The 70,090-nt window shown below is 39.8% G+C and overlaps 6 protein-coding genes across 8 annotated transcripts in view; 3 read left to right on the top strand and 3 right to left on the bottom strand.

The window, feature by feature from the left end:
* yme1l1b (YME1-like 1b) overlaps positions 1 to 2,857 on the top strand; it is a 9,132-nt gene extending 6,275 nt beyond the window's left edge. Inside the window, exons 15-18 of the mRNA XM_018677398.2 lie at positions 20 to 146; positions 250 to 323; positions 878 to 964; positions 1,058 to 2,857. Of these exons, the coding sequence (XP_018532914.1) occupies positions 20 to 146; positions 250 to 323; positions 878 to 964; positions 1,058 to 1,201 (432 nt within the window). The 3' untranslated portion in view covers positions 1,202 to 2,857. The remainder of the gene's footprint in view (positions 1 to 19; positions 147 to 249; positions 324 to 877; positions 965 to 1,057) is intronic.
* Positions 2,858 to 2,865: 8 nt separating this feature from the next.
* Positions 2,866 to 7,564, bottom strand: LOC108883227 (patched domain-containing protein 3). The gene is made up of 4 exons (XM_018676156.2): positions 6,845 to 7,564; positions 6,634 to 6,755; positions 6,278 to 6,423; positions 2,866 to 5,414 (listed from the first exon to the last, which is right to left on the bottom strand). The coding sequence occupies exons 1-4, from the start codon at positions 7,562 to 7,564 to the stop codon at positions 3,898 to 3,900; spliced, it is 2,505 nt and encodes an 834-aa protein (XP_018531672.1). The 3' UTR covers positions 2,866 to 3,897.
* Positions 7,565 to 8,569: 1,005 nt separating this feature from the next.
* LOC108883860 (ras-related protein Rab-18-B) lies at positions 8,570 to 13,396 on the top strand. The gene is made up of 7 exons (XM_018677397.2): positions 8,570 to 8,773; positions 9,213 to 9,268; positions 9,405 to 9,466; positions 10,271 to 10,343; positions 10,679 to 10,797; positions 11,011 to 11,077; positions 11,788 to 13,396. The coding sequence occupies exons 1-7, from the start codon at positions 8,706 to 8,708 to the stop codon at positions 11,958 to 11,960; spliced, it is 618 nt and encodes a 205-aa protein (XP_018532913.1). The 5' UTR covers positions 8,570 to 8,705; the 3' UTR covers positions 11,961 to 13,396.
* A 1,324-nt stretch (positions 13,397 to 14,720) lies between these two features.
* Positions 14,721 to 21,734, bottom strand: LOC108883859 (homeobox protein Mohawk-like). Its single transcript, XM_018677395.2, has 6 exons — positions 21,315 to 21,734; positions 20,816 to 20,975; positions 20,544 to 20,697; positions 19,984 to 20,322; positions 15,599 to 15,632; positions 14,721 to 15,372 (listed from the first exon to the last, which is right to left on the bottom strand). The coding sequence occupies exons 1-6, from the start codon at positions 21,542 to 21,544 to the stop codon at positions 15,033 to 15,035; spliced, it is 1,257 nt and encodes a 418-aa protein (XP_018532911.1). The 5' UTR covers positions 21,545 to 21,734; the 3' UTR covers positions 14,721 to 15,032.
* A 3,968-nt stretch (positions 21,735 to 25,702) lies between these two features.
* Positions 25,703 to 45,285, bottom strand: LOC108883858 (MAGUK p55 subfamily member 7). The gene is made up of 18 exons (XM_051070138.1): positions 45,001 to 45,285; positions 44,321 to 44,355; positions 43,858 to 43,976; positions 43,331 to 43,408; positions 41,753 to 41,833; positions 38,766 to 38,900; positions 36,445 to 36,526; positions 36,206 to 36,291; positions 35,272 to 35,349; positions 34,403 to 34,599; positions 34,248 to 34,314; positions 33,520 to 33,577; positions 30,248 to 30,421; positions 28,379 to 28,459; positions 28,175 to 28,268; positions 27,879 to 27,987; positions 26,965 to 27,108; positions 25,703 to 26,032 (listed from the first exon to the last, which is right to left on the bottom strand). The coding sequence occupies exons 2-18, from the start codon at positions 44,343 to 44,345 to the stop codon at positions 25,802 to 25,804; spliced, it is 1,839 nt and encodes a 612-aa protein (XP_050926095.1). The 5' UTR covers positions 44,346 to 44,355; positions 45,001 to 45,285; the 3' UTR covers positions 25,703 to 25,801.
* Positions 45,286 to 46,406: 1,121 nt separating this feature from the next.
* On the top strand, positions 46,407 to 55,826 carry LOC108883857 (WW domain-containing adapter protein with coiled-coil). 3 transcript variants are annotated; one of them, XR_001960960.2, is made up of 14 exons: positions 46,407 to 46,756; positions 47,199 to 47,232; positions 47,956 to 48,145; positions 48,604 to 48,695; positions 50,150 to 50,259; positions 50,478 to 50,575; positions 50,719 to 50,997; positions 52,918 to 53,034; positions 53,333 to 53,481; positions 53,673 to 53,764; positions 53,979 to 54,159; positions 55,050 to 55,177; positions 55,286 to 55,505; positions 55,586 to 55,826. XR_001960960.2 is itself a non-coding variant. In XM_018677390.2 (13 exons), exons 1-13 carry the CDS (start codon positions 46,716 to 46,718, stop codon positions 55,353 to 55,355), a joined length of 1,581 nt encoding a protein of 526 aa, XP_018532906.1. In that variant the 5' UTR covers positions 46,407 to 46,715; the 3' UTR covers positions 55,356 to 55,826. The 3 variants fall into 3 exon arrangements, 2 of the variants coding, with proteins under 2 accessions (XP_018532906.1, XP_018532908.1); XM_018677390.2 differs by having other exon boundaries at positions 55,286 to 55,826; XM_018677392.2 differs by lacking the exon at positions 52,918 to 53,034 and having other exon boundaries at positions 55,286 to 55,826.
* The last annotated feature ends 14,264 nt before the right edge of the window (positions 55,827 to 70,090 follow it).

Raw genomic sequence — 70,090 nt, 5'->3', positions numbered from 1 at the left:
CTTTCCTTCTTCTTGCCAGGTGTCCATGCTTCCAGAGAATGATCGATGGAGTGAGACTCGCTCACAGTTACTGGCCCAGATGGACGTTAGTATGGGTGGTCGTGTAGCAGAGGAGATTATATTTGGCAATGAATACATCACAACCGGTAAGAAATTGTTCCAGAAGGGCTAGTGAGTTTCAAAATGTTTTAGTTTAGAGGGCAGTGTAGAGGTTAGGTGGTTATATACATGTCATTTCTTCCTCTACAGGAGCGTCAAGCGACTTTGACAGTGCTACCAAGATTGCTAAGATGATGGTGACCAGGTTTGGAATGTGTGAAAAGGTAGGAGGACATGACAGGGACTTAGGGGGATTTGAACCTGGGTCTTATTTCCCCATTTATTTGGGTATAAATGATTGATAGGGACAGCAATCTTTGGAATCTGTGCAGTATTGAGCAAGAACAGTGTAACCAGTCACAGCAAACATCTCCTGCAATGTAATCCAATGGACCGTGTCAGAATACGTCCACCAAAGTGCTTGCTTTTGCCACTGACTGTCAGCATTATGGATTAGATTCCTATTGAGATAGATCTTTATGATCGCTTTTGTTTAACTAGAAACATTGCTATATATCATTGCCAGACTCCACTGACAAAAACAGCAATTTTACTGCACAGAACACGTAAGCTGCTTGTTTATGTTATTGTGTGGTACTATTACTTACACACAGGATCTGAATATTTCTTCAACCACTGAAAGTCAGGTTCAAAAATATGGCCCAAGTTCAAAAACACCAGAGTTATCCTTTCAAAAGCAAAGGCTGATCACATTATATTCAGTTTTTGATAGAATGTAACATTTCTTCATGTGTTGACTTGCCTCCTTGTCTCACAGCTGGGTGTGATGACCTATACTGACTTAACACAACAGAGCCCAGAGACACAAGCTGCTGTGGAGCATGAAGTCAGGCTGTTACTGAAGGTCCGTGAGATCTGATGAAACCATGAAACATAAAAAAAACACCTCAGTTCCCATGATAATATTTCTAACCATCTTCTCTCTCACTGTCTCCAGGAGTCTTATGAGCGGGCCAAAGCCTTGCTGAAGGCTCATGGCAAGGAGCACAAGAACCTGGCAGATGCTCTGCTCATGTATGAGACACTGGATGCCAAAGAGATCCAGCTGGTCCTGGAGGGCAAGACCCTGGAGACAAGATGAAACCAGTAAGGACAGCAACACTCCCGGGGTAGCAACGGGGAAGGGCTCATTTTGTAAGAGCCCAGGCATTAAGGAAGGAGGAATGGACTCAGTTGTTGAGCTGTGAATCGGAGGAGTAAGAAGTCTCAGTCTCTTGATTAGTCCTCATGTGGGATTGTGTCATATCTTCATGCTGTCACCTTTATGGAATCTCATCGATATTCCCAGACATGTAGCTTTGTGATTTGAAACTTAAACATGACTGTGTGCAGCAGTAAGTGAATGTATGTTGCACAGGTTCATTGTATGTGTTGAAGGTTAAAAGGTTACATTTCTAATGTTAAGGATGTTGCTCAGGTCACTTTATCAGCTGGTGTTAGGAAATAATACATGAATGTGAATATGCACCTCAGGTGTATCTGGATAGGATTCTTTTAGCCAGGTTTATACAGATTCATTCTCTATCAGTGGGAAATGCTGAGCGGGATATACCATTAACTCAAAGAGCCACTGTGTAATCATGGCAACCAGAATTTGACTTAATCTCAGCTCATTTATTTTCAGTTGTCTTTCAGTGTTTGTGTTCATATCTGTTATTTGTGAAGTATATCTCCAAAGTCAAGCTGTACTCTCTTAACATTAGGATATTCTCAAGTTAGCACCTTAAATTATGATGTCTTTCCATCAAATTCTTTGTGTGGGATGTTTGAAAAGCGCATGCACATTCTCCTGTACGGCTGCTCCCCTCTACTTATGTCCCTGTTGCTTATTTTTAAAGGTGGCCTTTTGGGGAATGTACTGTAAAAGTGTATATTATTTCCTCTGAAGTGGGAAGTGTAAAAAGATAAACTACAATGTCTCAGCACTTGAGTGAAGAGTGAAGAGGATGAGTTAAAAATGCACATGTGCACTCTTCGTGTAATTTATTTCATTTATGCTGCTTGTACAGATTGAACAAATAAAAAAACTGCTTCCCAGCCTCAAAAAGCATGCAAGAAATACAGGCTGCATTTACGTAGTGATAGATCACTGGAATCTTTAGGAGTTTTAAGTTGTAGTGTTGGCCTAATTTATTAGAATACTCTGAGTTCGGCTTCTAAAAAGCCTCTCAGCAAAAAAACATCAACGAATGGATTTGGCCATTTGTTTTAGTTATTGTCCATTGTCCATGCAAACAGTTACAGTTTAAACTGCAACAGTTCAGTAAGTCTAATTGTAAAGTGACATCCTTGACTTTAAATATGACATTTCAACACAGTTTGTGGGTAGAAACTTGCATTTATGTGTCTGGTAAAAATGATGAATGTCTTCATTTTAAATTGAATAGTTCAAGCAGCAGCAGTGTATGTAATCCCTAAGTAAACATTTTAGAACCAAAAGCATAACTCTTATCAAGATTACCACCAGCATATGTTATATCACAGTTATGTTATTGTCTTCTGTTTTTTTTCTTCAGTTTGACACATTGTTTGTTCTGTTTATTGGCTTTTTACCCACATTTAGCTGTGTATATATGACTGGGATATGATGGGAACATTGTATATAGATGTATAGTAATGCTTTAATGCTGTGTACACACTGAATGGCTCTCTGCTGTTGATTGACAAAATCGCTCAACAATGTGATGGCAATGTTTGTGCAGCTGGAATAAATAAAAAAGAAACCTAAAGAAAAACATTTTGTTTTTGGGTTGTATGTCGTTCAGTGGGTCAGGCTGCAGATTTATTTTTACAAAATTGTACAAAATGACACCAAATATGCCTTTGATACAACTTATACAAAGTCTACACTTTTGACAGAATAGTTCAATAGTCTTTAGTATGACACTGGCATAAAACACAATACATACAAAATATGTGGTAAATTACAACTGAAATATATATTTTTTCAGAAATCAGCACACACTATATCCTTTTTTTTGTTGTGTTGGTGTACTTATGTGGTCAAAACTAATTATCAGAGGGAGGAAAACGTAGGAACTTCTGATTCTGACTGATGTCAGGGCTGCAATTTGATTGGTGCAATATCTGTCAAGGTGGGTGCTACAAGTAGTTCATAATGTCACCACAGTTCCAAAAGCCACACTGGCTTAATTGAACCACACACCAACCAATACATCTATAATTCAGTTTCTCCTACTCAGAAAGTGTTTCAGATATCCACATTCGCATTCTTCCTGTGGCAAATTATGTCACCTCTGCCATTCATGTGTACATGTGTATGCATGTACTTTCAATTTCAGATATCCACAAATACATTTTTGTAAAAAATGCAATAGAATTCTTGCTCTGAAAACCTCCCATTTCAGATATCTACAGTCTAACCGTTACTAGCCATAATTTGAAATATCCAAAATAAAAAACCATTCCAGACATCCATAATGTAATTTTGAATATCTAAACATGCATTGTGACTAGTAGAAATGTCATTGCAGATATCTATAATCACAATTATGACTAGAAACAAATAGCCACATATGTATTGTGGACGTCTGTTGACAGGTAGATAAGAAGTCAGATTAAGAATAAAAGGGCTCATTGATTATCCACAACTATATTTTAGATATCCACAGCAGCATTTCTCGCAGTCAAAATTTGATTCCTACCAGTCAAAATGGCAACAGAGATTTTTGCAGCTGCAGCATCATTTTAAACAATATTTCCTCACACAGAAAGTGTGATGAATTCAAACTTCTGAGTAAAATGGACATCTCCACTTCAACACTCCTGACAGGCTCCAAACAGTGTCAGGAACACTGGAATAAACACTAAGCCATGGAGAAGCCCGAATGTGATCACAAGAAACATAACCTTGAAGAATGTCCTAAAGATGTAACTCCCAGACACAGACAGCACCACCACTCCTAAAATAGTGGACAGTGCCCCTTGCAGAATAGGATACCCTAAATGGGCCAAGGCACCCATGGCTTTTTCATTGACATCACACTTGGGACTGGAGACAAAAGAGTATGAAATATGTGCTGAGAAGTCTACAGAGAAACCGATGCACATGACAAGATTGATCATGGAAATGGAATCCAGGTTGACACCCCACAGCGCCATAAAGCCCGTCACACCAACAATGACTGAACAAATTGCGAAAGCCACCCACACAGAACAAAGGACACTGGGTATCAGGATGAGCGAGATGACGAGCATCACAGTCACGGCCACAAGGACGGTTTGAATGGTGCTGTCCATGATGACAGTGTACTGGTCAAAGTAGATGAAAGCAGGGTGGTACACCAGCAGCTCTACTGGACATTCCTCTGCTGTTTTCCTGAGTCCAACCATCACGTCCTCCATTGTGGTTTTGTTTAGTGTCTGAATGAAAAAACGAGAGGCCTGAATCTCATTGTCTGCAGTCAAGTTGATGTCTTGTTTGAACATTGAGGCAAGTTCTAAGAAATGAGGCAGATGGGTTTGGAAAGCCTCTTGAGAGCTTATGCTGAGGCTGGTTTCATTTGCATACTGCTGAAAGGAAAGAAACCAAGCAAATGTACTATTGACATAGGTCAAGCTTTCAAAATTTGAAATGCATGAGTGCAACTGCTTCTGTCCTTCCTCGTCCCAGTATGGGAAGGGCTGTTTCACCGCCACCATCACATGGTAGCTATATTCAGAAAAGTGCTGCCTTTGATTATTGTAGTAATTGATGATGTAGGAATCATCCAAGGCCAGATTCCTGATATCGAGTCCCTCCTTTAAGATCCAACAACCATAGATGCTAACAGCCAAGTAGCCTGCATAGATGACAAAAACAAACACTTTTATCAGTTTGTGGGTCAGAAATGGGCCGTAGAACTTCTCAAAAATGTGGCTTATGGTGTCAGTTTCCTCCTTTTCAGTGATTCGATCATAGTTCCCCCCAACACAGCAGATACTGAAGGCTTTGGAATTCCTGGATGGTAGGTCCTCTGGGATTTTGGCACAGGTGAGCCAGTGCTTGTTCTCTGCTTCCTTCTGTCCGTTCAAAGCCATGCAAGCCCCCAGGAAAGTGATATTGTACAAATAGCAGAAACAAACAGAAATCCCAGCATAGAGGCAGAAAGACCGGACTGAGCCAAAGGGCGAGCTGCAGCCCAGGAAGAGAGCCAGAGCATCAGTCAGGGTGGTGATGGTGATGGAGACGGCAGCGTCCCTGTAAGTGTCGGCCAGTCTGTCAGGGACGCTGTCCAGGACACGGGTCCTCTGCCAGCAGGAGATCATGATGAACATATCATCAAGTCCAATACCTTTAGATTAAAAGTAAGAGGAGAAAGTTTTTTTTTAAATGCTTTATCTCTTACCTTTGGTGTGTGCAAAGATGGATTACCCAGAGCAGAATATTGAAAGGCCCCAGGATTCAGGAAAGCTGATTAGGTCATTGTTCATCTCAGTTTCCCTGCAGTTTGAAGTTTTATACCCATTTTAATAAAGTTTTATATTGCCAGCTGTCTGTTGTTGTTCTCTGGTAATTTGCATCACAAAATTACAGCATCAGATGAACTGGGTCCTGTATTATGACCTTATCTTTTGGCTCTGTCTTGACAAAAAGCCTGTGTCAAAATCCAATTTCAAATCACCACAAGTTTGCAAGTTTTAGCCCTTTAAAGGGGAAGTGCACCAAAATCAGTCTGCAGGTCTTGAGGAGTACTGCATGTTTTTTATAAAGCCTTTTGTAGTTCTAGAGGGAGCTGTGCAGTGTCAGATGTATCTTGAGACAGACTTCTAGAGTCCACCTCTCATCTCAGCTTGAGGCTAGTGCTTCATGGCTACATTCGCTTCTACTAGCATCACCTAATATCTAACAGAACTGATGACAGTCAAGTGTATTAGTATACTGCTATTTCCATTCAGTTCAGTACACTATGAAATCAGCTAGCTGACTCTTGGAATCCCCCACAGCAACATAAACTCTGTATTGCTTTCGGTCTTTAGGAGCCTGTACGTATGCTCTACATTATCAGTGATAATCAACATTATGTCCACGTCTATGTATGTATGTAGATATGTATGCATATGTATTTTTTTGTTGAATAGGAAGTAATGTTGTTTTGAGTCATTTTTTGTTGGTTTCAATCCTGAAGGGAAGTCTTCGATGTTCAAAACAACCTACCTAATATCATGAAAGGACAGGAGGCAGCTGTCATAACAAAAGGTTGGCCCAGCAACAACAGTGCACCAAAACCACTCAGGACTGCAAGACCTGTGGAGAGCACCCCACAACATGCCACCCACACCTTCGTCCGTACATTATCCAACCTGAAAGAATCAGAAATGATAAAGATTCAGTCACTCAACACAAAACATATACTTTGTTTTGTTTTGTTTTTTTTAATTTGTGGACTTATTTTCTTAACTTAAGGGTTTTGATATCTAGCTTTACTGAGCGGACTGTGGAATTGCTGTGAAATGTTATCTCTACTCGATAAATTAATCTGAATTCATCACAGAAGCAGATGTTTTACCCACCTCCAACATGATATAATTGAAAATGTGATGGCAATGGCATAGGTGATGGAGAATAAATAGATGACAGAGGCTGGAGATTTCTCAAATTCCCACTGTATCGACATAGAAGTGGAGTATGACACCTAGAACGATTATCAGTAAGTTTAACAGATGGCCACTTTAATCAAAAAGAGAGATATTTAAAACATTGGCATGTTAAAGGTCAGCTTACCTGAGTGGCAGTTGATGATTCATTTGAGACCAAATTTATGAAACTTTCCAACCACAGATCTATTTTTGCTTTGGTGTCCTCTCTTAAATAGTAATAGAGCTGTATGGCTTTAGCACTTTGAACAACCGAGGTCTCCTTATCCAATTTAACACTCCCCAAACTTAAATGTAGGGGAATACTCTTAAAATCAGAGTGGTACCAGGGAAATGTCAAATTGACAGCATCTGTACTGTTGGCATTGTTTTTAATAATATCTACAATATCATTCATGATGCAGGATCCCATCACCTCAGCACAAACATCCACGTACTCAAATGACTGGTTGTCAAAGTGCACTACCATACTCCTAATTTTAAAGTCCAAGTGTAGGATGTCCTGAAGTGGCTCCACTGTCAAGATATTCCTGTCACTTGTAGCTATGAGAGTTGCATAATTCCCACTTGTGCTCAGCCTCACACTTGAAAACATGGACTCATTTCCTGGAAAAGTTTCTTGGACATATTTCCTCTCCATCTTGGCCCGTCCATTCACAGGTGTGAACTGTTCTTCAATGTTGTTGGACATCCTGTCCTTGAGAAAATAAAACCCACTCCCCAGTCCTGTCGAGAGAATAAGCGGAGCGATCAGGAACCACCAGGGATGGGACCCTATAAAACAGCCCATCATCTCAAAACAGATCCTTAGGGGTTTCTCCACACAATTTGTGTGGCATTTGGCCATAGCTGCAGGAACTTGCTCCCTAAAAGGCTGTAATTCTAGTTGGCATTTAGTACAGAACCTACTTTTGGGAATATACAAGAGCTGCTCCTATTCTAAGAAATTTCAAACCAACATTGGGGGGAACTGTATTCACAACCAGCTGTATTTATTGTGCTGCAGACTCTTTTCAGCTCCTTCATGGGCTGAGATTTGCATAATAACAGGGTCAGCCTTCTCTGTAATGAACAGAGGCAGATGAAGGTTGAGGGGAAGCTCAATCAAAGAGCCTATTGAAGAATAAAAGGTGTAGTATGGCTCACTGGTTCCATCACCCTTCTTAGTGCAGTCATTGGTTTCTCATTGCTTATCCCCCAGGTGATTCCCTTTCACAGCTGGGGTAACATAACGTTTAGGGCTATTGAAGATCGATGCAGTGTAGAAAATGCAGAGAACAAAGATGTGTTGTGCTTTATATGTGGGTCTTCATTTAGACTATTTGAAGGTTTTCCTAGCTGTCTATTGACAGTCATTTTCTCTGGTACATTTCCCTCTAACCACTCCAATTATACCTAAAGGTAAACAGGTAACATTAGCTAAAGAAAAAGGAAGGCTAACTAATGAGGAAAGCAGAAACTTCCCATAATTCTAAATGTATCCTCCTGCCAAATAAAACACTATTTGTACATTTAAGAGTAGGTTACCTCTTAGCTCATATTTCTTAGTGGGAGATGTATCTTCATTTCAACACAATAGAGAGACTCAGAGCTACTGCAGTTTCTTAGATATTTTACTTTGTGTGCTTAAAAAGCTGATCAACACATCATTTTTTAAATATTTTGTATTTCATTGCATTCTCCATTTTGTGTAGGCAATTATTTGGAATATTTAACAGTTTATTTTATCTGAACAAACCTTCATTGAAAATACAATCATACAAAACCAAGTGTAAAAGGGCACACTATTTACTACTACTTTTATTTTATTTAATCTTATTTTATTTTGAAGCCATTTGACCCGTGACGTCATGCGTCGCATGTTGTCCGGAAGTTGCGCGAATAACAGACTGTCATCCGAGCTGCTAGTCCTCTGCTTCCCCGAAAACAAGTAAAAATTGTCGTTTAAATCATCACCAAGTGGAAGTCAAACTTATTCCCGTAGGAATATGGACGACGACGTGTTGACGACTCTGAAACTGTTGATAATTGGAGAAAGTGGAGTAGGGAAGTCCAGGTTTGTCGCTGTCTGTAGCGAGCTCACTAGCTAGCCTGTTGTGAATGTTGACATTCTTCTTCTTGTACAAGTTAATTCCCTGCCGCTCAGCAGCTGTTGCTACAGCTAGCTAGCACTGTAGCTGTCCTGTTTCTACCTGTTTCTTCCAAATAATTGTCGTAAAGAAGTTGACATTTGGGTGACTTAATAATCCCGGGTTATATGTTCAGCTGTAAAACGTTGTTCGGATACTTCTTCTCGCATTAAGGCATTTTAACATATACACTTGATGCTTTTTGTCCATAGTCATAGTCAACATCTAAACTGTATAGTTGTTGTGATCCTAAGATCGTTACGTAACTGACAGAGGACACCGTTGTTAGATCTTCTGGTCAACTCACAAACGTCTATTGTTTTTATATCCTGCTCATTTCCATGTTATCTTTATTTCCTCTAACAGTCTTCTCCTGAGGTTCACAGACGATACTTTTGACCCAGAGCAGCCAGCCACAATAGGTTTCTCACACACATACATACTCAAAGCACACACATACACTGTATGTATACTGTACATAGACTTGTGGAAACTACAGATAATCCAAGAGTGGTAATTCAAAGGCCTCTCTCTTTCCTTTCTCCCATGACTGAACAGGTGTGGACTTCAAAGTAAAGACACTCGCAATAGACGGGAACAAAGCAAAACTCGCCATTTGGGTAAGGCAGAAGTCTTGATGCCATTGTCTACTGTTTATCTTTCAGGAAAAACATGGTGAAGCGCTGGATTTGTCCATAAGATGGCGACATTGCTTAGCCAAATAGCAGAAAAAAACTGAAAAACAGTTTAAACATCCTACTGTCAGGCATAAAGTGGCAGTTCCCAAAGTCCAGTGAAAACACTCCATACACAGTGAAGCCATAACCTAAACATTGGTTACAAATGTTGCAACTGTTACAAATTTTACTATCTGTGAAATGCCATAAGAGGAATAAGACACCACTTAGTGGAGTCATATTACATGGGCTGTGGCAAGTATATAACGCTGAAATTACAATGTAGTTTATTTATTTATTTATTTATTCATTTTTGCATATGTACTATATTATATTGTTAGTACTGTTATTCAGTCTAATTTGTTGGAAGCATATCAGTACAATAATATGGAAAAGGAAGAAGAATTACATAACTTCATGTAAATATGATATTGTCAGCTCTTAAACTGCTCTTTTTTTGTGTCTATTTTTTTGAATGACTTCCTCAGTCACCACTGTTTTTAACATTAAAACAATATGAATTGTGGAAAGCTCCCACAAGCAAAGGGTCTGAGAGTCCCAAGAGTCTGCAAGGAGTCCTCGGGCAATGACCAGTTCACAGTGGGACAGTCCTGAGACCTTGCAGACTTATCAGGAACACATGTCAAACTCAAAGTCTTTGAGTTTGGACGCTGGAACTTGGCTGCTGTACCTGTTGGTCTTAAAAGTTTGATGTCATGGAATCTTTTGCTGTCTTCACCTCTGCAGGATACAGCTGGACAGGAAAGGTTTCGCACCCTGACGCCCAGCTATTACCGCGGTGCACAAGGAGTCATACTTGGTAAACATTTTGTACTTAAAAGGCTACATCACTTGATACTAAACTTAGATCAAAATGTCGCTTTGTGTCTCTGTTTGTGCCTTGTTTTGTCTTTTTGTCATGGAATTTTATTCTCTCTAATCCCTCTGACATCACAGCAATATTGTCAGTCACTCCTTGTTTAATAGTTGCCTGCAATTTTGGTGACTTAGAAAGTGACACAAGCTACACACTCAAACTGTGAATCAACTGCTACCATTAAGAGCAGTCACATTTCTTTGAATGAAAGGTAGATGTTATTACACGAACATCAGATATTGATTCTCTCTAACTCTTTCTCTTGTCCTTTTTGACAGTATATGACGTCACAAAGCGTGACACTTTTACAAAGCTGGAAAACTGGCTGAATGAATTAGAAACCTACACCACACGCAACGACATTGTAAAAATGCTGGTCGGGAACAAAATAGATAAGGTAAGCCTCTCTGTGCAGAATTCACCTTTCCATTAACCCATTTAAAAAAAAGACAACTACAGCACAGAGTTGTTTTGTAATCATGCTCACCAGCCATGGACGTTGCTTTGCATTTTCCATTAGTTGTGTAGTACATGATGCTTAAACTCTTAATCCTTTACCTTGTGTATTCTACATTGAGAAAATTACATAGGATGTCTGTTTGGATTTCAGGATGATCACGAAGTGGACCGTAATGAAGGCTTGAAATTTGCTAGGAAACACTCTATGCTTTTTATTGGTAAGTGTCCATGTTAGAGTAAAATCAGGCGTGGTCAGACATGGCCATTTAAACTAATACAGCCATAAAATGTCAGGTAAAGCTATTAAAACCTACTATACTGCACTTAAAAGTCAGAACTGTAATTGCATAGTTGGAACAAGTCTAGACATCACTAAGTCATGTATTTAGTTTGGGTTTGTTGCGCTGTTTATACTGTATTGGGATTTTTGAGTGTCAGCGCTGCACTGAAAGATGCGGCCACTGCAGAAGAACTGCATTATGATTAAAATCTAGCGGGCTTTCATTTATCGAATCCATGTCTACACGTGTTCCTGATTCTCATCTCCAATCTGCCCCTCTCTGGGAAATTAGGTTAACATTTCTGTGGAGTTTCCATTTTAGAACGGCTAAATTAAGGGGTTTTGAGAAGGGTTGGGCACGAAGATGTCATGGATTTAATCCACTGTCAGGATGTCTTCATCCCACTGAATGTCCCCTAATTCTCAAATGAAGTCATTTCATACTTTATATTTTTATCAGCACATGGATATTTTTAAAATCTTTGTTCATTGGTGTTGCGCCATTTTAAAAAGAAAGATGTCTCATTCTCTTTTGGTTTTAAGAGCTGAAGTGTACCTCTGCTGACTTTTTTTGTAGCATTTTGGAAAGTGCTCCACTGGTTTTTTACTGATCTCATAAATCTTGGTGTCCTTCTTTCCTTTGTACAGAGGCCAGTGCAAAGACCAAAGATGGCGTCCAGTGTGCCTTTGAGGAGCTTGTGGAGAAGATCCTCCAGACTCCAGGGCTTTGGGAGAGTGAAAGCCAGGGCCAGAAGGTCCGTCTGGGGGACCAGGACCAGGCCAGTGGCAGGGCATGTGGAGGATACTGTTCCATACCCTGAAACTAACTAAATGGAAAAAAGCACCAACCTGATAGGAATGACTACAGACCAGAACCAGAGAGTGAAAGAGAGAAGGGGAGAGGGAAGTGGATGAGTACTTTTTTAAAAGTAGTGGAGTAGTTCTGTTGGTTCGAATGGACTTTGCTGTTTGCACACTTCCTTTTCAACCATTATCTGTCACATGTCACTGCTTTCTGTTTAAAATATTGATGAAAGGATCATGCAAGAATAGCCTCTTGTCTGAGGAAGTATAGTATTTTAAATTAACTTAACCATGCCAAGTGTACGTCATGTCATACAAGTACATGTCTGGTTTGAGTTTATCTTATTGGCAACAGTGATTCTGTTGTACATTAAGGTGCATCAGGTTAATAGTGTAGTGCCTATAACACAAACCAATTTGTAGGTTACAGTACATAGCTTGTCAAAACTTATTCAAAATGATTAAGTATAATCAAAATGGAAGTCTCCTCAGTCATTTACTTCCAGAAAAACGCTTGCCCTGCTTTTGCTATGTGAGCTGTTAACATCGACTTCTATGTAGCTGCAAGGTTAAAGTACACAATGTTCTACAAGTCACATACAGTGTATTTGTGAGCTTTATTAAATGCATACCACATCACTTTGATTGAGGATAGTGAAGGAAGTGGCTTTAATGTCTCCCATTATGCACCAGAACACTGTGAATGCTCCCAAAGAAGACATCTCATAATGGACCCCAGTTGCTGACACCACTTTACTTTTACCGTTACCCCAGTTATTATTCATTTAATGGTGATTTCCATTAAATTATATGCTTACTATATAGATGCTTTCAAATGAACTGATTTCTATTTTCCCCTCTTAATATGGAAATATGCAAAACAAGTAATCATCTTTGTCTGATAGGATTTTCCACAACCAAACTTCTCTTTGTCTTTGCATGGCAGATCTGGAGCATAACTTGGTCGGTGTGAGGTTTACAGTATTGAGTGCTCTTGCAATAAAATGTGCTCTTTTATTTACTTGAGCCCACTGCTATTTTGCCTGTATGCTGGTCCTGTAAGCTCCTTTTTCCACATTTATTTTGCAGTTTCTTTGTGTTGTTGTGGTCCATATAATGTTCCACTGTCTTAGTGAAGGCAGTTCTCACACATTATAGTATGAGAGCATTCCTGAGGGCTTTGTTCCTTCCTATCTTCAGCATATATTTGATGTAATGTTGCTATTTGTTTGAATTCTGTTTTCTTGTCTCAAATTCTGTTGATTGACCTTTTCCCCTGCTTTTACGCCTGCATTTTTCCCTGTGGCTTTTGCTGTGCATCTGTTTGAATCATATACAGCAATATGTTAAACTGATATCTGCCTTAACATTGAATGACATTTGCTAGAGTTATGGTCAAGTAACGTTTGTATTGTTTCAAACTGAAATAAATGACAGCCTCAAGATGCCGTCACTCAAGACTAACTGTCGTTTAATTGCCATTTGAGAGCTGCCATTTAGTTTCCATGTTGTGTAAAAGCCCACCTAATCAAAAGCAGGTTTACAGTGGAAACGGGAGTGAGTTGCTCTTTCCATAATACTTCACTGATGACTAGCCTGTCATACATGCAAGCCTGAAAACATTCTTTGCACAAAATGTCAAAAAACAGACCGAAACCAGGACACAAGTGGAAAAATCCCATTAATCATGTTTTGTAAAATAGTCCCAGAGGGCAATGTGTGATTACAAGCTTATGTTTGGTGTCAGGATGTCCCTAGACGGAACAGGACGCTCTTCCCCAAATCTCTCTAGAGAGGGAGAGTACCAGACATTCTTCTGAGGCTTAACGTGTCCTCTATATTTCCAGCACTGGAAGTTTTTGGAAATTGACCCTGTATTGAGGTCAGAGAATTCCTGAGAGCTTACTTGGCACGAAAGTGATGTTTTAACATAAAAAACAAAATAGTTGGGTGTTTTACTTATCATAATGGTGTTTGCTGCTTGAGGACAAAGGGACAGAAGTAATGTTATATGTTTTTAACAAGTGTTAAAAGTTTTGGGCTGTTTAAAGGGGCAGCAGAAACAAACTGTAAAGACAGAAAACATTAGCATATCAACATATTAACCTTTAAGTCATTATGATAAGGCACAATCTGATTCTGATTTCTTGAAATAATGATTTAATATCTCAAAATAATGAGAAACAAAAAAGTTTTTTATGATTTTGAGATAAGTCCTTATTTGGAGAAAATTTCTCATTATAATTAATTACAAGATCTTGGTAACACCCGAGAGACATCTGTCTGGTTTAGTACATAAAAGTTCATTCACAGTTGGTTTTTAAAGCTGCCTGTTGGAAAATTAAAGTCAGTTTAAAAAAACTTATTAAAGCTACTTTATCAATATAAAAAAATACTGTTTATAGCTGCTTTGACTTTATCAAACACTGCAACAGGTTCACTGAGTTTTCAGCCTTGTCCATTATATGTCATTGATAACTCCTGCTGATTTACTGACGTGCTTCAGCAGATGTTGAAGATTGCTCACATCCAACTATCACTGTGAATCCTCCTTAAGCTGCATCGATCGGAGGAGTTTTAACCTCAGCTCTCTGCTTGAAATCTGTCTTCCTACTCAGTTCAGTATGCCACCCTTTTGTCCATATTACAACCTCTTAAAAAGCAATCTAAAAGGATATAATGAAACAATTGCACACATGAAAACTACCACTAAATACGGTTTGGTAAAACATAACTGCAGCTTCAGCCACTGCAAAGCAATGATTTAAAGACCGGTCAAAAGATTTCACATTGGGTTTATTCAAATAGCTGCTGTCAAACTTCAGCATTGGATGATGATCCAGTCTCATTGAAGTTAATATAACTTACTGCAACAGAGGGCAATAGGAGGACATTAGGAACATAGAAAAAACAGTAGAAAATTAAACTGTGTTAGGTTATTTTTTCGATTTTACAATGTAAAAATGATTGAAAATGTCAAAGTTTATTATTACAAAATAACAGAGGCTGTACATATATTGCAAGGCACTTAAGCATCTGGTATTCCTATATGGAACAATGTGCTTAAGGCAGGCACTCACGTTTAATGCCTACACACTGTTTGCCAAGGCCACTTTGACAGTCTGGACCTCAGAGATATGAGAGGACTTCTGGATGATGCGGCTGGTGAGGGTGGGCCCTGCGGTGCAGCTCTGCCTCAAAGCAGGGGTGGGTCCCGTAACACACATCCTGTCTATGATAGTGGTTCTCATTACAGAGAAGGGCTCATGGGTGCAGCTCTGCCCTGTGGCAGCGACTGGCACCATAACACTGCTCTGGTCCCCTGTGTGGCTCTGCCCCTGAGCCAAGTTGGTCAGAGCCACGGCAGCATGGATCTCCCTCCAGCCTTGGACATCTCGCCTCTGCTGGCCTCTGTCCTGCTGCTGGTCCCTGTGAGTATATCAAAAAGTCAGCTGAAGAGCAGTTTTAGAAACCCAGAGCAGAAATTGTCTATCTGCTTGGATATCTCCTCTTGATATAGAGCCAGAATAATACAGATGATAAATTAGAGGTGATGGTTCAGATTCAAGAACAACAGCCAAGGGAGATTATGAGTAGCATTATTTTTCAAGTTGAAAAGTGCAAAAAGCTGACTTGATTGAATAATTACACCTACCTGTCACATTTAGGTGAAGTATAGTCCATTGTATCTGCAAAAGGGAGGAAAAACACTCATGTAAATATGCTATGAATCAGTTTACTTGATAGCAGTGAAACTGCAAACAATATTTACAGGACAGTGTTTGGATTAGGCTACATGACTACATTAGTGACACATACTTTCAATGTGTGAATGGTTTTAATTTACAGCATGTGTGTGAGTATTTATATATGCATTCATCTGTGGTTGTGTATATGCATGAATCTGGTGTGTGTTTGTGCATCCCAACTATAAGCGTGTGCATCCCTCAGTATGGAGTTACTACGTGTCCTGTATGTCTCTCTGGATGTGTTTGACAGCGCCAGAAAGGTTTGACTCAGTGAAGTGCACCAGTCTGCCTGAGCTCAGCTACTCTGGCCAAAACAAATGCAATGTGGTGTTTCTCTTGAGCTTTTGAGAGGGAAAAAATCTGATATCTGCATCGTGTCTTGAGGACAGACGCTCTGTTTTGAGTTTTTAAAAGCACCTGTAAAAGTTAAGTCCATAGTGTGCCATTTCTTTTTCGAAAACTACGCCTGCACTTCTCCATCTTTTTTGACAAAGGCCTGAGAATTAAATTAATTCATACCAACGGGCAAGGGAGTGTTTTATTATATAATATTTGAGAACCTCTTCCCCTACATGTGGAAGAGAGACATGTTAGTCTTTCAAACCTGAAATCAAACTACAGTATCTCTGGCTATTTCAGGAGCAGGAGCAGGATATATAGGGCTTTGGTGAAATATTATATTGCTTGCACAATTTCCGTTTGTGGTCTGTGCATAAATGTGCATTATATGTACAGCATATTTTCCATTTCAGATTTGGAGCACTGCCTTTTTTTCTTTGGAGCAGATAGAAGCTGGTCAAAACCAATTTTTCTTCAGAGAGCAAATAGACGGGGAAATTAGAGGCCCGCTGTGAAACATAGTCTTTCAATGCTAACAGCCCGAAACATCCCCATCTCTGATTACTTCAGCCAGCCTGAAGCCAAAAGTAACTACTTGTTGATAGTAAATCATTTTGGTGCTTTATGCTTTTTGCTACCGACTGTCCCTAAGCATTTCTCTCTTTAGCCATAACACACTTTGCCAAGAAAGTACTTCTGTTGTATTTATTACCATGAAAAAACATTGTTTTACCTCTGGTGAGTTTCAAATTTACAGCAGGGATCAGTTACAGCAAAATTTTTACAAGGGGTAATGAAGTTGCTCACTGCTTTTTTGATATTACATTGTGCTGCAGCGGGGCAGTATTCTGTAATTTCATGTTAGAGCTGACACATAACTTTATTTATTTGGAAATAAGGAACATTTTGGGAAATAAACTCATTATCTCATGTTTGCGCAGCAAATATGTTGATTCACAGGATGACATTTAAGTGAGCATAAAAGACAAAATGTTAGAAAAAAAGCTAGCCTGTGTCTGTCTGAAGGTAACTCAATTTGCACAGCACCTCAAAGAAAGAAAAAGAAAGTCAGTACATATATTTGAATTCACATGAAAAGCATTTTGGATTTAGCTTTCTATTACTACAATAAATCCTGTCTCATGTTTCCCACTAATAATGACATAATGACTACATGAGCTGATTTAAGTCCTGGGTGTTCTTTCACAACCTGACTTTAAATCCCCTCATGCCCCAAAGTCAGTGAATCTCAGTCATTCACACAGGTGTGTCATTGGATTCGCACTGGAAAACAACTGTGCACTGAAAAAATAATCCAACACCTTATTTCCTCAATGCGGATATGTATTTGCGAATGAGAGAGTCCCCTCTCAGCATGCATGTTTTCATTTGAAACTAAATGGGTGGAAAACGCAGCAAGGCGTTTGTCCAGATATGTTTTTGCCACACTGTGTCTAATAAAACACGATTCTAGTCACATTTATGGCTCTCCAGCCTTCTTAAGGAAAATACTGAACCTGATGTGAGTACCACATTACATGGTGTACCCATCCTCACTTTCCTCTGCAGTTAATAGAAACATCACTAACATTTACTTACATTATTATATTAGACCTAAGACTGAAACGTTTAAAGTGTCTTTGTAAGACATAGTGTTGTGGCATCAATTATTAGTCCGTCATTGAAGATTAGTGACTGCCTCAGCCGTCTCCCGGGCGGAGTATAAACGTGTTAATGGTGTTGGAGCCTGTAATGAATCTGGCAGGTTGACTTTCCACTTCACCTCCACAGAGGAGCCGTACGGGGTTGCAAACAGCCTTAACACAACCAGCAGGGATTCATTAAAGGTTTGCACAAACATTTCATCAGGGCTGTATGATGACAACGAGAAACCCCTAAATACTCCAAAAGAAATACAACTTGAAGTAAAAGACTAATGAAATGTTTGTAGTTCAACATTTTGGAAAATGTTGAATGCTTTCATTTTGAGAGTTAGATGAAAAGTGATATCGCTCCCATATCTGCAGGGCAAATATGAAGCTATCTTAGCTCAAGTTTGGAAACGCTGTAGAGGGAAACAGCTAGCCTGCCTTGTCTGGGTCTCCCTTTGAGACTACAGCTTGTCATTTTTACATTTCAGTTTTTGTATAGATTAATTGTAGATTAGTAAATCACTGCTTTGGTTTTCATATGAGCAAAGAGTACAGATTAAAACGAAATTAAAAAGAAAGTCACTCCTGTGGTTTTTGTGTTAAGACTACAAACTGTAAGCAACGTGTAAAAGGAAGTTACTGCTCCCAGCAAAGGAATAGCTAGCCTTGCACAAAACCTCCTATACAACTGCAATTTATAATTTTTACACTTAGGTTTTTGTACAGATCAAACAAATTAGATAAAAGGTGTTAGCAAGGGTTAGAGGTGCTGATTGGTGGATTTTGTTAGCTTTGGACAAGTTTCGCTGTTTTCAGTGTTTGTGCTAAGCTAATGATATTTAGCATACAGTCTACAGAGTGGTATGCTTATTGCTTTCTCAGTGTCTCTCTTTAAAATGAATGATGTAAATGAGAACCCATTGTTATATTCATATAAACACTACTTAAAATGTTTGTAAAATTATACTGCATTTGTTTAATAGTTTAAGCAAAGCAATGCAGTTACAGTATTCCTGTAAATACTCTAGCCTGTTTGGATTATGAATTATCCTCCAGTTATTCAAGTTACCTGTCAGTGGGTCAATATGAGGTTAAACTGAGTTTCCCGGGTACAGATTAAGCTTTGTTGCAGACAATAAAAAATTTTAATTAATTAAGCCTGCTTTAGAATGGGACTAGGCTTTAATTTTTGCCAGGACTATAGTTAAAAAGGAACTTAAAGTATGCCTTGTTTGATTTTGAGTGAAACTATGAGATGTGCTAAAGAGCAGGAATGGGTTCAAGAATCTTTTCACAGCTCTTATAATGTAATGTAAATTTTGATTGATTTTGAGTAGGAAAGTAACACTTGGGAGAAGCAGACTGCCAAAGAGCACATGAGTCAGGGAAACAAAGCTACACCCTCAAATACTGATGGGAAAAGCCAAATGGATATTACTGATCTTGCTCTGTGTTGTTTCACAGGTGAGTGGCAGCTCTGACAGTCACTCTACGAAACGTCTTCAGTGCTTTACTGACAGACTGCTCCATTTCGAAGTCTTGGCTGAGGTTTCCACTTCTCACCCTGGGAAGAATAAAGTCTCAGACATTCTGTAATTGTCCTTGAGACTGGACTGGACATTTCCACCATGGCAAGAGGCTGAGGCGGAACAAATGGCACATTCTAGTATATGGAAATGATATTTGCGGTGTGCAGCAGCAGCCAGCACGAGCCCCATCCAATTTTAAAATGAGAGATTTCAGCGTCTGCATGAGTCTTTATTAGTGATGTTTGTAGAGGTTTTGGCTTCTGTACCTTAGCGGATTTGAGGGTTGTCAATGTGCTGTGCTCCCTATAGGTCTGAAAGGGCACCCAGGTGTCAAACTCCTTCCCAGTTTTGCTGTAACTTTATAATTGAATCTTGCTGAGCTTCTGACTTTGGGTGGAATGCCAGAGATTTATTAATGTCAGGGAGCTCTGAGGAGCCATGTGGAAGTTTCTGTTCGTTCTCTTCTTATTTTACAGTACACTGTGGTGTGTTAAAAATGAACTGAGGGGAGGCAGGGTAGTTAAACTGTCATTTTACCTCTCATTCAACATAAATCTGTAATTAACAAGGAAGATGCTTTAACAATTTCTGTGGACAGGGGATGCTGTCATTTCTTTTCCTCCCAATTATCCCTCTGTTGTATTTGATTGCTTAACTTGTCATGATTTTATGCATAATGCTGGGTTGCCACAATATAGTGGTCCCACATATTGAGTGCAGATTTAGTTTTAAAACTATTTTCACCACAGAGTTAGAACTGTGATCTCTCACCCATGTGGTAGACAAAGTTGGTTTCTGTTTCATAGGACGAAGCCGGAGAGACAACATCTCGATCACATTCGTTGGAGCTGAAGGACTCAGAGTGGCTCCTCCTCTTGCGGGATGAGGTGACGCCATCAGCCTTCGCTGCCATCATGTGCCGCAGGGTGTCGTTCAGATACCGATTCAGTAAACTGCTCTTGTACTTGGATGGAGGCGACGTGCTGTCGTCACTGTTGGCGGAGTCAGCCATGGCGAGGACACTGCCCTGTTTCTCGAGCACGCTCTTGTGGGAGGATGACCTGCCAAAATTTGACTGGCTGATAGGAGTTTGTAAGGGACACTCTTCATCTGTAGCAAAGGAAACAAAACACTACTTATTACAGATTCAAATTTCTTGCAGTATGAATATGTAAGATGTTATAATATAATATAATATGATAAACACTGCTGTTTCAGAGGGCCAAGTTTTTGATGAATCTTTTCTAAGGACATTTGTTGAAAGGCAGTTCCATCTACAAAAAAAGCAAAAGTAATTTAAAGACACTATAGAAGCTTATTATAACCCTCACCATCTGAGTCAGTGTCATCACTGCATACGCTCAGCCTTTCAGCGTTTCCCTGGATGTATTTATTATAAAGTTTGATCCTCAGGGCCCAGCTCAGGTCCGGCTGTCTCACTGTGTTTTTCAGCCTCCGCCGAGCATTTGCAAACCAGTTGGAAACCTGCACAGATGCGCCTTGTTACAGGACACCGGCTCACAAAATTCAAAATCAACACACACCCGAAGGCACTTTCCCTTCATTCCACCAACACTGCGATTTGTGCACGAGATCCTCTCACCTGTACTAGTGTCATATGTGAGCCCAGAGCCAGCAGGACCTTCTCAGTCTTGGTGGGGTAAGGGTTGTCTCGGTGTTTGTACAGCCAATGTTTGAGGGGTCGAGCCATGTCCTGCAGCACCTGTCTCTTGTGGCGAACTTTGACCCCACCCAGACGAGACCTGGAGGATTCAGGAATCACCTACTAGATTCACCAAGTCCACCTACAGTCCTCTCTTTTTAAGCTATGACAATACATTCAACAACAGGAAGCTTGCTAACTCTTCCTCTAATCAGAAATTTTGTGGTCACACAATGTCATGCAATTGATTTACCCTATTAACTCTCCAACCATGCCAATAAAGGCAGAGCAAGAACAACATTTTAGCAAGTTAGTGAATTAACTACATTTCAAGTAGAACTGCTTTAAGATATATACGTTAACTGCAAGTCAAAATACAGTACAACCAATAGTTTTTACTACACAGGTATATTTCCAACCCAGACAAATAGGTTCGTACCCATATCTTCTGTACTTGTTAGTAGAGCTGTTGTCAGTGGAGTCCTGGCATTGCAGCAGGTCTGTGTTCTGTCCGTCTGTTAAACTGGTCTGAGGTAAGTCTGCACAGTTCAACCTGCTCCTCTCCTCTGCTCTTCTGTTGTCCTCCAAACGAAGCAGATTATCAGACTTCATCACAGCAACTTTGTTCATTCTTACAAACGCAGAGTTTTCCTCGATCAACAGGTGCATCAGTAGACTTCCAGATGTAAATAGAAGCAGTAGGTTCCCATCCTAGATACACGACGGAAAAGTAATTCAAAAAGGTTAAAAGGTGTCCTTTGCTCTTCTCTCTGTGTCCACGGAAGCTGTGACTGAGAGGAGCGATGATGACAGACTCTTATGAGAGAATAATGTTTGAAAAGTCAAAGGATGTTGTCTGGTTTAGTTGAGCTGTGTGAGGACAGTTCAAATAACCTGCTGCTCCACCGCCCATTGGCTCTCCCTCCGTCCAATCACTTTGAGCTCTGTGAGGAAAAGCTTGCAGAGCAGCAGCAGTGGTAGCACCCCTCGATATGAAAAAGACTGCATTACACATAAGAATATCGTCAAATGTGGTTATTAGATTTACAAGTGAGATTCTGTCTGGTATGACTGCAGCCTGTGTTAAGCAGTTTGACATGCTCTCATATTTTCTACATGAGGCATATGATTCTCTTGGATCTTGTGGTTTTACCAAAAATCGTGTCAGCAAATAATAATACATGTTTTACCAGGGGATTCTGGAAATTTATGGGTGTAATTACACGGTTGCTAATAACCAGCAAAACCACCAAACTGTGCCTCGTGTTAGGCACTGAATCCTGCTGAGTACAAATTGGCTCATAATGAAGACAACACAAACAGTGGAAAATGAAATCAATTTTTGCCTATGTATTCCTCAGCCAGCGTTGCATGTGTAAATCACAGATTTTTGGGTGTGGAAGTGTGTTTGCATGTGCACTGGTGTATCAGAATTGTGCATCTTTTCCTCTGTGTGTAGTGTGAACAGGGCTAATCCAACGATATCGCTCATATTTGTCAGTGTTTGTCTCCATTTTGGAGAAACAGGGACTGTGAACAATTATGAAAACTAAGTCTGACAGAAGCTTAGTGTTGTCATTAGTGTAACTGGATGACAACATGTTGGCAGTGAGCTCAGTACTCGATGGTTCAACTTTAGCTGTCATCCACGCATGTTTTTCCTCTTGACATCTAAACACTCTTATGTAAGACTGTTTGGATATACTCTAATGACTTTGCCATGCACAATCATAACTTAATAATCTTTAAGCAAACGTTTGTAATAAAATGTGTTTTTCCTGCCTACACTTCAAACTTTTGAAGGTTATGGCTAAAATCCGAGCAGCACTTGTTCAACCGTTAAACATATTAGAAGACTTCATAACTCTCATCCCTGTTCATAATTCAACAGTATCAGTAGGGAGGCTCAGTTTCAATGATTTCAAAGCTGAAAAACACATGGACCAGAAGCATCCCCGTTAGGTGCAGTAAATTCTTCGCTCACATTCCTCAGCAGCGGTTGGAGAATGCTACATGCTATCACACACCATTTGCTCCTGTCCCTCTGTGATATGTTCACCGACTCAAGTGTTGATATTAGCTTGGGAACACACCTACATTTGGCAGCCAGGAGGCCTTGAAAAAACGCAGTGGAAGGAGATATATCTCTTTTTGTTTGGATAGTTTGGCACTCGTATACGTGTGTGTATGTGTGTGTGTGTGTGTGTGTGTGTGTGTGTGTGTCTTGAAGGTTCACGAACTCCAGGCCTATCCAAAGGGCCAAACATCTATCAAAAAGTGTTGGAGAAATTGATTTTTGTATCCTTAAATATCCTGAAAAGGTAAGTGAAGCCAAATTTAGATATTGCATTAATTATAATTTAATTCTTTAGATTTAAATCAGAGATCATTAATAAAGTTTTTCATGCTGTAACTGCTTTGCAACTTTTAAACAGAGGCCACTCTGGCCAAAGGAGTTAGTTAAAGCCCACGGATGCTTTAGAGCTGTGCTAATCTATGTTTTCATATTGAAAATGGAGCAAATGACTACGTGTAAAGTGTAAGGTGTTACTCATAATGACAAACCCACAGATAATTATCATTCTCACTCTCCCCTCAGCTCTTTAAAGAGTTCTAGTATCTTTTAGGTCATTGTTTTGGTTTTATGGCCCACAACTGCAATGTTTCGGTTAACACCAGCACCAAACACAAAACTGACAAGGTTAGTAACTAGCTTGTGAGCGTAGTTGAACATGTAGTAACTAAAGAAACAGGAGTAGGTGGAAGGCAAAAATAGAGAGTGAATACATTTGTCATGTGGTTTGAAGCATTACTCCTGATAGCTGCTAATGTTGCACCATGTCAGCTAGATGTGAAAATAGGCCACTGTTTGCAAAAGGATTCACCATAACAACTACAACGACATAACAACGACATTAGCCACTGTAAATTTCTGGTCATACCAGACCAATTAAAGCTGTAGCAACAAAATCCCAGAGTGTATTGAACTGAACTTTTACTGATTATGAATTCAAATTTTCATTTGGAAGAGGAAGGTTGAGTAATTCCTTTTTTTTTCCAAAGTTGTACTGGCTTTAACAGTTCAATATACGGAAAAGCAAATAGAAATCAGTAGATGACGCTTTAAATTGAAAAAACCTTGTAATGAACTAAAAACCTTTTCCCCTTCTTTTTTTACTGTAGGTCTATGTAATTAACTCCCATATACTTTCAGCATATGCTTAGTGTGTTGCTTGTTTAAAAGTTATGAATATCTCATGCAAAGACGAAGATATTGTTTAATGCCAGTCATATTTATTTTTACATACTTCCAATAGACAGTTACATGATTGAGCCAAATTATCCGAGACCAATTGACATCATAGTTCTGTGTAATGTTTGAAGTGGGAGCTGTAGTGAACATAAAATGGTGAGTTTTCATTGGATCACTCCTGTGTCTTTAATGGCATCGTTATGATCTCAGAGGGTGCCTGCAGATTCTCAGTGGCGTGATGAAATTATACTGCCACACTTTGGCTGAGGTTGGGCTTCAGGCCTGGCAGAAGTGCGAGTCTTGTCCTGACAGCCTGGTTTGTAGGTTTTGGTGACCAGGATATATGTAGACACACCAATGAGTGCATCTCCAACCCAATTCTCCATTCGTGTCACTGTCTTCCTGGTGTAGTCAGTTGTGTTTGACACTGACAATAAGCCCGCCAAAGGAAAATAAATGCCGGAGACTTGATGGTATGTTCTTTATCCCTGCTGCCTACACCACCATGTCGAGCCTCAGTTTGCTTTCACAGTAAGCTTTGTACGGTGGTAACTTTCTCTCTGTATGTAAGTCCCCTGAAAGCCATTACTGTCTCTCCACATCATGCTGCTCCCTCTTCCTCCCAAACACGACATGATAGACACATTAACACTCCTTCACACCCAATTGAGCACAGCAACCAAAAAGAGGAAGGAAACACTGCGAATGTAGAGGAATGCAGCCATTAAAAAGAATTAGATGAAGCAGCTTGTGTGGAGTAGAATCTGCACCCCACAGGCAGCTGTGATGCTCAAATATGAGTATTTGTTAATGTTGCTGCCAATTATATTTAATTGTCTCAATATGTTTTTGTAAAACAAAGAACGTTTCATGATTAATATTCTGTAATGAAGGTGATTTTCAGCATATGGTGCTTAGAAATACACAATTTCAAGCCTTAAAGAACTTCAACAACCAAGATACTACAAGGTTGATTACACTGATTGGAACTTGCACCAATGTTTAGAGTCTACATCTATGAAATGTACACAATAGATACACAATTCTACAACTTCTTCTTCTATGCTCTATAATTGACTGATATCTTGTTTGTGTCCCTGTTTTGTACAGCATAATGTTGGCAAAATGTCTCCCTGACTGCTCCTAATAATATTTCTCTGGTGTACATTACAGTTAATTGAAGTGCAGCAGCTGTCAGAATAATTACATGCTGATGTTTGCGACTTGGCAGGGAAGGATTACACTCAGCCACAAGCTCTGGAGAGTTTCCTTTTTCTTTTTTTTTTTTCTTCTTCTTCTTCTTCGTCCTGCAAGCCGACGTTATTTCAGCCAAATGCCAACAGAAAAACTGGCTCTGAGACAGACGGAGGGAGCGAGGGAGAGAGATGGATTCTGTTTGCCTAATTAGATACACGCTGAGGGACACTGTGGAAAACTGTGGTCATCACAGGACTTGGATGGAAATGGAAAAATATGTAAAATATGACAAAAATTCAACATCTAAGGTTCAAGGTGTTGAATTCTGACTTTATCTTACTTACAATTATAACATTAAATTTGTTCTGTTTTTGTGCGTTGTTTGTTTGGCATATTAATCATCTGAGCACAGACCTGTCAAAAATCATTATTAAGACAAATGTATTCATGTATTCTTTGTCCAAAAAGCTTAACATTCAAATCCAGCCAGTCAAATGCCCACAACTTCTGCGTGCTGTTGTTGGTGAGGAACAAATCCATTCTGCAGGAATCCATTGAACTTCTGCCTCCTCGATGCTCTCGAGGTCTGCCTTCAACTCCCTGAACGCCACAGCGATATCTCCGTTAACAATCACTTTGTCAAACAAGTGACCGTACTCCTTCTCCATGGTTTCAGCCGAGTCAATCATGTCCTCAAAATCCTCCTCCTGTAAAACGAAAACCCAACTGTAAATAAATGCTATTTTTATAGCTCTATTCAGCTCTTTTCATCGTTGATTCCTTTTATGAACCATCAAGCAAAAGAAGAAAATCTTCACAAGAAAGGTGATAAAAACAGATTTATCGTTAATGTGACAAATACTGATGATGGTATGCTAACGGAACAGCTAAAACCATATGGTGACAACAACATTCACAGAGAAGTTGTTTCACAGTAATCTGCACATACTGTAACATACGGAAGGATCCCCATGACCATACACTGACCAAGGCGTAACACGTCGTTACATGCTGAGAGTAAAGGATAAGAGGCCTTTTCACGCCAGCTGCAGTACAACTGTAAGATGTGCCTGAGCTCTCTTAAGGGCTGATCTGCTTGACACTGGGCAAACTCCAGCCATGCTGCAGAACAGGTGTGTGACCTTGTGGGTTTAATAAGGGCAATATGGGCAGCAAACATTGAGTGAGAGGCCAGATGGGGATTAGGAAAGTGACCCAGCATCTTTTAGTCCTGCAAAAACACATGTACCATTAAACATATGTGAGACACACTTCTTGTAAACCCCTCCCTCATTTAGTCATCATTTCAAAGTATTACATATACACACATGATGTCACCCTTCATCTTCCGGACAAGATGTACTCACCTATGTGTAAGTTATGGAGCAAGAAACCACCCACCAAGCAGCACTGTACCTCCCCCTGTCTCTTAAACGTCTCTTAAATGCAAACCACAGGGTCAACCATGTGTAAGGTGAGGTGTGTGTAAGCGAATTTAGGTGCGTATGTATCTGTGGGTTGGGTGGGTGTATTAAGGCCAGGGTGTTTGACCCCACACCACCCTGTATGTTACAAGACATGGATCAAGCACCTGACTTCACACACGTTACCCAGTGGAATGTGTTTATGTTTCTCTTACTGAAAAGATCCTGACTGGGTTTGTGTCCTCTTCGTCGCAGATGAATTTAGCTCGGCGTCTGGTGAGACGAAGCTCCTCGATACGCGGGGGTTTCACAAACACCACGTATGGTTTGAATTCAGATGTATACACATGCTTTATTTTCTGTAATGACAGAAACAGAAAGGGAAACAGTTAGGTGAAGGCAGGAGTATTTATAGTACAATAAGATGTCTAAACAATGTAGACACACATTAAAAGAATAAGAGTTTAGAAGATTGATCCTTTAGCCTGAAAACCATAATATTCCATAATGAGATGGAAGTGAAAACTTGCTACTACATGTTGAATAATCTTAAATGTTCCAACTGAAAAAGAAAGTTTTTTTTTAAGGGGATTGCAGCAAAATTGATGAGTTAAACAGCATCCTTGGTATGAATCATGAGGGATTTTACTTTCCAGACTGTAATGGTGCACATGCAATAATGTGCAACATATCAACAGCCTCCAGTAGAAATCCCATTTTTAAATCATTTTATTTATCTATTTTGCCTTGTATATTGCCCTTTTTATCAATTTTGGACTGTCCTCATGTACCACTGTACTTGTTACTGCTAACTCTCAGCTGTCGACCTGAAGAAGGTATCATGCTATATCAGGTATCAACAGGTTTCATTCTGTCCCTCCTCAGCATAGACGCCCTGACAAAAACAAGTAGCATGCGATCCCTCACTGGCTTCCCACCATACGAACACTGCCAATTGTGTTCAGTGGAGAGCCTGGCCAAGCAGGAAGCCCCACTGCCATTGTGAATGATTTACCAAGGAAGAATTCATTATTTTGGCTCCATTACTTCCTTCCTGGACACTGGTCCAAATTCAGTTGACTATGTAAACATGAATGTAATTCTCTTTTTTTGATAGCACAATACTTACACTAGGATGTGCATCCAGGAGACACACCTTGCCCTCAGCCATCACCCTGTGCACAGAGTCTAGACTTGTTCCATAGTAATGACCTTTGTATCTGCCATAGTCTATAAACCTAGAGGCAGAGAAAAACAGACATGAAAGCGAGTCAGACATCACAAAATGGTAATCAGACAGCAGTAGAAATGGTGGACATCACTCCTATGAAAAGGGTGAGGAAGTGTGAGAGCGAAACACAAGAAGGGTTATTTTTAACACCATGGGAAAGGAAACCTCAACAGCGACACCTGCTTCTACAGTACCTATGATTGAGAATGGCCTCTTCAAACATGTGAACTGATACAAAATGATAATCCACCCCTTCGTTCTCCTGCCTTCTCTTCTCACGTGTGGTGTCTGAAAGAGAACAGGGCGGGAGGCTGGAATTGGCTTCAGAAAGGTGAGAAAACATTTAGCGTGCAGGAGGAAAAAATGACAGTTGTGAAACCTGACGATGTCTGTCTTACACGGTACGGTGACGCCATAGCGGTCGGGGTCGGAGATCAGGAGCCTCCTCTTCAGTTCATTAACGCCAACGCCGCTGGGCCCTTAAGACAAAGATCAAAACACTGTGTTCTGTCTGTGGGTATTCATTCCCAATATCACTGTGTACTAATGTTTTCCTCATGACAAATCCAGCATCAAATGGGCTTAGTGATCTAGTGACACAGCTGTCTTTATCATCAGAGGAGGAGAGAGTCAGACAGACGGAGCTCTGATTTCATACTGATTTCAGTCTGAAAATGATTCTCCAACCAGCCTCGCTCTTTTTCTGTCTGTGTCTCTCTGTCGAAGGTTTACTGCTCCTATACCCTCTGGAAAATCCATAGCATCACATCTAAATGTGACATCTGCAAAGTCACACAGTATCAGTGTCATTATAGTGTAGGATGCACAGGATGATGCACACACACACACACACACACACACACACACACACACGCATGCACACACATACAATAGCATCTGGGATTTTCTTCTACTGCAGGTTTCTCCAGCCCCAGATTGCATCAGACTCTAATGGAGCACTGTCTGAAAGTAGGATTCCTGACATACCTGCCTTTTCCATCACTGCATTGCATGAGCTTGATACATTACAAAATATCAAGTTTATAGTCTCTCCATTCTTACACTGCTAATGTGTTTCACAGCTGCTCCACAGAACTGGAGAGGAGCATCACCAGGCTTATTCTGACCCTTTTTTTTTTCAAGAGTCACACGATATTCAGGGCTTAAAGTGGCTGACAGTCACTTTCACCAACTTTCCTGGGGTATAACTGAGTATTGTTTCATTCTAAGTGCGTATGCAATGCGAGCAAAAAAGGATATATTTCCAACCTGGTCAAACATTATCCAGCTGGTCCTGTTTTAGCGATCCAGGTTTTGGTTTTCCTGTCTATAACTCTCATTGCCAATAAGCTATATATTCTTAATGATGACCTCCGGTCAATGAAGAGCCTTCACAGCAGACAGTAAAACGTAATCCAGAGTCGGGGTAAGCTCCAACTCAATTAAAGAGGTCTAAATCTAAATCCAAGCTGTCTTAACTGTTCCAGTTTGATGATGGAGCACTTGGCTGACATTATGAGGGATCTTATTCACAATCCGCTCATCCCTCTCTCTCCATTCAACTATCATTTATCTCTTCTTTATCTGGTTTTGTTTTTGCACCTCTTCAGTTCATTGTGTTTCTCTCCTCTCTGCCTTCCAGTTTATATTTTCTTTTCCTCTTCGTCCATCTCTCCCCTTCTCTTCTTTCTTCTATTCCCCTCAGTCACAGATGACCTACAGTTGTATCGTAATATGACATTAAAAAGACCTTCGGCGGGGCTCAATGTAAAATTCCCTGGGGAGAGATATAGCTCAAAAATACATAGAGCAGGCCTGCAGGATTGGCAGAGAAGTGAATCTGGGGTGGGCTACTAGGTAACTTAAGAGAACACAATATATTCTGACTTGGAGTTTTTTGACAGTGTTTACGTGGGTCTGATGGGAAAGGATTGTTCTTGCACTCAGGAGTAGGAACATAAATCTTCATCAATGTATTACTTTTTCTTTTGATCAACAACAGCTTCAATAATACTGTCCTTTCAGTGAATGGGATCACGTTATTTTGATTTTTTTATGGACATAAAAAGGCAGCGGGGTAATACAAAACAGAATGCAACTGACCACTGTGTAAATATTAGCACAGTAACTACCATCTTCTAAACTTTGTATGTAGACTAATTTACAGCACTGGAACCTGTTAATAAGTATCTTGCATTGTGCTTTAAAAACAAACACAATATGGATACCTGCCTGTTTATGTGACTTTATGTTAAGTGTATACATACCAGCCAGAACGACCAGACGGTGTCTCTCCTTGGGATCTCTGTGATAAGGGATCACCTCTATGTAGGTAGGGGGCCGAAATGAGCCATGTACCCCTGCACTCCACCTCCTGGACCGAGCTGCTTCTCTGACCCAACTGCTCTTTCTACCAAGTCGGAAACTCCTTCTTAAACCAGCTGGGAAAGAGATAGAGAAGCCTTAAACTTTGAGTGAGTGAGAGTGAGTGTATTGGTGTGTGTGTCTGTGTTTTGCTGTGTATAAGTAAGTATACCAACCCAACTGTTAGATACATTACTGTAAACCTAGGAGGAAGATATCCTCATTGTGACAGCCATAAACCTACATTAATTGCTTTCTTTGGCCATTTGAACCCAGCACAATACAACACCTGATATGTGTGTTAGCAAACAATCTCGCACAAATTTACATATCCAGTAGATACAGAGCAACACTGCATTCATTTGAAGTCACCTGGTGAATATTCGTCTCTTACTCTTATTTTAGCTGTGTTTCTAGTCTCCATCAATTTCTGAGGGAAATATTTGGCTCATCTGCTGTTAAATGCCCCACTATGTTTAACAACCAGTTGCTAACTTTGCCTGTCTACCATTTGATGCATGGCAAATAATTGATACCTGTTACCTGCTGTAGCTGGGAATGAGGTTGATGAGAGCAAAGTTAAACAAAGCGCTAAAAGAGGCTGAAACAGGTTGTGCAGCCAAGGGGAACTCCAGAGTTCGACATTTGATCCGTTGCAATGCAAAAACATTGATCAGTACAAAACACATATTCATGTTGCTCCCTTAATTCAACCCAAGCTAGACAAACAGAAGGAAGAGGAATATTTATCTTGATGCAGGAACACTGAAACCAAGCCATGTCTATCCATCACAGTGATCTATTTGGTCCATTTCCCTTTTCTTTTGTTTTTTTTCAATCACAGTTTTGAGATAAAGTAATAGTTTTTTTTTTTTCAGGACTTAATTTACTTGACTTCCTTATCACATTGCTTCCCTTAGTGTTCTACCTGGACATCACTTGAATACAAGTGTGAAGACAAAAACTGTTACAAGCTACCCAAATGACAACGAGAAACGTGTCAGAAACAAGAGCTACAACAGGAGTGGGAGGCAGAACAGAGGAGTACAACACTATTTAAGAAACCATCTACATTGCCACCCCAAAATCTGGTGTCGAGCACTAGCCCAAATCTCAGTCACGAGACAACAACTCAGTCTGTCACGCGTGGCTTGTAGGCCGTCTGACATCCAGTGTCTGCCATGCGACTGTGGTCTGGCCTGGCTTGGCAGGCTTGCTCTCTTTCATGATGTTAACTGCAGTTAAGTGATGGTGCCAGGCTCTCTTTGACGTCAGCTGTAATTTCACTTTGTAAGCATATCTGTCCATTTCCTCTCTGGCCTTCATTCTAAGAAACATGGCACTATATATTTCAAACTTTTGTTTACATGGGATTTAAACTGATGATTTCACTCATACATGCGAAAGGGTGATACATACTGTATGAAACCAGTGTTATACAGCAAATGAGAAATTTTATTCTAAGCTGTTACTGAAAATGCTCTTCAGCGAAGAAAACCAGAATATTTTTAGAAATGCCACAAGATATTTCTGCCAACAGTATAAAGTGAGGGTGAGATGAAAGATAAGAGTGGTTACGTACTGGGCCTGAACCTTTCAAGTCAAAATTATAAGATATGAACCTTAACCTGCAGTGCAAAGGAGTGGACATTTGTCCTCCATAAATATTTTGGGAAATATGCTTATTCACTTTCTTGCCAAGAGAGGTGAGAACATTGATGTCACCCTATTACCTGTCCATTTAAGTGAAGGTGAAACAGAAGCTAAGGCAGCTTTAGCCTCTGAAAACAGATACATTTCTGAGTAAAGACAATCTTGGTTATTACAGGGATTTTAATTGGAACTTGACTAGACTAAATTAGACCTCAACATTCTTTGGAAAAGTAAAAAAGTTAATTTGCCAACACAAACACACACAGCTATGACACAAATTTTGCTAGCTACTACTCCCAAAGGTTAATTGTCAAATGTGAATATATCTGGTGGGCTGTGTTAGCTAGCAGGTCTATCAATGTAAATCTGTACACCCCTAAATTCAAAATGAATAATCAAAAATGTCAGGAAATGCAGGGGAAAATATATATATATATTTTTAAACAAGTTGTTTTGTTTTTTTTATCCATTTGTTATGTATCAAGAAAGCATGGCTCTGTCTGAAGGGGAGAAAAAACTGTCTAAGCAGTTTTAAAGCAGTTTAAAACATTATATTCTAACATTATATAAGTCTAAAAACAAGAATTTGGGATTTGTGTTTGGGTGTTGAGTGCTTCCCATCTGCTTCCAGTCTTGTTATGCTAATCTAAGCCAACTGGTTGCTGCCTTTAGCTTTATATTTAACAGACAGATATGATAGTTGTATAACTCTCAGCAAGAATGCAGAAACACATAATTGTAAAAAAGTCATGCTATTTTTTAATGAATAGATAAATAACTACAAACAGTATAAAAAACTTTGTTAGTGAAGGACAAGTGATTTCAAGCTATTATCTTGATTTTACCCTCTTTATCATGTCTTTACCTGTGTATCTATAATACTCCACTATGTCTCTTCTGTTTTATAAACTCTTCTTTGATTACACTTCATGCCGTCATTTGGTTGTGCAGCATCAATAAGGCTTTACATGCCAGACAAAGAGGAAATACAGAGTCTGAACCACGTCCTCAGGTGGAACCTGGCCTGAGATAAGATGAAATGCACATTATTAAATGCACATGACTCTTAGAACTGATATAATGCAACATCTGTAATTACCTTGCCTCATAGAGACGTAAGAAGCCTTTTTACAATCAGCCATAAGTGTACGCCCCCATATGAACATCCTGCACTGCTCTAATGCACACACGCAAATACACACAAGCACATCATATCCAATCCATGAGATCAAGACAAATGGGATAAATGGGAAGGCTAAAACCACATTTGCTGTTCTAGTCCTTCCCCCTAAATCTCCAAACCACAAAACTACATCATCATATGAACTGGTCTGTACTGTAAATATAACTGGGGTCTCCTTTCTTGCCGGTTTTTCTCCATCTGTTTTTCAATACATATTCAACATATGTGTGTTGTTGTGAGCTGTCATGTCCAATTTGCCCCAAGACGTATTGTCTTGTATCATACTGGTCCCTTTTCCAGTATCAGTGTGCTATGAGTGGAACAAGTCAAACATCTCACCAATGTGGATCCCTGTTATAGCTCCATAGTCTATGTCCTCCATGACTGGAAAAACAGGAAGAAAGAAGAGGAAAGAGTGAGGAAATCATGGACACAAACCACAGGGGGATGGTGTGTGTGTAGCTCTGAAATTTCATACTCCAAGTATTAACATATGTTCTGACCCAAATGTCCTAATATTTTGCTTTGGAAATTCTAATAATAGTTTTATTTAGAAATAATATCCACAGTTTAGAAATATTAATAACTACCTTAGTTTTATAAAGTGATTGCTAGTGAAAAACTAAAGCACATTGTAGGAGGCCTGATACTTTAAACCTGTGTGGTTACAACGGAGGAACATTCTCTCCATTTTGGAAATGTGATGCACAGAGAGTTACATGATTATTATCTTTGGATAACGCAACTCTTAAAAATCTTTAAAAACCCCAAACCAAAACCTAAAATATACACGTGTATTATATCAAGTCAATTATTCTGACGGTGAATTTTCAAAAGTAAATTTAAACAGACAATGCCTTCCCCCTCATCTGTGGAGCATGTGGAGAAAACAAGAGTAGTGAGTACAACAGGAGGGCAGCAGAGCTCACCCATGACCTTGACCATGGCCTTCAGACGTGACCTGTCACCTCCCAGCTTAGCACTGGAGGGGTTTTAATGTGTTTATTGGAAAGTGTTAAAAGATTTTTATTCTCTTCAGGTGTGGTGCGTTTATGGACAAACACTGGCTCCGCACCTGGTCGTTTAACTTGCCGAGGCCTGAACAGGGCTCTGGGCCGTTGTAGTGCAACTCTCCTGTAAGAAGCCAGATCAAACAAGGCTGAAACAGGAACAGGATTTTATTAAAATGACATTCAGGTATTATAAGCAGAAAAAAGACCACCTTTCATGTAGCTGCTGTGAAGGGATGAGCCCTGCCCGACTGTTGCTGTTCCCATAGTGACAGGCCTGCCACCAGGTGTCATCCTCCGTGCTGACAATCCGGAGGATGTCGCCCCTTTTGAAGGAAACTGCTGCATCCTTGCACGGGACAGACGGATCTTCATTTGGGTCATAGTCAAAAAGAACCCGTACAAAGAGCTGAGGAAAGAAAATCATCACCTTTTTTTAGCTGTCAAACAGATTGGAGCCAAAGGAAAAAGACATGTTCCAATTTATTCATATTTCTGTTTCTGTTTTTCTACTGCAGCTTCATGAACTCCTATATCCTGGCCATGGACATCTTTGTCTAGTGTTTCTTCACATATGTTGCTGTAATTTTTGAGAAATGACCACAATCACAGAAAATAATTTGTCTTAATCCATTGCAAATGCTCGCTGCTCTAACAGTTTCCAGCTTGGACATCCACTCCATGTATGTGGTGGCAGTGATCTATGATTCTCTCTAAACAATGAGGGTTGTGGAACTTGAAATTTTCCACATAAGGTGTATAGATTTATTGTTAATATTAAATTGAGTAGATTAGGCTTAACAGATATATCAAGTGTTTAAATGACAAAAAGCTGAAAATTGTAATGAAGCTGGTCAGTGACTTATCCTTGACTGTCTGATCTGAATTTACTTCTTGACAACCACACTGCTGTAGTGACAGCACTGTGGCAAAAACACAAACTATAACCAAAGACACAAGAGACCACTGATTTCATCTCTCCTTACTGAAAACAGGTGGGCAGCTTTCCCCATGCGGCCAGATTGCATGCTAACGTAAAAACACATAGCACGGGAATATGTTTAGTTAATGTTAACTGTACCTTCTTCTTATTTGAAGACATTTCTTCCTTGGGGGAGGCAGGAATGATCTTGAATGTAATGTCACCCTGAGAACAAGCCTGTGCAAGAGCAGTGACATTAAAGAAATTGTTTGATACTGTGGGGAACCATCATTTAATTCTCTAAAAGATTATGAGAAAACCGATTCTCATGTCTTTATGCTAAATATGAAGCTAAAGCCAGCAGCCAGTTAATGTGGCATTAAGACTGGAAGTAGGTGAAACCTGCTAAAATCAGCTAAAAAAGAGAGAAAAAACTTAGCACCTTTACAGCTCACACAGTAATATGTACATCTCATTTATTATCTGTCCAATAGAGGAAAAAAATGTAATATAAAATAATCTTCAGGAAAAAAAGACTTTTGTCAGATTTTTCTTTTTTAGATAGCTAGTTTCATATTCTTGTAAAGGAGAGGGCTGAATCATCTACATTTATCTCACTGTCAACAAAGCCAATAAAAAAACCAAGACCAAGAATTATAAATACTTATTCTTCTACTACTCTACTATTCTGATAAAGCTTATTTCTCTGCGTCACTTAGCTCCATTGTTGTCATTGAGCCACACCATTGCACTGGGTAACATGTTTCTGCATTACCATGAACCTGGGCACTACAGTTTGATTTGATTCATTTCCAACTATGCCGTCCTGCTGCTGTAAATAGTCAACAGCAAACCAAATGTGCATCTGCATCAGGAAATAGTCTCAGCCAAATGTACTATTTACTCCTGTTTGAGTACTGTTTACCAAAAACTACAGTGCCCTGTGCTTTTATATAATTACAGAACCCTTTTAAAAATGATGCTCTATATTTGGGAGCTGTTGATGAGAGCAGAAGTAGAGGAGGAAACAGAAACATCCAATGAGAAGGCAATAAAGCAAACAGTGTGACTGAACAGCAGAGGTGAGACTAACCAGTAGAGGAAGGATTTCCTTTGGCTTCCTGTTTTCCAGTGAGACTCCATTCACCTCTTTCAGCTCATCGCCTTCATGGATCAAGCCTTCAAAGTGTTGGAAATACATATGGAAAATTGTACCACATGCTCTTCTCTGTAACATGTACATTTACTAACTACCACCACAGTGTTACTGCAACATAATGTAAAGGTTCAGGACTGGACACAGTCGTGATAACTGAGAGCTTATCAGCTTACCGCTTTTATCAGCTGCACCTCCTCTCATGATCCTCGCCACCACTATAGCCCCAGTGGCTTTATCCCTCTTAATTGTTGCCCCCTTGCGGATGGTGATTAGTGAATGAAAAAATGATGGACAAAGAGAAGAGCACATGCACAGAGGCAAAGAGGTCAAGTGATGGAGAGTGAAAATAACATGTTGATTTTATTACAGCCCAGACAAGCTTCTTATTTAGAGTCACTTCATTCTAGTGAAGGTTATTTGTATCAGGACGGGACCATTTAGCCAGCTGCCTTCATGTAACACACAAAGCGCAGGAAAAGGTTATCCAAATCAGCATTATTTTCAACAGATGTTACTGATGTGGAGCAAATCGCAATGGAAAGAGCATCTTATGTAGCTGACTACAATCAGCTCACGCTCGGGTGTAACCCCTGTTGTCTGGAAAACGGGAACATGCTGGATCGATCAAAGAGACCATGTCAGCAAAAGGTCAGTCCCCTTCCAATCTAGTTTTGGGATCAATACAAAAGTATGTTTTTTATTATTGGTCCTAAGCACATTCCCCTTTGAAAGCTCAACCGGTAACACGTAAGGATACACGCGCTGCAAAAAATGTCCATCATCAAGTTAATTATTCTCATATTTATTCTAAAATCATATGTTTTTAAAGAAAGATTAAACTCATCCTTGCCCTGGGGTTTTGTTTTTTAGTTTGTGGGATATATAAACCTGTCAACCGATATCAATGAATTTTGGTAAAAAGTGAGGCCACGGGCTAAGAAACAAATGCTTTGTTTTTTATGTGGATCCAGGGATTGTTTTTAAGGAATTTAAACTTTGCATGTGAGAGCATTATCAAACATTTCTGCTATTTTCTAATGAACTACTGGGCCTACTTGAATGGAAAGAATCTGGCACATGTACGACATAGCTGTCCATCACTATATGTATTTAATGGAGATTTTTATCCAGATGCAAATTTTTTTAAAAATTGAACTTTTTTTATTGTTAAAATAACAAATTTAGAGGATTTTGCGGCTTTGGCAGAGACATGTGCTCCTTGTAGTTTCATTAGTTTTCAGTCCAGTTTCACTTGATCCAGGAAATTTCCAGAAATAAGTGACAATGGCCTGGAACAAGGTGGAATTAGGCAGATCATTCCGGTAGTATCAAGAAAATGAGTCATGATTAAAGACCTTGAAACAGGTTGATTTACATCAGAAACAGAAAAGAAATTATCCCAATCCCTTTAAATGCACAGTACTGCTTTAAAGGGCTTCATTAAAGGGCATATTTTTGTAATGCATACACTGCACATGTTTACACACCACACACACACACATATACACAACATTGCTGAAACTATGTTGTGCGTCACAGCAGATATATGGCAACAAAGATGTGGAAGAATTGACTCTGTATATTACTGATTGAAGAAAGCAAGCAGCAGCCCAGAGGCAAAGGTGATCCAGGCAGCTGCAGGAACCTTTTCTTATGTTTGCTGTCAGTCCAGCTTTCATTCTGCTACGCCTTGGCATACATGGCTTCAGAGAAAAATTCAGCTTTGACTCTCTTGGATATGTGTATTCCTTTGAACTGCCTGCATATGTGGCTGGACAAATTACAAATCTTTAAGTGCAGTTGCCCTGTTACATGGTTGTCTTGACTTAAATACTTTTTTGTGTTTAATTTGTGTGCATTGTGAGGCCAGGTAGACCAAATTAGAAACATGCTTACATGTAGCAAAGTACAGCTGTCCTTTCAGAGCCATTATAAGAATGCTCATGGGTAGTGTGAAAAATGTACAATATTTCAGTATGGTCAGGGCAAACTGCCACTTCATGGTCATTATTATTGACATTAGGAAGCATTAAAGGCTGAATATTTCTTCAGTGTGTGAAGCACTTTTATTTATTTATTTATTTTAAACTAAGACATGCTCTCTTCCTGAGAGTTAGCTGAGAGGACTGATGCTACTCTGATGTGTGTATGTTGTGTGTGTAGGATAAATATGCAGTTAGAGCCATTAGCTTAGATTAGAATAAAGACTAGAAATAGAAAGACTAGAAAGCTAGCCTGGCTATGTCCATTAAAAAAAAAATCTGCCCTCCAACACCTCTAAAGCTTATTACTGTAATAAACACATTACAGTATATGTCTACATGTAAAAATCTTTGGACAGTTTGTCTGTCTGTTTTAAGCTAAGGCATGAGAGTGCATCAATCTTCTCATCAACGAAGTTTAAGTGGATTTCCCAAAACGTCAAACAATTCAAACAGTAGATTTTTCTTTATTTTTACCTTTAACTTTTAAACACAAAGACATGTTTACTGACCAGGGGTTCTTTGGTTTTGACCAGACTGACGATTTTGACTGAATCCTCGTCCTCCTCCAGTACATCATCAGGTACTGGTGGCAGAGTAGGCTCGAAGTCTCTCTGAGCTACGGCGTCATGGACAGACAGGAGACTCTGTGAGAGAAACAGAAGTACAGTGGCTGCTCTGGATTCAGGTATGTCATTTTGAACTGTAGCTGCTGTGAGTGAATGTGTTACTGGGACAAGTCTCTTCTAATGCATCTTACTTTGTATGGAAAAAATAGTGCTGGCTAAGGTCAGCAGTATGCTCCAAACAAAATGGAAAGTGCCATGTTTGGCTGTCAAGCTGCTTTCCAATTCAGCATTGTCTTGCCAGTGTAACCACTGCAGAAGTCTGTTCATTTAATGTCATCTACTTCCAATGAAGGCATGCTGTTGAACTACTGTCGCTGCAGTTTTACCAGCACAGATTTAGACCAACATTTTCAAAACCAACTGGTTAGGTTAGAGAGAGTTAAATGTAGCTGTGAGGTTTAAAAACCTTTTTGGTATCAAACAAAAATGCCACCAATCCCTGATGATTCCTTTAAAGGGTGCCTTGGTAGTGAATGAGACTGTGCAAAAATTCTAACAAGTCTGGCTGGCCTGCCTGCATTCACTACAGTGACTGAATCCAAATACAGCACTTTCTTTTTGGTTGCAAACCTTCAATTTTGTCCGTGCCAACATGCCAAATTTGATTTAGTTTGGAATGTTCTGCCAGCCTGCGGGCCACCTGAGCACAACCCCCCACATCACTAACAGTCCCTCTGCCTGCAGTTGTACTGGCCCTGCTCAAACATCACAGATGTCTAAGAAAAAAAGCTCTTTCTCCAGTGCAGGACTGTGAATTGATCGATGAGTCACTATCAATGCCCAGACAGTTCATTCGAGTTCACTTATTGTTAACTTTGGCAGTGTGAAAACCCCAGGTTTGTTTGCAGAAAAACAATATTCTGGACAAATGTTAGTCTCTTCTCTGAGACTACACACAGTCCTATTCCAAAGAAAGGGAATTTACTGTAATAAGAAAGAATGAGAAGAGGGGAAACATCTGCTCATCAACTTAATTTTAACAATCAGCCAATCCATCTGTCAGTTAGTCTACTTGTTATCCCCGCGTCCATCAACAGTTGCTCTGCTCAGAAGCTGCCAACGCGTGAGCAATGTGTCTCTGGCCACTTTCAGAGACAGGTTTTCAAAAAACAAACATTCATTTACAGAATATTATACCCAGTGTCTCTCATAAGTATGTGTGAGCTCCTGCGTTTGGGCCAAGAACAAACAGGTCATTAAGACTGTTTAAACAAACCTGTTAGTTCTTGTCTGGCTTTAGCTCCTCATTAAGAATAGCCACAAATTCTGCAGCTCACTGGAAAACCATACGCAGTGTGTATGTGTGTGTCTGAAATATGACTGTCAGCAGATCTGAAATAAGGAAACATGCATTTGAGTAGTCTGGACCTCTACATGAGTGAACACTAATAAACATAACTAAGGGAGTAGATTAGTAGCAATGCCAGTGTGGTTAATAGATGTCAGCACCTCTGAGCGAGCAGAATGATGAGGTGAAATCAATTTAAATAAAATTTACAGTTGGATTAATTTGTCACTTTGTGTGACCCATATAAGAGGCAACTGTAGGAAACAAAATGCTGTAAGCCTTTTGATGTGTGAGTAAGCGCCAGCATTCAGTTGCCCAAGCAGCTTCAGAATAGGTGAGGTGAAGCATGACTGCATGGAAATTAGCCTCTTGGATTACACTTCTAGCATTAGCTATGTTAAGAAAAATGACTGAACATGTAACTGCACAACTCATAAGTGGGGTTCTTTTATTGTTAATGATCCTTTTAGATAGGGGCACTAGAGTGGAAGGCAGCAAAACAAAATCTTCTGACTGGGTCATATTCTTGCTTCATAAATGGTCCCTGTGAATGCCAATTATAGGATATGCTTCAGTGATAGACAAATAGGGTTTAGGAATTGTTTATGTGTGTGTGCGGTAATGTTACAGAGATGAAGAACTCTCTTAAGGGAAAAGTTCAACATGTTAGGAAAGTATGTTTAATGGCTTTCTTGCTGAGAGTTAGATGAGAAACTTGATGTCACTGTCATATGGTGTGTTACATATGAAGCTAGAGCTAGATGTTTGTTTTTTTTAGCATAGGATAAAGATTGAAAATAGGGGGTAACAGCTAGCCTAGCTAAGTCCAAAGGTAACAGAATCAGACAAATAGTACCCTATAGCTCACACATTATATTTTGTTTAATCAATACAAAACACTGATATGTAAAAACAAAATAATGTAGTGTCATGGGGGGTTAGGTGGATTGTTTAGGGCAAAGAGAAACTAGCTATCTCCCCCTTCTCCAACTCTTTGTGCTAAGCTAGGCTAAAGGTCCCCTGTAGTTTCACATTAAATGGACATATATGAGATCAGTATTGATCTTCACTGCTAACTCTAACTCAAAAAAGTGAACTGGAAATAGAGGCAGCTTGTCCTGGAACAACTGAGGTATAACGTGTTAATGGTGAGCTTTAGAGATGCCGGTAGCCAGATTTTTTTTTTCTAATATTAGACTATCTAGCTAGCTTCACATTTAATGGTTTGAGTTAATACAAAGACTGGACACATGAGGGAACAGCTACCTTTATATCTCATTTGTTTCATTAATACAAAAACGTGACAAAGTCAAATAGCAGTTTTAAGGGGAGACCCCTGACAAGCAGGCTAGCTGCTGCCCTCTATTTCTAGCCTTTGTGCTAAGCTAAGCTATCTTCTATGCTACCTCTCAGCAAGAAAGCAAATAAGTGGATGTTGAACACTTTCTTTTAAGAGTAGTTTGTTCCCTTGGTAGAAATGATGTGTTTTGACTGGACAAAGGACTTGGCCAAGGAGGTTTTAGGTCAATACACACGTGTGAAGCTACAGGTGCACATCACCATGGAAGGAAATACTCTTCACCTTAAAGTGGGGTTTGGAAAAGAGGGAAACCAGTTCTTTGGCTTCGTCTCTCCAGCCTTGGTATATCAGCTCCTCCGCCAACTGGAAGCAGAGAGAAAGAGAAGGAAAGACAGGACATATTTTTTATAATTAGAGGTATACAAATAGAGAGGTTTGCTCTAGTCTACACTGCACCAGCCAAGACAGGCAGAAAAAATCAGCAAGAAAGGGTTAGTTAAATTTAACTTATATCTGATTCAGACTGCAGTGACACATCATCAGTACCCTTATTATTTCTTATGACCTGCACTTTCATATTTCCCTGTTTGCTTCCAACTTGCTTTTCTTCCCTTGATGTTAACTATTTGTCTGTGTGCCTGTTTTGGTTTTGTGTCTTTTAGCCACTGTTGGAAAAAAAAAAAAAAATCTCCTGAATGTTCAAGGCTACACGACAGCTGCGGCGACAGCTCAAACAGAGCAGCCTTGACCGTCAGCAGCAAGTGGAGAGGCGGCGAGTGACTGTGTGCAGTCGCCCGTCTTGTCAAGCATATTACTGTAATGACTTCTACTGCTTCAAGATGTCGAGGCACACTCCAGAGACACAATGCATGAAGGTCATTAGTTTCCACTGTGAGCAAACAGAAGCCTCTCTGAGGGGAAACAGACCCAGGGTTTGGCCCTTCCAGTAGGTCCTGATGATTTAAGCCAGGCGGAGAGTGGCTGTCGAACCAAATCTGAAGCAAAGGCAGTGAAGGGAAGGAGATGGAGAGAAGTATAAGGGAGAGGGTAGGGGTAGATAGACATTATGGAAACATGGCAGGACTTACACTACGTATGGTATAGGGAGAAGATAAAGCAAAGAAAACGAAGAGCAAAGAGAAAGAATACAGGAAATGGGAAGAATAGAGATAATGGAAGGGGAGTGTGGTTTGGTGATGGAGGGGAGAGAAGATGGAAGCATAGAGTAAGGGAAAAGTGTAAAAAGAACATCCTTGTTTTGCACTTTGTCCAGGAACAACAGAGGGAAAATCAGGAAATGAGGGTGGGAGATGATTAAAATGGAACAAAGGAGGTAGGGGAATGAGTAAAAATAAAGGAACGATTGGTTGGTGACAGGAGCGAAGAGGACTTGTATATGAAATATGAATCGCATCTGAAGGGGATAGAGACTGGCCGTGCCATTTTGAGTCGCAGCTGTGGTGGGAGTACTCTCTGTCACTTCATCTTAAATCTGAAATTAATTGTATTCCTCCCGCCTGAAACATTAGACTACACACAAAATGGTTTTAGCAGCCTTTTGCTCGGCTCTGTCCTCAGTGACCTAACTGCTGGCAAACAGATACAGAACGATATCTGCTTTAAAACGTTGCCTTTCAAACGATAACATCTGAGGTGACAGAGTTTTGAGACAACATTTCATAACTCAGCGCACATAAGAGGGAATGTACGTTTCACTCGTGCCTCTGTGTGACAGGAAAGTCATCTGTGTAACAGAGGAAACGGTTTCAACAATGAAAAATCTTCCCCGTTCCCTCTGCTGTCAAACTGTCATCCTCTGCGGTGTCTATCTGCAAAAGATGTTTGGAGAGAGTTGCTTACATCTGAGGCCAGACTTGCTGCGTGTTCTTGGACGGGGATGGGGCTTCGCTTCTCAAAACGCTTCAGCCGCTCGTGGATCTGTCAAATCAGTAAAGTATCATAATAAAGGTTCTCTCTGCAGTAAAAAGGCACTTACTGCAGCTTCCACTGTTAGTACTAATCCAAACACTGCTTCTCCTGCTACTACTGACATTAATCAGAAGAAAAAGAAACAGGAAATACCCAATTGGATTAATTATTTTGGTTTTGAATAAAATATTATTTATTCAAAGATCTGTTATGTCACCAGGGCTAGAACACAACCCATAAAAAATTCTGAGGAAATGTCAACATTTATTGCAGTGAATCATTTTAAGTGAAACTGAGTATTTTCATATTTATACTACTAGACTGGTACTATATACTGTGATATTGTACTTTTACTTTGAAAAGTGGGACTAGTGGGACAAGTCAAAGAATATCAGATGTAACCTAAATAATTGGAAGTAAACAATCAGAAATCATTGTAGCGTTAAGTGTGTCTTCACCTTGAAGAGCAGGTGAAGCTTCTTCTCCATCAACATGCTGTGGAGGAACCTGTAGTCCTCCTCTCTGTCTGTATGAGACTCTGTTCCAGACATCACTGATGATAGCAGCCTGCACACACCTGGAAGAGGAAGAAGAGAAGGAGGACACTCCCACACGTAAAAATGCACACATCACATCAATGAGCAGTCCACCTGCATCTGTCAGAACCTATTTTGGGGATTATGAGTTAAGATCAAGGACCCAAAGAAAGAGGTCAAAGGTTAAATTGAGGGTGTGATGAAAAACCTCCCATAGGGGAGCCTTTTTAAAGAGTCATTGTTACAGTGTTTATTTTCCAGTTATCTAAACATTTTATCCATGAGGGCTGGAAAAGGAAGTTGGAAAAGAAAAGAAAAACATGTTGTGTTCATATTGACTATCATGAGCACGTATAACCTGTGATCCCTGTCAATGTAACTGTACCTCTGTGTTCTGTTCGGCTCAGCATCCTCCTCGCTCTGAAAAAAGACATATGGATAAATTTATACTCATATAACTACCTGCACTTCAGATTTCCTTTGTTTTTAACAGTTGAGAGAGTGTGACAAAATGAAAGAGAAATTATTAGACAAAGAAAAGAAATATGTTTCTGACAAGGTATGTAAAAAATTGTATGTGAGATTTTACTGCCCCCTAATGCTGGTATGAGATGTTTCAGCATTAGGGTAATGTACTGTTCAACTATGGTCATGACACTAAATTATGAAATCAGTCAGAGTTGTTTTTTCTTTATGACAGTAACAATCTGTTTGGTCAGTATCACTTTAGTAAAATTTCATCAAACAAAAGATGAAAACATAACTCATACTACAGGATAAATACTGGATGTCCTCTGCTCAGAAAGAATTTATTTTTACCCATTCACATGTTATGATTTTGATCAGTTTAAGATAACAAAGCCATGGTATTTAAATGTACACATTTCCATTTAAAAGCTCAATCAGTTCACCAAAAATACAATTCTTAGATTATAGAATCTAGGTCTGTTTCAGTGGCTAGAGGACTATATACACTATAATGAACAAGTTTGGACTAAGACACCTATTTCCATGCTGGCAACTTTTAAGTAAAGGAAATCTTTTAAAAATAAAAATTGCACTCACCAGAAACTGTCCATTGCATTAGGTCCAGCTCAGGCAGACCATATTGCTTAATATCTAAAGAGTAAGAGCTGCATTTGAACATCCACTTGTAGAGAGACGTTGTTTAGTGTTCGACTGGCCAGATGGTAAAAGAGACTGTCTCTAATTCAGTCAATACATGTCAGGCCTGACCTAAATCAAGCCAGCAGGCAATCAATACAGCAATCAAAGAGCATGGGGCATAATGTTAGGTTCACAGTTGACTATCCACATATGACAGTCACTGTAGACAGTTATTCACACAGATTTAATTGAATGCATTGACAGCAATTGCATCCTTTCAGTGCCATTTTCTTTGTTCTATTTAAAATACCAATTTAATACCTCTCTGCCCAGTTATAGAATACATGGATGTTCTGGGTAAATGATAATAAGATCAAGATACTTGTTAGTGGGACTGCATCAGCCTCAACCATCACATGGCATGAAATTTGGGGTAAATCAAATGCCCCTCACATTAGCCTATACAGTGGATTCAAGCCTGCTTTCGCTCAGGGGCATGACCCTGTGCAAAAACATGTAACAAAGTCAAAGGCAATGAATAATTACCTAGTACAGGAGCTGCTCAGTATTCTGACCTCTGACCTCTCTGTGGTCAACTGAGAATTGCAAGAATGAAAGACAACTAAATATAACACGATCATATGCTCTGGATTAATTTCAGAAATAAAGGTTATTCTGTAACTCGTCTGTGTACCGACCAGAGAACATATCAAATACAACAGACAATATTAGACACAGTGTTCAGGGACGGTAAAGTGTTCATGCCATAGATGCATGAGGAAAACAGAGCGGATAGACCGTGGGTGTGACCCAGAAAATGGTCAGCCAACGAGATGTGAAGTCGAAGGAGGAGTCCGCAGAACCAAGTAGCTTCGTTTTCAGCTGCGTCACGTTATCCAGAGACAGCTAGGCTAATACCGGAAATTGAGCTATTTATTTCAGAGTAAGAGCTCAAACGCAGAGCTCCCACAACCTCACACGGTCGTGTTTTTCTCGTCATGCTTTTCCAATATTTCAGCACAAAATCCTATTTTTTCACAACTCGAATTAATTGTCATTTACCATAAAATGTCTTGATAATACAAAACAATGAGATATCAGCGTAGTAAGGCGTTATCTAATTAGAAACGTTGAGATAACTAGCTTAAGTATCTTCCTACTATCCGAGGAACATTCTCCAACCATGGCATATCTGTTCTGCAATATGAAAATTAATCTGGCATAATTAGCCTCCCATTTTGTAAAATATTAGTTGTTTTTACACAGTTTTTCTTTGTCGTGGTACATTTTTTAGTCCATACAGTGATTGCAGTAACACATTCGATAAATGTGCTTTTAATTTGAAAGGCAAAGGCGGAATTAGTTTTTTCTAGCTAAACATTACCGAGGAGTCCGTCTTCTCCGTTTCCTCCTGCCTCTACTGCTTTCTGCTGAGCTACATCGGCCAAGCCGAACCCTTACCGTAACTACATGCCAGGTGATGCACTGAGGGTGGTTTTTAATAAAGACCACCCGCTATGCAGTGCTGGTGCTCGGTGCACGGCTTGTAGGTATCTGTGTGGTAGGACAGACTGAGTCCAGACATCAGGAAGCTGAAGAAAAGAGAACTGTGAGAGCAGACAGACAGGAGGCCACGGTTCCCCCTCACACACATACACATCACCACGGCCTTGATGGTGATGTATGCAAGGAAACCAACAAGAGTCAGCGATGGGTAAATCAAGCACAGACCTTAACATTTCGAAAATAATGCGAAGGGTTACTTTATTTTTTATTTGTAGGTGGGTTATACATGGCTTCCTAATAGCCGTTAGCTATTAGTGCTACCAGCTAGCAGTTTGGCTGCAATTAGCTGTGGGTTCCGGGTATCGCCTGTAGCTAAATCGACTAACGTTAACGTAACGTTAGCCACCTGACATGACAATGTTAAATCCTGTGCATGTAGGGTAAATTATGAGGGGTATTTTTAAAAAATAGGAGTTATTTTTTTACTAGTGAGAGGAAGAACAAACAGCTGTTGCTAATCAAGCTAACCTAGCTAACGGCCGCTAATGAGCTAACTAACGTTAAATATGTACAAGACAGTACGTTGCTAGGTTTGAAAACTAACCGAAAAAATTCAAACTCTAAAATTAACGTTCTGTGTGTGTCCACAGGTGCAACGACAGAAGGGATTCACAATCCTATCAGGTATGACATGTTCAATTCGTTAACCGTTATCTGTCATTATTCTCCACTACCGTAGCCAATCAAGGTGTCCCCTTGATTTGTCCCCATTAAACAAGGACTCTTCATATTCTCATGTTGGAGCTGCAGCAACACTACGCTGTAATATTATCACTTCAAACTGTGGTAAAGATTATATAGTCATCAATCTACATGGCTTTCACAACACTTAACATAAGAAGAGCTGCTTTGGCAATTTATGTCATGCGCCTGTAATGCTAGGTAAACTTGGCTCTGAAATTAATGTATTGCAGACGTACATATATCACATCAATGCTTGTTATTTAAATAAAACAAACAAACAAAAAGATTACAGCAACCAGCCAGCCACAGCTGCTCCTTGTGTGTAAAGAAATTTCAACTCCTGAGGAAAAAATTGGCCTCAGAAATGTAAAGCTTTTTACATACTAAACAGAATTTTGCCTTTAAAGAAGCTGGACCCAATCAACTACTTAATATGAATTTCTTTTGGTAGCAAAATGCCATAATACCTAATCCAGTCAAAATCAAAACATCTCCAGTTCCATGACTCAGAGGAAAAGTCAACCACTCCAACCGCATGATTTTTTTTTAGGATATCTGGCTATTCTGTAGCTAAGTGTGAGCCGGTGCATAATGGTGAGTGGAAAAATGACATCAGAGTATACATAAGCACATCTCAACAAGTTGGTCTGCCATCCTTTGCAGACCCATAAATCTCAGCCAAAGAGCCAGTCCAGCAGCCTTCATCGTTACGACAAGGTACGCGATGGCTCATTGGATCCCACGCCCCCCTACAAGATGCTGCGACGCTCAGACGAAAGTCCTGTCAGCAGACATGGAGACAGCACAGGGCATGGCAAGCCAAAAACCTCTCACACAGTTAGAGGAAAAAATGGTAAGCCCAGATCTGGTGGCCTTATACATCCATGCAGTTTTATGTTTTGTTTGAAAGGGCTGTTATCAGGAAGACAGCATCTTGGTTATCTAATATCAGGTTCTTGAGGCTTAGCCTCTGTGTAAATATATAGTAAATTCCAACCAGTGAATGTAACCTCTTCTTATATATATCATTGGTCTCCAAGGTTAATTTTGGTATTTATTTTGTATCTTTGACGTACTGTGTGGACTTGTTTGTGCACTTTAACTGTTATCACTTTTGAGACATGGGTGCAGAGTTTGACAAAAAGCAAAACATTAACCTAGAAGCTGTAATGGAGAACAAGAATCTTAGATCAAAACAATAAAAGGCAATGAAAAGTGTTTAATTTTTTACAGCCCTGATTGTCACTGTGGCATTGTTCCTCTGCAGAACATTGTATGTTTTCAGTTACTTGATGAATGGCTTTGTTGTAGGGACCAGCGGCTCTCCTCAGGAGAACTCTCACAACAACAGCTCCCACCATGGCTCTGACTCGCATGCGACTCAGAGCAAGCCTGCAGACAGGGTAAGATGCTGTCCAGCATTATCTGATGATATACCCTCACCATTTCCTGTAGAAATTGCTGTCATGCTGCTTTGGAACATCGTATGTGGGACATTATGTAGGGGAATCTTTCTCTCTCTCTGTGCAGACATTTTGTATCCAAACGCACCAACAATGCATGATTGAAATGTAATGTTTATGTAACAGACTCAATAATACTCAAAATACTCAATATATCTAACATTGTCTAGTTTGACACTGACTGACACTGGTTTGTCAGTATGATGTGTACAGGTCATCTGAGGTCAACTTGGTATAGTTAGCAGGTGGTGGTAATTTATTCTGTAATTTGCTGTTATAAGTTTAATATGTAGACAGCGAAGAGTGGTATACTAAAGTCATATAATGACAGATTAACAAAACAGAAATGTTTATGAATGTGAACTTGTATACACAGCACAGTGTGATTGGAAATGTGTTCTTCTCCCTTGATCACTTTTGTGCATCCATAATGTGAAAGGTGAGAGGGAGAGACATTTACAGAGGAAGAGAGAGTTTATGTTTAGGAAGTTTAATTGTTTGTGTTTGTTCTGTGTTTTGCCATCATTGTCTCAAAGCCTCCCTCAACACCTACTGTACATCTGTCATTTTATGCCGTATATCTATAGAGTCAGGCTGGCAAACCACACGTAACATGACGTTTAACAGACTTAAGCAGTAGCTGTTGACAACCCTAGGATTAATTGAGGAGGATTTAGTTTGTAACATTTGATAGACATTCAAGTCTACCATAACAGAGTTATTACCGTAATAACAATAATAAGAACCACAGTTGTTTTTGTGTGGGACATGCAATTACAACCCTTTTTGTGGAAGTAGTAAATGTCAAATCACATCCCTGTTTTGTTTGGAGTAATACCAAGACCCTGCTATAAGCTGATAGTACTGCTGTCCATATTTATCTTGGTTATGTCTAAAAGAATGAGGCAAGCTAAAGCCTTCCTGGAATTATTGAAATGACTGGAGTTGTCAGTATGTACATGTTCATTAATATTAAACAAACCAGTTCCCATCCAGACTGACAAACCCTTATCCATAATTGAGGCTGGAAAGCGAAGGATATTTTCCACTTTAAGGAACATGGGCTTATGTGTACTGTATACATATGAAGAGATACTTTTGCATTCTCATGTTGTGATCATATTTGAAATCATAAAATTATCCTTAAAGGAACATACCAGTAATTTTTAAAAACGTTTTTGCCCATTTACCTGCAAATCATTATCTTACATTGCTGCTGACTATTTTCCAACTAGTTTCCATTCACTTCCAAATACAATAGTATTAAATATTAGTTTTGAGCTTGAGCTGTAAAAAATGTGAAGTCTGCATTCACTTCACATTTTCACACCTTCGTTACCTTTATACCATTATTAACCTTTATAATGTCTCATGCCTTGTCTCTCTGGCACCAGGACCCAGCAGATGACTGGACAGAACACATCAGTTCCTCTGGGAAAAAATACTACTACAACTGCAGAACTGAGGTATCCCAATGGGAGAAGCCCAAGGACCTGTTGGAGAGGCAAGTCTGCTTAAATGATAATATAACATATGTGCACTTAAAGATTTTTTACCTGAAACAGTAATCAAGCTTTCGGTTCTCATGTAGAGCTTTCTCATACATTACATGATCACACAGTGCACCAGTCTTATAGACTATCATTAGCCAAGGGTAGAGAGTTAAATTGCAGCCTGTATCCTGCACATCGTCACTTCTGCATCCTGTTAATTCTGCCTCAGGGAACAACGACAGAAAGACCCAGTCAAGATGCCGGCGAACAGTTTTCCCAGGGACATGGACTACAGACAAGAGGCCTTGCAGGACAAAGCCACAACAAGTAAGTATGGCTTAACTATAAAAGGTTTGCATTATGCTTCAGGTTTATACATAGTTTCTAAGATTGTTGCTAGCTTTTTGGAGAAGCACCTGAGATTCAGAGAAAGATTTTGAGGATACATCTTCTGGTCTGCTTGTCTTCAGAGACCACATCAGGGGACCAGTCCACAGCATCCAACGCTGGCCATTCCTCCTCTTCCTCTTCCTCTCAGAGCTTGAATTCTGCTCCTGGTGCTTTAGGTTCCACCCCCTCCACCATGTCCTCCTCCTCTTCCTCCTCTACGGGGCAGTTGCTCCAGTCTGTCCAGTCCCCATCACCAGCACTGCTGCAGGACCCAGCCCTCCTACATCAGCTCCTCCCAGCTCTGCAGGCAACCCTGCAGATGAATAACGGCAGTATGGACATGGCTAAGATCAATGAGGGTGAGGGCACAGAAGATGACACAAGCATGACATTTCTTCTATTTCCACATGTACTGCTGTTTTCCATGGTGTCTCTTTGGATAGTAATACTGGGGTAATTTCCTACACATAGTGGCTTTAATGCAACTTTCTGGTGCTGCGTGTGGTCAAGGTTGACAAACAAAACAACACAGAAGAGGCTGCTGCATTCCATTAATGCTGCTAGTCAGTCAGCTGTCCCCCAGAGAGTAGCGGTGTGACACTGGCTACTAAAGAGTGTGTTGTTTTAGGGGTTTGAAGCTTTTTCCCAAGTCTGTTTACAGTGTGTCTGTCTGAGGGCTCATGTAGTGTGTTTTTACTGCCATGAGTCCAAAGACTGTGGACTGAATCATCTTGTCAAGCGGCCAAAAATTACTGCTGCCACAGATAATGAGGTTGCTCAAGAAGCTTAAAAGAGTCTGATTAATGCCAACTGTCAGAGGAAATCATTATGACTCTGTCAAAGACTCTGACAGGAGAGAAGAGGCGTATTCACATTATTGTGGAAAAATAGTTTTTGCCAGTGCCAACTCTATTATTCTGTTTGTGGTGAGTTGTGTTGGCTCTGCAAAGATGCCCACAGTGCTCTGAGCAGAGCGTGAGTGCACAGAAAGTTTACATTTGTTCAGGTCATATTTCTTTGATCTGAGCTGTGCCGACCTTTGTGGGCTCAGCCATCTGCAGTTAGCCACTGTTTAAACTGAACGATGAATGAAAACCTTATTACCCATATTTCCAAATTTCCGGGACTGTACAGTAACAAATTGGCCTCATATCAAAACCAGACAAAAGAGGTATTCACTTGGCAAAATAGCAATATGCAGATGCAGCTACTAGATTTGTTACAAAAATAGTGAGTCTGTGAAATGTAGCCGTATACTGCTAGCAACATTAGCACTGTGGCTAAGGTAGTGGCGTTTAGTACAGGTCCTGTGGGAGGTCTAGAGTGGTATTTCTGCTGGTGTGTGAAGCACTGACAGCATGTGAGTATGTTACTGATGAACTACATAAATATGGTATTTACCTTCTGCTTAAATGGTATTTTTCATGTTTCACTTTTGCAGAAGGAGAGAATGATGTTTTCTTTTCACTTTGGATTAACTCTATCTTGGGGAAATTTTCCCAACAGGACCACTGTAGAGTGTGAGTCTGTTGTAAGCTCAGGAAGTCTTTTTCCAAAAACAGGGGTTGGAAAAGGGCGAATTTTAAGTTCAGTCCAATACAGAGCCACGGTGAAACCAACACATCCTCATTCAAAATCCCACCAACATTTGTAACTAAGCTGATAACTAAACATATAGCTGTGCAGCAGAGCCTTCCTCAACTGTATGTGATTGTAGTTTTTCATGAGAGCAGCTGCTGTATTAGATAGTGATTTGTCTTAGACTATAGAGCGCAAACTCCAGGAACACTCAAAGTTTTTCATGAAGACTAATGAAGGAGATGCTGAATGAGCTAGTGGAACAGAGCGGAGGTCAGATATGATGTCATGACATCAGCTCTAGATGGTAGTTTTTGACATAATTCTGTGTATGTGGCTAAAAATGTCAGTGACTCTTAAACCCTTATCATCAATGGGTGACTGTGTTCTGCTGTTTGTAACCTCAGCGCGCACCTGTCATTTGTGGTGATTTTCTTGCTGTTCTGTCTTTGTGAAACTGACATACGTGTGTGCTTGTTGTTTAACCTCCAAGTTCCCTCAGTTGTTTGCTCTTAAAATGACATTTACCTGAAAGGATTAATCTTTCCACTGATTGGTTTCATATCTTAACTGTGTTTTCTGACTTAACTGTGCGTGTTTGTGCACTCACCTGTTGTGTGTCCTTGCTCACTCACCTGTGTGTGCGTGTGTGTGTACGTGCGTGTGTGTGTGTGTGTACGTTTCCTCTCTCCTCCCTCCAGTCTTGGCAGCTGCTGTCACCCAAGCTTCCTTGCGGTCTGTGCTTCATAAGCTCCTCACTGCTGGACCTGCTTTCAACGTCACTGCTCTGCTCTCAGCTGCTCAGCACTCCAACCAAGGTACGGCCTCCTTGCTGTTTCTCACCATCTGCTACACAAACTAATTTCCTGTTTGTTTTTAAGGATCCTGCTCTCTCCTTCCATTAGGTTTTTTATAAACTGTCTGATACCTAATATGTTCCCATTGACCTTTAGACATTGAAATTCTGCATTTCATGCAACTTGACTGTGTATGTGGGTTTTCAGATTGTGGAAAACCAGACATTATCCCATGTATTCTAATGAGTCTCCTGTATGTAAGCTAATGATCCCCTGTTCCTCCCTACCAATACTATGTCTTCTGTCCTGTCTTTTGCAGCCCAGCACTCCAGTCAGTCTCCTGTCTCTCTGACATCAGATGCATCATCACCACGGCCGTACGTCTCGCCACGGAACGGCACGCCACAGAGCAACCAGAAATCCCTTATGGGTGTGCATCCTGGCAGTATCACATCCTCACAAACAAGGGTGAGCATTACACTTAAAAGAGACAAACAAAAGTCAGCTTTGAAGAAAAGAGGGGGTTCTTCCTCTTGCTCATGATTCACAGCCTCTCTCTTCTCCACTTTGTTATGACTCCTCTATGACATCTTATCTGGTTCTCTAACACATGCTGATGCCCTTATTTCCTGTTTTGCTGTGTTTCCTTCTCTCTTTAGGGCAGTATGTCTTCAGGTAAGCAAGGATCTGTCCCCCTCTCTCAGACTGCAGAGAAGCGTCCAGAAGACCCCAGAACTCTCCAGCAGAGAAGGTAGAAGTCCAAGTTCATAAAATACACCATTTCTTTTGTGATGATCCATTGCTTTGGATGTTAATAAATATGAACAAATGAATGGTATGAACTGAATAATCTAAAGTATGCCTGACTGATTTGCCAAAACATCAGTGTTTCAACATGAAAAAAATGCAGTTGGGTTTTATTTACACCATCAACACATAGTTAACCAGTTGTCTCGCTCCACCAGCCAGGAGATTCTGTGCACAGGATCAAACATATCTGGTGCTGTGTTGTCCCACGTCCCCTCCAGCACCGCCCAAACCCAGGCTGATACCCCCAGCTCCTTCACTCCCACTCTGGCAGCTCATTTTGATGAGAACCTCATCAGACATATCCAAGGATGGCCTTCAGAGAACATGGAGAAACAGGTATAGTTCAAAATACTTAGTTTGGATCAATTAAAATGCTACTCTTGATTTTCATGTGTTACAGAACTATGGGATTTTTATCTCTGGTTAACTGAGAGTGATCAAAAAGTTTCCAGACTGCACCTATAACAAGCAAAAACCATTATTGATTTAGATTTGGCTGCCATCGCCTTCAAAGTAGATACATCGCTCCTAGCACTCCTGCAGTGCTTGAATGGCTCCCTCCACTGCAAAGACTGCAGTTTGGCTGACCCAACTGTGTCATGATAATCCCTTACACAAAGGCTGGGTCATCTCAGGCCTACTTATAAAGATCCTCACACACTTCAACATAGTGCTGCATCTGCTCTGTGTGCAAATGAGCACCTTTGAGTGGTAACAAACAACACTTCCATGTGACAAAAACATGGGTCACAATGTTTATCAACTAAAGTAAGTTGTTATGTGTATTTGCTACATGTGCATCTCCACACTGCACTATGTTCATTAGCAGCAGCAGTAGTCTTGGAACTTTTTGATTGCACCTTGTTTATAGCTGTTGTATTAAGTCAAAATGTTTTTTTGTTTGTTTGTTTCCTGATGAACAGTCTCATCTTTGGTGCCACCCTTATTCTTGGTATGTAATGAGCATGGAGCTGGTGGCACAAATATAGACTTTTGTACCAAACATTTTCAAGACAGCAGTATAATGACTAAACCATCTCTAAACGACAAACTCCATCTGCAGAGGAAGGCAATGAGTTGTGGTTGAAAACCTCTATTTCCAGGGTCAACTTTGAAATTTGTTTAAATCAGATACAAGATCATTAAGTTGCTGTTGAAGTTACTTAAGTGTTTTGTGAAAATCTGTATTCATGCCTTGACAAAAAGCACTCCTCTTTTTCCGTCAGGCGGCTCGGTTGCATGAGGACATCCACAACATGGGCAGCTTGTACATGTCTGAGATCTGTACAGAGATGAAAAACCTCCGCTCCCTGGTCAGAGTGTGTGAAATTCAGGCCACACTGAGGGAACAGAGGTGAGGCAGATGTTACATTTTTCATAGACATGCGCATCAACTGGTAACAATACAGACACATTCATTCATACTTTTGCAATTGCATTACATTTTTTTCCCCAACTACAGAATCCTGTTTCTGAGGCAGCAGAGCAAAGAGCTGGACAAGCTGAAGAACCAGAACTCCTACATGGTGTGAGGACCTGACTAGAGAAGATAGGACTTGAATAGATGGATTAAAATATTGATAGAAAAAGAGGAATAGACATGGACGGCAAGATGCCACAGCCTGTTTATTCTCCCTGTAAGAGCAACTGAGAAAAGCTGCTGGAAGACAGCGGCTGACAAGGTGACTCTCCATCATCTTGAACATGTCTTTTTTTCCTTTTCTTTCTTTTCTTTGATTTTATTTTAAATTTGTTTTTCCAGTGTCCACCACATGAATTACTCTCACTGAAAGGTGAAATTGACAGTTCGCTGAGTGGGACACTTTAACCAAGTGGACATAAAGGACCTGAGGCTCTTTTCAAACAGCACCTTTTTGGACTGTGAACCTTGGATTGTGTGTATTGTACTGGGTTAACTTGTTTTCTGGTGTGTTTTGATGTGTAGTAGTCAGGAAAAGATTCATTCTTGGAAAAATGAACTAAAATAAATCATCTCATAACAATTGGTGTGACACAGTTCTCAGGGGGGATTGACTCGCTCACTCCCCAAATGTCTGAAATGGACTTTGTCATTCATTGAAATGTAAGGATTCAATGGCAGTGATGTTACTAATGTTATTTTTTATTTACTATACTCGTTAGTGGTTTTGCCATCCCAGTGTGTCTTCAAGCTGGTTGGTTTTACATGTCATGACATGAGATTAGCGAAGACCTTTGACCAGACCTTTACTTAAATGCGCTTCAGTTATTTTGTCCCATTTGATGGGAATCTGCGCTCCAGTGGTACAAATTCACTGGAAAGTTATGGTCAGTTACGTCAAACACACTCCAGATGTTTTGAAGCCATTTTGAAAAAGCCTACATTATTGGACCTAGGTTGGCTACTAGTACATATGAGGTTGTATTCATTTGTAGCCCTGCTGGCCATTTTCTTATCCCCTCTATTTGTCTTTTTTTATATAATTGTCTGAATTTTATTTCTCTCCCAAGTCCTATTGGGGAAATATTTCATTCCTTTTGTGCAGCTTAGCAAGAGATTGTTTAAAAGAATAGAAAGTGACTGAATTTACAGTCATGTAAAGCTAAATTATTGTTGCACATGATTGATTACGTCCTTGTAGTCATAATGAAAAAGATGGATGGAAAGATGTTTTATTTTTTCAACAAGGAAACTCATTTTGTTGTTGTTTTTCCATTTTGTTTCAGCTGTCGTGGCTGCAGCCCTTTTATCAAATGACTCTAGCCAGGCCACTTTTTTAAAGGGTTCATTCACGATAAGAGGGTTATACTTTTTATACGATAACATCACATTAAACAGGCAGTCGTACAAGTCGTTCTACAACCATAAAGCAAGTTCCTTTGTCTCTCAGCTATTCTTTTCCTTGTCCTTGAATAGTTTCCACCAGATCTGACGTGCACACTTTTTGGGGGTGGGGGGTGGGGTTAGGGGCTTTGTATTCCATAAAATATGAGAATAAAATATAATACCACACCTTCTGCTTGACTTTTATTCATTGTTCAGTTTAAGGTTTTGTGTGACACAGGTAACGTGTGAGACATGCGCCTTGAGTATATATCCTGATAAATTACACATTTTGTAATTTTTCTAAATTAAAGTGCGCAGTTATGCTTCCAGAGAAGGGTTTTAGTGACAGCTCTGAGAGATGTACGGACAACATGATCAGTCTGCGCATTTGGTATAGGCGTCTCCATGGGCCTCATGGTTTGAGGCCTGTCATAAAGGATAAATGATTCAGGTACAATCTGTATATCACCTGATGGAGTACAGCTCCTTCTCTGGCCACAAGGTGGTGACAGTGAGTTGCTTTACCTTGAGTCTGGTTCTGCTTATGTGTGCGTTTTTTGTCCTCATACCTCCATCAGATTAAAAATCCATTACTGCATGTCACATGTAAAAAAATAGTCTGAATAAAAGCAGAAGGCCGGATAAAATCAGAATCAAGTTGACCTGTGTTATAGTTCTAGGCCAGCTCCGAAGCAATAGGCGCATTTAGGTACACAGATGACAGATGATAATCGCACAGAGCTGCTGACTGACAAGACAAAAGCGTAATGGAAAATAGCGAGTTCAAAATGTTACAGTACTTTACCAGTGTTGTGTATATAGGATGACATTGCACTTGGCCTTTTACACAGAACACCTCAGCAGCTTTTCTTGCTTGCACAGCTCCACAGTGAGCTTGTGAGCCTTCTGCTTTGTCCCCCCTCCCTGTGGGTCAACTCACGTTCTCTGCAAATTGTTTCAGAAGAGTCATACTTATATTATTCTATAATAAACTAATTTTTTTCAGGTTTAAGTCTTTTACCAATGGCTATATGAAAATATTCACTCATTAAACTTGAGAAAGAGAGACAAAACACTTAAAATACTGGCAGTAATTATACTGTAGCTTAACAGATAATGGATGTTTTTAACAGGATTTTTATCAAAATTTTAGGGTTGAAAAAACATCTGAATATAACTGATTTATAGTTTCTAGAAATAAAACTTAGGTGACACTGTGGAAAAATAAGTTCTTCCCAATGGAACCATGGTTTGAAAAATAATCTGTGTAAATTATTTGCATCAAATTCAAATATGGACAATTTCTCTGGTTAAGTACTATTGCCCACAAAGCTGGAGGGTCCAAATGATTCACTTATTAGTTTTGTTGCACCATTCATTTTTTACTTTACCTCCTTTGCTGGAGCATAAACTGCTCCAGACATAAGAGAGCAGTTTTTCGAATAAATCATTTGAACTCACTATTTCATTAGCTACAACGAGGTTGTTAACTGGCAGCAATCAGTTAGCAAGCTAGTTAACATTTGGTCATTTTACCTCTCTCAGTAAAACTCTATTGAATGAGTCCTAAAACCCGGAAATAAGTTTTGTTTTTGTTTTTTGTTTTTTCTGTGGTTAGCACAAGCTCAAGAAAGATACACGTTTTATTCTACAACATAAAATACATCAGAACGTAGCCCACTTGATTTTTTTAAGCTTTTGCGTGTCTTAAACTGTTGGTGACAAGTGGAGAATTAAAGAAAGAAAGAGGCCCAGGGAGCGATTGTGACCGACCAGTGCTAACGTTTTCCAGCTGGCTAGCATCTTATTCGTTAGCTCTCCAGCTGCAGTAGTTCACCAAGCAAGTAATTCCTACATCACCAAGCTTCTGGAGCCAAGCAGTCATGGAGGTAACGATTTTAATAATGAAATAATAATAGGTTTCTTTTTATTTGTCCAAGTTTTGAGATATTTGAAATTTCTGCCTAAAGCATTACAAAAATACAGTCTAGTCTCTTTTGATAAACAGTGTCCCTGTTACCCAGAAGAAGCTGTTTAACTGCTAACTGTTGACAGATTTCCTCGCAACTACTTTCATATGAAGAAATAGTCCTGGCAAAAATCTCAGACAGACAACTCGAAGCTAAATTTATCTGCATGGCTCAACACCACTCGAGGTAACTGAGAAATACTTTGTTGTTTGTAATTTCAGTGAACTTACAACATACTGCTTTTCATTTTCTTTTATACACTTAAACATTCACCCCACAGCCTGCAGATATGCTTTAGTGTCAATATTACTCTTTTCAATTATGCTTGTGTACACAGTCAATCATGTTTTTCAACTTAAAAGTATGTGCACTGACTTAAGAAGTGTTTGTTTTCCTTTTTTAACATATCAAGCAAATTAAGTGCTGCACTTGAGAATACTGATCAATGGTTGACCAGGCTTGTTGAAAATGTTTAATTTGCGTCCTATGTTGACACGTTTGATCTTTTCAGTTTCAATGTTAAAATATTCTTGTTTAGACTGAGCACATCTCACTACAAAATTTAGACCTCCATATCCATCAAAGGAACTCCTTTCTATACTTTTGCTCTGGTCAGGAATGGCCCCTTTGAGATTTGAACCAAATAATCGTTGTCATACACAGGCTGCTTATTGTGTATTCAAAAATTTCCTTTGATTTCATTTATTAGCGCAACAGAGCCCACACCTGAGATTTTTTCTAACTGGTGCACCTGCAACTATTTATGCACAGGTCACCCAATGTGTCAGGCTTTATTTGCCCTCTTCTGCTGTACAGTATTGTGAGAGGGCACAGGGCATGCCAGAGATTGCAGTGTGCTGCTCTCATTACAAACCAATTTACAACAGTCTATTATAGCCGCATCACCAGCAAAGCAGTAAACACAATCAGAAATTCTCTTCATGCCATTATGTGTTCTATGACTCAGACTGGACCCATTAGTTTTAAGATTGCTGTGATCTGAGATAATAAAGACTTTAATTATTGTATTTATTTATCTTTATCAGACTCATAAACAAAATCATTATGTGCTGATGAGCTTTCCCCAGTCACTTCTTCTTCACATCTGTAGTCATAAATGTCTTTTTGAAAATTTACAATCATGACACATTTATTCTTATAATCCCACTGGTTTAAATTTAGTTAAATGTATTCCTCCTAAATCACAGCTGATAATGAATCTCAGTCTGTGATACATTAAAATAAAAAGGTGAACCCCAGGCTGTCACTGTAAATAAGAATTTGTTCTTAATGTCCTGCCTGGTAAAATAAGAATTAAAATAAATGAATAAACAAATTCAGCCTCTTCACAGATGCAGCCAAACCTCGTCCCCAGCCTGCAGCCTTTGCATTACTGCTGTTAGGGTCTAATCAAGGTGCAGGTCTAAGATAATCGCCACAGTAGGTGTAGAAATAGGTGCAGCAGGATCCACTGGTAGCTTTGTTGTATGAATCGTCATTGTAGAGATGCTTGCAGAGGTAGAGCACAGGAGGGAACTCAGTGCCCTGTACACCTTTAAAACCAGGGTTTCTAGAGAGAGCAGAGGACGTGCTAAGCCATCGTCAGTCTCTGGCTGCATTGTTGGTATTTCTGGCTTTGACAGTGCCTTTGACATGTTATCCATTACATCTCAAACTAAAAAGCGAGCTTTACTCCACCTTTGCAACCTTATGCTCCCTAGGGGCATTATGTCTCCCTGGCAACCCACTTGTCCACCTAGTACATTGCCTCCCATCAGTAGATGAAAATGTAGATCTGAAATCATAGGTTCACTGTTTTCAGCATCTGTTTTAAGAGAATACATATGTCCATATGTGCTTTAAATGAAACAGCCTTTGCTTGGTGTAATCATTCTGCCTGTTCATACTGGCCATTTAGAGAGCTTTTCTTAAAGATTGCAGTGCAGCTGAGCTGAAGTTGATATGAGGCTTCAGTAGTCTGAGTTAGACAAATGTGTGAATCTTCAAGACATACGGTATGTGAGTATTGTTTCAAGACAGACTTATCATAAGCTTAACCCTCAAATTAAAAGTCTCTTAATCCATTTCTAAAACTCTTAGAGGATGTGGATACAAGTGCATTGTTAAATTCTGCTTAAGCACATACTCTAGCATTTATTAATGCTAATTGCTTTAAGTGGCATATCAAAAAGTGCCTTGGGTGACAGCAGACTTGATTTCTTCTTCTACCAGAGGCTCCTCTACAGATGGAGTCTCTTCAACTGCTTGTACACCTTCATCTGTTTCTATGGCCACCACCATCTTTTCACCCCCTGGATTACACTAGTTCTCCCATCAGCAACAACATTATGCTAGTAACCAGGTTAGCTTCATCATGGTACCTCAGATTAGTTTGATCACAAGCATGTGGAGAGATTCACATTTTTTTATTTCTTTGATATGCCAAAACATTTTACCAATTATTCTGACAATAGTGTAAAATGTTAAATCCAAAGTAATGACTATTTAACAGCTACTACTACCACACCTTGCATTTTCACTTTTGTTAAACTCAGCTTTCACCAACATCATTCTGTATTACATAGGTGAGCTACTTTTCCAACGTCAGCAGGAATTTAAAATTCTGTCAGAGGTACCCTGTATAAGATATTGCCCTTGTTGCCCTCGAGGCTGCTCAGAAACCTTGCACCTTATATCATTCCTTAAACCCTGATAGGTTTGATCACTGTCACCTTATATAACAACCAATAAATCTCCTCACAAGGTGATTGATAGATCCCATAGCTGCTGCCTTTGATCCCTCAATGTTCACGTCTTACAGCGCAGGTCAAAGGTCATCTTCATCTGCTCTTATGTGTCTGTGTTCAGTTTGTTCTCTTCTGGGGATTTTTTATAACGTCTCCTCACACGCTGAGCCTCATCCAGCTGCTCATCAGTCAGGGTGTGTGTGAGACACCGGGCAGTCCCCGTGTCCTATGGCCCCTTTTGCCAGCAGTGTCCTTGGGGGACATGGGTAACTGTGCTGATTGCCTGTCACTATATTTATGGCTGTCACACATTTATTTATGGGTCCCCCTGATTCAAGTGAGCCAGCTGTGGGCCCAGCCATTAGCCTGGTTTCTCTATTTACCACTCCTCCCCTCTGCTCTTCAATTAGCCCTACTCCCTCTCCACCCCACCTTTACTTCCCTCTCTCTCCTCATCTCACCCCCGAGTCTTTTCTCCTCATCTCAGTCTTTTCTCCTTCTTTCTCCATTGCCCACTCTTTCCGCTCTGTCCTTGTCATCCTCCTCACCCTTTCCTGCTGACCATTTACATCCCCCGACATCACTGGCTCCCCACTACTCCTCTCCCATCATCACAGCCAGAGGGGTTACATTAAAGTGACCGATCTCCCCTCAAAATGAACTTAACATCGAGGGGGGGTTGACTTTGTAAAACTTTTGATGAATGAGAGAGCTGATGGCCAGTGCCTTTTAAAGCTTGCATCATTTACACTGTCATTGAGGTGAGACTGGGACATGTGTCATTATGCAGACTCTCTATATGTAGCACATATGCCAGAAAGACTTTAATACACAACTGTAACTTTGATCATCATTTCTACATTAGAATGGTAACAGTCATTGGATTGATGGTTGAGAGTTGGGGGTGGGCAGTCTTGTTGCAAATACTGTATGTTGGTGAGCTATAAATCATATGTTGTGATTAAATATCACAGGCCCTCTCAAAGCCCGGAGGTCCTTAGTAATGATATATAACAGAGGCATTGACAGCAAAACCTCATGAAAATGTTTCTGTGTTCACAAAAGTCCCATGGTCTTGTTTATTAAGATGGGATGTATAAATACTATGAAGAATAGTGCCATAATTAAAGGCCCTGAGAACTTTTTTCATGTAATCAGCTTCTGACCATGAGCCATGGTTTCATTCATGAGCAACACTGTGAGCTCTTTTCTATTCTATTCTACAAAAATGCTCATATTTTTGCAATAAGGCCTTGAGTAAAACCCACTCATACCTGGAAAAGTGAGTGAGTGTGATCTCTGCAGTACCCAGAGGGATTTGTCATTTACCAATGAAAACATTGTCTCATAAACTATTCAAATCATAACTCATCCTCTCTGCGGCACTGAAGCACCTCAAAATTATGGACGCACTCACAGTTGGAATTGCCTTTCTGCAAGTGCCTGTATGCATTTTCTATTTGTTTTCATCTATTTCCCAGACTAATCTATGTTTTCCAGCCCAGGGAGTCTGAAATCTGTCTATCTAAACATTGATGGCTCATTTTTTAAATGGCTTGCATGGAAAATGTGTGAAGACATACAGTTATTTTTGAGAGTTGATGACTTTTTGCCCCTAACCAAAATTGCACAGAATGATTATATTGCGTAACCAGATGCACCTAGGAAAATTGTTTGTGCAGATAGGATGTATTTACAAAAACATTTCAGGATAATAAGTTAGATCTGCTACAAAGCAGCGAGGGTGTGCAATTTAGAATAGCATAGATTTTCTTACCTGTCAGTCAGATAAATGTGACCTGATATAAACATGCTTATTCATCTCAGCCCTGATTATGTGCAAAATAGAGAATACATATTATGCATATATAAATACAAATCTACATAGACACATACAGAAATGAGTGAAAGGTACAATTGAGCAAGATATCAGTCTTACCAGTCTCATTATGACTGTCAGAAACTGTAACAATACAGACTCACCACAAGGGAGTGCTGTTAGTCAGTGGTCAAACCCACTGATGAACTTCATAGGAAACAAGCTTCTCGTGGGCTGTTTTGATCCACTGGTGAATCTAACACATGTCCATGAGCAAATTACTATCTGGCGTGCTTCCAGAGAGGAATTGAATGCTTAAACTACATAATAAAAAAGCAATGAACATAGAACTGTCTTCCCTGGTATTTGGCCTGAGGGTGGATTAAGAATCCTGAGGGTTTCTTAATAGGAGATAAAAATACATTAAAAAGTAGTCAAAGGTTGCTTGTATTACAATATATCATTTATATTATCATGTTTTTTAGCCTGTTGTCAATGAATGGAAAGAGGTGGGATCTTTATAATACCAGACAAAAATGAACATTGAGGCTTGAAAGTCTGGTGCCATCAAGAGGTGCTGTAGGTTGCTGTGGACATGGATCACACCAACCATCTCACTCACATTGGAAGATTCATGGTCTGGGCTTAAAACAGGCAGCCCATCAAAACTTACAATGTAAGAGTGAGTGAGTTTGGCCTCCATGTCTTAATTGTGTTCACAGTTAAGGCTGTTTACTGATACAGAATAGTTTTGTAGTTTTTCATTGGCTGCTGCGAGTTAGAAGGTTGCAACCCCTCTGGTCCTCTGAATGAAACTGGTATATTGATAGGGATATTGAACTGTTGGAGATGTGTGGGTTTGGAAGAGAGCAACAGTTAACAATGTAATCAGCTGACCCAGCTGTAACTTCTGGTAACTGGGCAGGTCTGTTTTACCAACCTAATGATATTCCTTCTCTGGGTCTCTCCTCCAACACAAGGTCTTTATGGCAACAGCTCTTGGCAAACCATTTTCACTTACATGCATTATGCATAATCTAAGATAGAAAGGAAGGAGATGAGCATTTATAGATTTACACGGTTTCCTCCAGCCAACACGAGCCAGCCTTCACACTGACATTTACATATTTTCTAACCTACCTACCTCCATAAAAAGAAGTACCAATATCTACATGTGTCGTCATTTATATACATGTGATCAAGTTAGAGCCACTGAGATTGTCATGCGTCCGTATCCACAGAGTTGGGTTATTACTCAAGGACTGGGGACAGTTACTGTGTGGTCTCTCTGATGAAGGGAGGTTTTGAACGCTTCAGTGCAACACACTTCTTGAGATTAATTGTAGGCAAGATGTGTGGCATTTTCCTAACCTTTCAAAGGAGTGTTATAAGAAGGCAATGTGTATTTTGTTTTAATGCACAACACAGCACTTTCTCTTGGACTGGTTTCTTTACAGGGTTCCTGGCCTGAATATTCCAATAGGACATACACATCTCTCCTCTTGCTTTATTGTAATTTCAATGTAATACATAGTTCACTAAGTACTGGGATTAAAGCATCAGAAGTACTGTAAGACCTGTTTTCAATAACTACTGACCCATCCAAGATCCAGTGAGGACCAATAAACTTATTATACCACAAACTATCAGAATGAGTTAAGTCATTTTAAATAGCCCTGAGCTGATAGTATTCAGTAGAGGTACATCAGTGGAACTGAAAATGGCACAACACTGTACCCTACAGCTGGACTGTTAATGCTTAATAACAATAAATAGCTGAGAAATCCTCAGACATCTTGGAGCACCATTAGACCCGACCAATTAGTCTTCTGAGAACAATGGCAAATTAGCTGGGGGATAATTGCATGGCAAAACTGTTATTGTTCTAAATAGTAATAATACTTTTGCACAGCTCATGGGGTTCCAAGTTGCTTACTGTGACTAAAGAAGGTTTTACTTTGATGCAAACATAAATTATTGTTTCAACAGCCAAGAGTATGCTGCCTCACCAGTGGGTCCTCTTCTACTTTAAAGCGTGAACAGGGACCACTGTGATCACAAGTGGCAGCTACAGGATAATGGTAATTACTAAAATGTAGTGTAACATTGCCACAAGTACAGAAGCCAGAGCCAGAAAGTCAGAAAACTGACTCAGTGATGCCAGTTACAGCAATATCTGGCATAAATTAGTTAACATTCACTTAAATTAGCCACCACAGCCTACCAGTCATACCCATGGATGGCACACGGTCAGCTGAATTGATTTAAATGGCATGACATAATATGACATGTATCCAGTACAAGATGTATGTATGTATTGTATATTATGTAATAACTTTTTTTTTGCAGTTGGAGGTGTCCTGTCACCAGTTTTACGCTCATGTACAAGAGTAGTTACTCTTACTCTCATGGCTCTTTTATAAAAGTGGTCTATGGGGAAAAATGCTTCTAGGGCTGCACAGGTTTTTTTTTTTTTTTTTGTTGTTGTTGTTTTTTTTGGAGGACTCAGTGGAGCTGCCTTATCCAGCTCTCGTTATCTATCTATGGTCACACTATAACAATTGAAGCTGTAGAAAAAGCATTGAGTGTATTGACCTGACCACCCAATAAGCCCATCCAGCAACATTGGACAACAGCTATTGTCCAGTCTCAAGATGAGCAGTGGATTTCTGCTACTGCTGAATCAGTGTGCATGGTGCAGTACTAAATGCTGTTCTCCATGTAGAGAGTTTGGGTGGTGGTTTCTGTTCATTGTAACCTTTCCAACACAGAGAGTACAAGAGCTGAACTGTTGAGAATGGATTAAAGAGAGTGTTTTATAAGAAGCTACCGTTAGCATGTCCAGTTAACTTTGTAAGTATAGCTATAATGGGCTGTTACCTCCAATAGGCCAAGAAGTTGTGCCATTAACAACCGATATTAGTTTGTGGGGCTACAGATTATGTTATTAGCAGTTGATCTGAGGCATGTCAAAACAAAGTAATAGTCTGATCTTACAATTTTCCCTTATCACACTTAAGCTAGTATTACCAACCCTGTAGTACAAAAACTATGGTTTTTCATTTGTTGTTACATGCAGGTTTAGCTTCAGGCTTAATATGCATATCATCCACATTAAGACCTTTTTTTAAACAAGATTCTTGCTTTAAAATGGGTCAGCTGGGAACATTAAGAAGTCGTTTTCAACAGAGAAGCTGCTTTTTCTACTTTTGTCTAAAATCAAGGACAAACTATTTCAAAAATACTTTTGAATGAAATTATCCTTGTAAACTGCGTGTATGCCATGCAAGAATGGAAAGCTTAATAAACATAGCAACAGTAACTGTGGAATTGGGGCTTAATGAACATTAAGTTGTGAAAGGATGTGTTTTATTCCTTTGATTTCAGCTTTTCACTCGGAAGAGAAAGACTATGATTTTCTTTCAAAAGTTATACAGTTTGGCAGAACTACCAGACAATTTTGTGTTTACATGTGATAAAGGTTCCAAAAGTAATGGCATAAATCAATAAAGACATTTTTCATCAAGTCTTTATGTCATCACATAAATAAATATCAATGGGCTGTGCAATGTGCAGTCCAATCAGCAGATTCCCTCCCACTTCACAGTAGTTTGATTTCCAGCATATCCTAGGATGATTGAAGTCTTACAGCTGGCCCTAAATGTTCCATGTGCTTTGGCTGTGGCATTTAGTGCAGTTCAGTATGATTTAAGAGATTTTAGAAATGAAATATTGCGGAACATAAAACATTTATTTTAAGGTCTAATCAATAGACGGCTTGTTTTAAGGCTCAATCAAAAGTTCTGCTGCTTTGACCATACTTCATGGCTGTAGAGCAGTCGTGCTTTGCCTTCTTTCTTTTCTTCTTCCAAGTTCTTTTGTCGTCCACTTATGTCTGATAAAATGTTGGCTGATTCGCCAGTTTAAAAGGACAAATCTCAGCTTTTGCTTGATTATATCCTTATACCTCTTTTTTACTTCTTTGTCCTCTCCTTGTTTGTAATAAATACACTTCTTGGAGGAAACCAAAAACTGTTATAGGGGAATGTATCTCTAAAAGTCTTGGCAGCTGGTGTGGGGTAGCGAGCCAGGAGACTGTGTAGGCTGTATTGATGATGCACTGCACTATGAGAGTCAGTGGCCCTGCTGGCAAACGTGTCGCTTTAGATTTGAATTACTTTGGCGATTTGTACTCTGGCAAGACTGAACCAGGGCCATGGGTGGAAATAGAAAGAAAATAAATAATACTTCACCAGTTTGCTTTTTTTTATGTATGTGTGTGCGTGTGTGTGTGTGAGTGAGTGCTTTCTGATCATTTGACAAAACAATGTTAAATACTTATTCGTTGTAATGTGTCTGTGAAGCCTACACACCAACAATCTTATTCAGAGTGGAATGGATTAGCATCTAGTCCTGATGCCAAATTACAGGCTTGCACAACAATAGCCTGATGAAGTTTGATTGCAAGGAACACTTGATGGAACAACAAAACACTTATCACAGTGTGGAGCTACTTCTGAAGCAGTCATTGACCTTTGACCTGCCAGCACCAGCATGACTGGGCAAAATGAAGCTCAGTGAATGGGAGGGAAGCTTTAAGGCAATGTTAAAAAAAAAAAAAAACAACAACAAACAAAACCTTACAGGGTCTGTTGTTGGGAGTCTTTATTACTGACAGCACTGAGGAGGGATTACACCTCTTCACCTGCCACTCTGTGTGGACATTATTACAATAAACTGTGAGTAGTGTGAATATCTGGCTTGCTTCTACAGTGCAAAGAGTTGCAGTGCTGGCATGAGATCACTGCTGCTTGCACTTGCCTTGATCTGTTTTTTTCTTTTGCTGATTCTATTGTGAAATGCCGCAGCCACAAAATTACAAGTGTTGCACACTGGCTGGCACGTTGCGTCAATTTCTTTCCTTTGGCACAGACATCTGACTACAGTGACTTGAAATGCGATTCACTCAGTCTATTAGGTGCAAACAGAGATAAAGATAGCAGAGACAAATGAACAAACATTGAACTTGAGAGAAAAAAAAACTGTTCTCTGCAGCAGTAATTTAGAATGAACGGAGACGCATTGTTGTAATGATACACTGATAATCAAATGAAGTTTGTAAAGACGGCTGAATGCTCAACTAAATTAAGTATTGATCCTGCCTCAGCTCAGAACCCTGTAGAACAAATGTGCACATGTGAACGGAGATGTAGAAGAAGAGGAAGAAGAGGAGGGTGACTGTCCCTTGTGTTTAGGTTTACTTTTTTTCCATTTTCCCTTGTTTAGTAGATCTCTCTCTGCCGTCCATAGCATCTGCTATCTGGAAACAGCTGAATAGGAATTTCCTTTTCAGCGTAATTTCACCCTCGTAATCCACTTCAATGACGTGAACGAAACATCAATGTCTCCTGTCTCCTCAAAAGTCAGCGAGTGTACGTATATAACGCCGTAAATCTGGCCCAGCAACCAGTGACAGCCTGTTCTAACTCTGCATTCATCTCATGTAACAAATACAAAAAATTGAATCAGGGGCTCAAGGTAAGCCCTGAATGGATGTTCCTCTAAATCTACCTTATGGCTTCAGAGCGTACACACAACCCATAAAAAATGGTCTGGTTGCACTTACTCAAGATCCCATCATCCCCTGCCTGCAGATGCTGGGTCCTCCAGCCTTCAGTGTTCATTTGATATAAGTACCAATAACAACATATAGAAATCAGGGGGTAAAACAGATGCCCTCAATATATGGACAGAGGCACGTGTAAAAAAAAAACAACAAAAAAACATATTGTATCTTTAAACAATCTTTCCCTATATTCTGCTGTAATATAGTGCCAGCCACTCTGATTTACAATTCAGAACAACCAGAAAAAATGTGGGGTAAGTCCCAGGATTTGTACAACAGTGAAAAGATGATTGTGTAAAACAGCATCTTCATATCCCCTCCCTGAGACACTTCATTCTTGACCTGAGGAGAAAAACGGCTCATCTCCTCAGCTGCACCACTGTGGTGCTGAATAAATAAAACGAGCATCACCATGAGGAATGAATTACTCTGTCCACCCCTCTAACATGTCCCTATAGGTCCTCATTATAACTAATCCTGTCAGTGGCTGCCCGTGGAAGACAATCCTACTTGTGCTAAGCACTGCACTTCTGTGACCCTCTGCCAAATGTACATCAATAGTTTTAGAATAAATGCACACCCACGTGCAGAAGTCATTTGTTGAGAGCATCATCTCTGAGGAGAGAATAAGAGCATTTGAATGCGTACATTGATGAGATTCTGGGTAGTACTTTTGATTTCAATTGCAGCATCATTATTGTGGTGCACCTATAAAGAATAACAGGTTTAAAACTGCAATTATTGTTGCACTAATTAAATAAAGCTGCATTAAGTGATTTCTGTGGCCACTTGTGGGTGGTGTAGCAAACTGTAAAGACTAGGTTGATGTATGAATGTATGTACCTTTTAAAGTTGGCAAACATGTTAGCAAATGGTGGCTTATGAATACATGCAGCAGACATGTAGCAACATCAGTATTATTTGGATTCATGTCTGTGTCCATGTGATGAATGTAAGTTTAATATTCACTCTACTTTCAGCTATGTTTTTGCCTGGTGGTGGTGAGCAGATTAAGGTGAGCAGGTTTGCTAGATTTTGGCTGAAAACAGTTGGAAACGATGAGACCAGTGAGACTGAAGCATGAAATATCAAACTCACAGCCTGAGTCATGTTTTTTTAGTGTTGATTTGTTTAATGAAAATGATTATACCCTGTATAAAGGACTCAGATGTTCCCACACTGCAGCATAAAAGAAAGAGCACAGGTCTAATATGACCACAGATTTACCAGGTATTTGTGTTCATTGGACATGAGTCGCTGTAAAGTGTTTCACTTAAGCCAGACTGATGAACAAGCCTC

This window comes from Lates calcarifer, linkage group LG4, assembly GCF_001640805.2.
Source record: "Lates calcarifer isolate ASB-BC8 linkage group LG4, TLL_Latcal_v3, whole genome shotgun sequence".
Classification (NCBI taxonomy): Eukaryota; Metazoa; Chordata; class Actinopteri; family Centropomidae; genus Lates; species Lates calcarifer.
This window is presented reverse-complemented; position numbering and strand designations above follow the sequence as displayed.

What these genes read in the sequence shown, in the direction of transcription:
- LOC108883227 (XM_018676156.2), bottom strand. Translation starts at nt 7,564, where the DNA reads ATGGCCAAATGCCACACAAATTGTGTGGAGAAACCCCTAAGGATCTGT. An exon ending in AATCATCAACTGCCACTCAG is followed by an intron (nt 6,756 to 6,844) that starts GTAAGCTGACCT and finishes TAATCGTTCTAG; the next exon opens with GTGTCATACTCCACTTCTAT. An exon ending in CTGTCCTTTCATGATATTAG is followed by an intron (nt 5,415 to 6,277) that starts GTAGGTTGTTTT and finishes TTTAATCTAAAG; the next exon opens with GTATTGGACTTGATGATATG.
- LOC108883859 (XM_018677395.2), bottom strand. Translation starts at nt 21,544, where the DNA reads ATGCACCTGTTGATCGAGGAAAACTCTGCGTTTGTAAGAATGAACAAA. An exon ending in TGATGACACTGACTCAGATG is followed by an intron (nt 20,323 to 20,543) that starts GTGAGGGTTATA and finishes CCTTTGCTACAG; the next exon opens with ATGAAGAGTGTCCCTTACAA. An exon ending in ACTTCACCTAAATGTGACAG is followed by an intron (nt 15,373 to 15,598) that starts GTAGGTGTAATT and finishes ATATACTCACAG; the next exon opens with GGACCAGCAGCAGGACAGAG.
- LOC108883857 (XM_018677390.2), top strand. Translation starts at nt 46,716, where the DNA reads ATGGTGATGTATGCAAGGAAACCAACAAGAGTCAGCGATGG. An exon ending in CATGGCTAAGATCAATGAGG is followed by an intron (nt 50,998 to 52,917) that starts GTGAGGGCACAG and finishes TCCTCCCTCCAG; the next exon opens with TCTTGGCAGCTGCTGTCACC. An exon ending in CAGAGAACATGGAGAAACAG is followed by an intron (nt 54,160 to 55,049) that starts GTATAGTTCAAA and finishes TTTTTCCGTCAG; the next exon opens with GCGGCTCGGTTGCATGAGGA.
- LOC108883860 (XM_018677397.2), top strand. Translation starts at nt 8,706, where the DNA reads ATGGACGACGACGTGTTGACGACTCTGAAACTGTTGATAATTGGAGAA. An exon ending in AGTGGAGTAGGGAAGTCCAG is followed by an intron (nt 8,774 to 9,212) that starts GTTTGTCGCTGT and finishes TTCCTCTAACAG; the next exon opens with TCTTCTCCTGAGGTTCACAG. An exon ending in TCGGGAACAAAATAGATAAG is followed by an intron (nt 10,798 to 11,010) that starts GTAAGCCTCTCT and finishes TTTGGATTTCAG; the next exon opens with GATGATCACGAAGTGGACCG.
- LOC108883858 (XM_051070138.1), bottom strand. Translation starts at nt 44,345, where the DNA reads ATGCTGAGCCGAACAGAACACAGAG. An exon ending in AGGTGCAGCTGATAAAAGCG is followed by an intron (nt 36,292 to 36,444) that starts GTAAGCTGATAA and finishes AACACTTTGAAG; the next exon opens with GCTTGATCCATGAAGGCGAT. An exon ending in TCCTGGATGCACATCCTAGT is followed by an intron (nt 27,109 to 27,878) that starts GTAAGTATTGTG and finishes CTGTCATTACAG; the next exon opens with AAAATAAAGCATGTGTATAC.